This window comes from Acomys russatus, chromosome 2 (genome assembly GCF_903995435.1).
Source record: "Acomys russatus chromosome 2, mAcoRus1.1, whole genome shotgun sequence".
NCBI classification, from domain to species: domain Eukaryota; kingdom Metazoa; phylum Chordata; class Mammalia; order Rodentia; family Muridae; genus Acomys; species Acomys russatus.
The window spans coordinates 14,271,741-14,343,829 of record NC_067138.1 but is presented as its reverse complement, the minus strand read 5'-3'; the positions used below and the strand labels follow the sequence as shown (position 1 = coordinate 14,343,829).

The following is a 72,089-nucleotide window of genomic DNA, read 5'->3' as shown; positions in this document are numbered from 1 at the left end:
CAGACAAAGTTGATATTAAAAGTAAAATCATACTATTTGAAAAAATTAGAGCCCAACCTTATGAGGTTTTCTCAATATTGGGTAAACATTCTGGTTATATTTTATTGTAGCATTATATAACTCTATTATAGAATGTTCCAGGTATGAAAAATGAAACAATAAGATTAAATTATGTTTGGGTATTGAGGGGGAAGCACTCTTTGATTAATTTATAATTTCAGAGACAGTTTATGTTAAGATAAAAACTTTAAATGTTTATGTATTAATTTAATGAAACACCAAATGAAGTATAAAAGTATAGTAATTATGCAAATGGACTAAATTGTCATAGAATTTCCACTCATCTAAATTATCAGGCAAATTTATTTGTACTAGGGTCACCTCATAATTTCTTCAGGTCTTCATTTTGCACAGTTATATCTACATACTAATGTGCAATGGGTGTTAGAGATTTACATAAGAACACCAAGAAATCTTATGCAATCATACAAGAATTATATATAAAGCAGAGTGAAGTATGAAACTCAAATATGTGCAACTGAAACACAGAGAGAGAGAGAGAGAGAGAGAGAGAGAGAGAGAGAGAGAGAGAGACAGAGGCAGAGACACAGAGACAGAAACAGAGACAGAGACAGAGACACAGAGACAGAGACACAGAGATAGAGACAGAGACACAGAGACAGAGACAGAGACACAGAGATAGAGACAGAGACAGAGACAAAGAGACAGAGGCAGAGACATAGAGATAGAGACAGAGAGACAGAGACAGAGAGACAGAGACAGAGGCAGAGACACAGAGATAGAGACAGAGACACAGAGACAGAGGCAGAGACACAGAGATAGAGACAGAGACACAGAGACAGAGGCAGAGACACAGAGATAGAGACAGAGACACAGAGATAGAGACAGAGGCAAAGACACAGAGATAGAGGCAGAGACAGAGACAGACAGACAGACAGAAACGTCAAGTGCATTATTTCCATATACTAAAAGATTGAAAACATCTCTAATTTACAATCCTAGTTTAGGAAAGATCATAATAGAAGAATCCCATTTAAAAAAAGACTAAAAATATGCCATGAAATAATTAGAATTTTTTATTGTTTTCTCAAACAAAAGTTTCACATGAAAGTGATGCATTAAAATCAAAATTTTAAATTGGTACAAATACTCAGCATGTGAATAATTTGACCAGTTTTTCATTTTTGAACATAGGTATTTGTTGCATATATAATATGTAACTGAAAAATTGTATTGATCAAAGTTTTATTACATATAATTTGTCATCCTTAAACTATGTAGTGTGTTGTCACAAACACAAAACAAATAAACAAAAGCCCATTAGTAACTATGGAAGCAAGTAACTATGGTTACAAAAAGGCAAATTAGGAGCTAGAAAGCCTCAGTTCACAGGGAACATGATTTTTCCAAGCTCGATGATTTCTGAGAATTATCTGGAATCCTCTAAAATCTCTATGCCCAAACTTTAGTATTTAGTCAAAATCTCCAGAAGAAGGCACATGGACTACAAGTTTCCCAGGTGATTTCACAATGAAAACCAATAAAAAATCAAGTACCCAAAGATTACCCAAGCTTTCCCAATTTAGCAGAGGGCATTAATGCAAGTGGAAGAAGGTGTTCAAGGCTGCCTCCTTCCTCACACTAACGCTCCTTAGGCATTTTCTAAAGCAGGCCGGTCAGGTCTCGACATGACCCTAAGCAGGTCGCTGCCCCTCACACTTCATTCAAATTCCTCAACTGGGATATGGGGAGTATAACAGGAAAAGGAAGAAAGTTACTATATTCAAAGCTCTTAGACATGGGACTGAGACAATATGCTACAAGTGCCATATAAGTGTTTATGAACGAAAGAAAACTTAATTTCTAAGGTTGCTGTCTGACTATGTTTGGTTACTGAGGTATTTTTGATTTTTCGCTTACTTACTTGCTTGTTTGCTCCATTGCCCACCTGCCCAATGAAAAAAGACAGGTTTTTACTCTTTGCCGTATACCACTTTAATTTTGATAATATTAATTATGGTTTTTACATGAGCAATATGCTTATTATGAAGAAGAAATGGAAAATAAAAATATCAATAAGGAAATACATGATTCTATCATCAGAAGGATGTTATATTTATGCATATAATTGAGGTTGGTACTTACCTATGTGCTCATTTTGAAATTGTGATAAAAGTCAGAAAAATTGAATTGGAAATCTTAGTGCCTTCTCTCTTTAGTTTTGTGATATTTTGATGATTTTTGGTGGTGTGTTTATTCTATTTTTATTATTAAATTATTTATGTATTAATTGTTTATATGTGTTAGCACATGTATGGTACAGAGCAGTGCAGAAGTCAGAAGACAATCCGTGGGAACTGGAGCTTTAGTTATACCACATGGGTCCCAGGAAAGGAACTCAGGTTGTCAGGCTTAGTGGCAAACATCTTTATTTACCTCTCCTGTGTTTCTATGACATCATCTTTTTGAATGCTACTTAGCTTCTTCAGGCACAATGTTTATTGTTGATTCCTCTCTATAGAGTTCTAGTAAGTTCTGTTACGGCAAAAGGGACATTGCTTTGTTCACTGTGCCCCATGTGCAGGGGTTAGAAGGGCTATTAAAGTGTACCTGGGCCCATGGGAGGTGCTTAACTACATTTATTGCCTACATGAACGAATACTTAATTTACATGTAATTTTGCCCTCAAGATTATATAATTTTAATTTAAAACTTTGGTATATAATTTGAGTGTTATCTCTGATATTAAGTCAGCTTCCCCAATGCCATTAATTGCAGCTGTGATAAACCTCTTGAATTAGCATCTTTATGTAAGGTTCTATGCTTTTGGCTCTATTTCTTACGTGTTCTCATTGCGGGAAGGGCACCTCAACATTCCGCACAGCTGTTTTTCAGAACTTTTCAACCAACGCTTGGCTAGATGGTGTTCAAAGGAATTTAATTGAGTATTAGGAAAATGATTTCTAAGACGTACACAATTATGAGCAATCAGTAAAGAATGTACACAGAAAGCCAGTCAACATATAAAAAAGATGCTCCACAATTTTACCTTGCTGAAACAAAACTTCAATGTAAAATGGAATAATGCAAAGTGTCTACAAGAGAGGTCATGAAAGCCTGTTGGGACAGAAAGTGTCTCACTACGTAGTCAGACCAACCTTGAACTAAGGATCCTTCTGCCTAGCTGTGATCAGAGGTGTGCCCTACCACACTTGGTTCATATGAGATTTTAGAAAGTTCCTGATGATAGCAAAAGAAAGCTTCTGTGGAGTTTGGACAGAGATTGAATGAGTGGAGGTGGGTGGGTGCGAAGAGTCTTTTGAAACATGTGGAATTGTTCCAAAATTTAATTATGGGGATGACAGCGTAATTCTGTGTGTTTTACAAAAGTCAAAATAATGACAGAAACTGTAATTTTGTATTAAGTATGCAAATTATGTCTTAGTTATAGCTCAATAGCCCGTAAAAGATTTATGGTATTTTGCTACAAATTGATACGTTAAAGTCTAGGTTTACATTAGGTGGAAGACATGGCACATTTGTGAACTCCACATAAAATGACAAACGAATAGGGAGATGGATGATAGAACATTTTATTCTTATTCCATAGAGAGAAATGTCTTCCTAGATATGTTGTGTTTGTTTATTATTTGGCATGCATTTTCCCTTGCGTTGTAGCTACACTGGCTAGCAATTGAAGTACAGCAGAGAACAAGGTGTCTTTCTTCTTCTCAAAGAATGGAGAAAATCTATTAGTGTTTATTCTATAAGAAACCTACTGTGCTCATCAGCATGAACAAATATCTTATTACAAGAGCTTTACAGCAGCCTTCCCAGGTGATTTTCTTGTTGTTTTTTAAATTTAAATAAATCATATTATTTGAAGATTATTAAACATTAGTCTTGTCTCGAAATAAGAATGTATTTGAGGAGCTGGAGATATGGTTCAGTTGATTAAAGCACATAAGGCTTTTGCAGAGCATCCAAGCTTGATTCTCAGAGCCCATATTTGAGAGTTAACAATAGCCTGTAGCTTTAGCTCTTGGGAGATCTGACATTTTTGTTCCCCACAGGCATTGGTACTCATGTGCAAATACCCACACATATAACATAAATAAAATAGTAAACACAAACACAAAGAATACACTTCATTTTACTTGAATTACATTGTTTAGCTCCCCAAAATAAGTTAAATGGGTAACAATGAGTTTCATCCTTGTATTATTTATAAATCTAAAATGAACTTTATTGCAGTCTTACACTAAATATGATGACAGCTATTCAAATGGAATATTTATACTAAAAACCTATTCATCTTTGTTCGAATTTTACTTCTCATATGAATGGATATTAATGTTACCAATTACCTTTCAATTGTGTAGCAAAATTGGCCATGATTTTATTCCTTTGGCCTCCAAGGAGAACTAATTCATCTCTCACACTATCATATTTAAGTCCTCCTTTTCAGAGAATGCTCAGATTGATTGCTATTACTTTGTTTGGGCATTTGCATCTATCTTCTGAAGATCATTGCTTATTCTTTTTGTCATTATGATTCTGGTCCGGTCTATTTAGTAAAATAATTTTAATGTTTTATTATTATTTTTATTAACTGGAAATTACACTTTTCCCTTTGTATGGGATAATTTTTAAAGAATGAAATTCATGTTTTCTTGAGTGTCAATTAATTTAACTGTGAGCAGTGGATCATGTGCCTTTGGAGAAGAAAAATCATTCATGGGATTTTAAACTTAATGTTTATTGATTGATTGAAAATTTTCCTGCTCTTTTAAAAATTTCAGTTTTTTAAATTGCTCATGAAACCTATTTTTCTAAATTACAGTTATATAATTTTATGTGTTGCATTCTCCTATAGTTAAAAAGCTCTAATAATAGTTTATCACTGTTCTTTCTCCCACGAGTGTGTGCATGAGAATGTTACATACAGTGTGTACATGCATGTATACACATCTGTGTGCATGGGTTTGCATGATGTGTATGTATGTATATGTGCATGCACATTCCTGTAAATGTGTGTGTGTGTCTTTAACTAAGAACCCTGTAAGATGGTTTGTAGTTTCGCTCTAAAAAGGTGTCTTCTTGTATTCATTTGTTAACTGTGCTCTATACAGTTTCATTTCTTGATTATACACTTTTAGTCTACTTCACTTCTTGTATTTGTACAACAGTGTTCCCTACACACATGCTTCTTTGTAGACCAATGCGTTCAGCAAGGGCTGATGTCTTCTTACCTGATACTTAGGCTCAGTGTCCCATCTATAATAGATCCTGATATTAACTTGGGCTGCAGTATACTGCGTTTAGACACTGCCTTTCTCTGCAGTCTTTACAACTGCCATGGTCATGTAAATGGCATGTTTGAATAGGATTCATGTGCATCTGCTTCTCAAGTTTCTTCTGCTGGAATATTGATATGATGGCCAAAAATCTAGTAGCCACCTGACAACTTTGAAAATGGAGTTGATGTTAAAAGAATTGTGTATGTAGCACAAGGAACTAGGCCTTCTAATGTCTTATGAGACCTGCACCATAGCCCTGAGATGCTTACCTTTAGGCTTCATTTCATACAAGAGAAACAAAACAAAATAAAAACCTTGCCACCATCACCCTGCTTTCATCCATTCTATTACAGGATATTTTAATATATACAACTACTCTTTCTAAAGGAAAATTAGACTATGAGCCTGCTTTGTCTCAGTAATTATTTCTCTTGAATAAATATTATGATCATTGATAATGACTTTGCCTGTTTGATGCCTTCTAACAATTATCTCAGTGTTGGCTCACTTAGTGTTAGCTTAGTGTTAGTCCTTTTCGTCATTTGGTTTTAGGTATAGATAATGTATAAACTCCTTATATGAAAGATAGCTTTCAACAGACTGTCTAATAATGATCACTTTTATTTTGGACTTATGTTGTACATTGTGCCAATTATTGGCTTAGATTAAGTAGCCACAGCTTTGGTGAGCTGCCATATGTAGTCTAATTCTCATTTTACACATAGCAGATGAGGCCAAAAGAGGCAAAGGGGCTTGACCAATATGGAACTTGTGGTACACAGAAGAGAAAGATCAGATTATAACTGTCTTTAAGCTCCACAATTTGCCCTGTCATCCGAGAGCCACTGGAATAGAAATGGCCATGTTGTAGAGGTGCAGCTCCACTAGCATTTGGGGTTCTCTTGTAAGAGATGATAGTGGTGTTTAATCATTATTTGTGTCTATATGTTCCTTGATTTCTGTAAATTATCCTCTGGATAATAAAGATTTTTTTTAAATTCTAGAACAGAGAGCCTAGAATAGTCATATAATTGCTAAAATGTTCCCAAGTTCTTTCAGACAAAGCAAGTCTTGACCAAAATATGAGTAGCATTTTAACTATCATCTCATTTGTTATCTAGTAAATTAAAGTCAGTATTCATCAGCCATTTTGTCAAAGTCTCTCTCTTTTCAGTCCACATGCCATAGATAATAACCCTAACAAACCTGCTTTAATTTAGAATGTCTGGACATGAAGTAGCCCCATACGGACTATGAATCCTTAACTCAAAAACTAAAATGTATGTTCCAGACTCTACTCACTACCACGTAACATCATGAAACCGTGAAAGGACACATGCAGGATGAAGAACAGAACAGACTCTTGCGCATCTTTTCAAGTCATAGATTTCACAAATGGCTCATTCACTAGAGAAGGCTGACTATGAATTTCTGCCAGGGATGTTACAACAAAGGCTGGCTACGTCACTTCACTTGTCTGTGATATGCTGTAGAGACATGTTCCCCTGGATAGAAGTAAACATGGTCTATCTCTAAATGAATCTAGTCACCAATTAGGCAAAGGAAGAAAACTTTCAGCACAACTTAAACACAAGTTTGATGCTTCTCAAAATCTTTGATATCAACCATGTAATTTGCAAAGCATCATTCATAATTCTGCTTTAAATATGTCAAACAGGCTTTTCTTCCTGTAATACAAATCTGTTACAGACAAGGAACTCCAGCTACTAAGGCTAAGAAATAGGCAGGAGACCATTTGCCCAGTCTGTATACATAGGTAGATCTTAGCTCCAAGTAATATATAAGCCTAAGGATTTTATTTTTTTCAATACAATACTTTTTATCAATTATTTTGGGATTTCACATCATGCACCCCAATGACACTCACTTCCCAGGCCTCCCATGGTTTCCCCCTGTCTTGTGACCTTCTCTTGAGCCAGCAGGACATTTTGAGAAACAGTTACCTATCCTTCAATTCAGCTTAGCACGGATGCAGCATTTCAGAAAAATATGATTCACTTGCAAACATGACTCATTGGTCACTGTACAAGCCAATCAGGCTAAGCTCAAAACCAATTTGCTATGAAAAATGATGGCTTTATCAATGTTTTAAATTCGTTTGGAGTTGAATTGACAAAAACTAAAATTGGTCACTTCTGGAGAAAATCACCTTTCTAGTCTTTTCTTTTATTTTTTTAAGATTTATTTATTTAGTTAGTTATTATATATATAATGCTCTGCCTGCATGTACACCTGCACACTAGAATAAGGCATCAGATCACATTATAGATGGTTGTGAGCCACTATGTGCTTGCTGAGGATGGAAGTCAGGACCTCTGGAAGAGCAGACAGTGCTATTAACCTGTAAGCCATCTCTCCAACCCCTAGATTTTCTTTATGCTTTCAGTTTAAGATAGTTTCAAATTTTAGCAAAAGATACATTAACAAGAAGTGCAAAAAAAAAAAAAAAAAGAGAAGAAGAAGAAGAAGAAGAAGAAGAAGAAGAAGAAGAAGAAGAAGAAGAAGAAGAAAGCCATCTGCACATGGACAATGAGAAAGAGGTATTATGGCCAGACCTAAGTGCATCTTTGTTCTTTTATGAATAGGAAGTAAAACAAACTTTTATTTTAGAAACAATATCTAAAGCCTTACTCTAATAAGTTTTGAATTAAGTTTAATATTAAACAAACACAAAAATTCCACATTTGGCAGATAATTTCTTTTAGATGGGAAGGAAATAATGACCAACATCGAAGTTAAACATCCCTGCAGAAATGCATTATCCTGTCACTTGGAACCTACAAATGTAATAAAACATGTTTTTGGTGACCAAGTATTCAAATATATGGGCCTATAGGGGGCATTCTCATTCAAACCATGACAGTTCATGTTTTTGTCCCCCTTAAGCTTGTTGTTATATCATAATGGAAAATCCATTGAGCCCAGTTTCAGAAGTACCCATAGCCATCCAGTCTCAACACTGTTTAAAAGCCCAAAATCTCTTCTGAAATTTAGAAAATCTCTGAACTATAAGCCCCAATAAGATAAAAATGCAAATTATATAATTCCAACATACAGTGGCACATGATACATAATACTATTTTAGAAGGGAGGAATTGAGCATAGTGAGGAAATTCTGGGGGTGGGGAGGAATTAAAACCCAGCAGGACAAACTCCAAATCTTGTGCCATTGTCTGGTGTCCATGGGCTTGGATAGCTCTTCCCTTTCAGCTTTGCTATCTGCAACACACTTCTCTCTTTTGGGATGGTCACACTTCCTTGTGTGCAGCTCTCATAGCAAGTGTCCCAAAGCTCTGGCACCTTTCATATCTTGAGGTCTTCTACAAAATTCAGGCTTCACTTTCATAGCCTCACTCAATGACTTCTCAGGGCCTTGACCCAAGGCCTGCCCTGGGACACATTGCCTCATCTCAGTGCCTCACCTTAACTGCAGAGCAACATCCCATTACCCATTCATTCTTATATCCTTCAGAACTCTAAAACCAGAGCCACACGGAGAACATTGCCAAGTTTTGCTGCCCAATTGGTGAGAAGATTAGCTCCAAGGAATCATATTTGCAGAAGCTGTTGTGTGTTGTTACCTTTCAGGAAGAGAGAATTCATTAGGCATTTTACTTTCAGAAACTGGAATCTTAGCTGGCTAGGGTCTGTCCCTGAGGGCACCCCTCCCTTTATTACATTGCAGATAAAGCCTCTATTTAATCTCCTTATCTCTTTCAACACAAGCCTTGGTTCCCCCATTACATCTCCTGGTGCCCCTTTTCTCTTCAAAGTGTAAAATTTGTATTTATTTTTTCCCCACATGCTGTTTTCCATCATATAGTTGCATAAGAGTGACGATTAGTAACTATGCTACAGAATCAATATTAGACTATCTTGACATCTCTTCCATCAAAGAAATTAATTCACTGCTTTTCAATTTAACCTCAGGAAATGTTTTAGGATAAGAGCATAAAGCATCTGCATTCTTTCCAAACTATCACAAAAATGGTTGTGATAAAGCAATCCCAGTTGCTAATATGGTTCTACCCCAAAACCTTGTTAATAGCCCATACTGTTCTAAGCACTAATGTCTTCTACACTTTTACTAAAATGGCCCAGAAAGTTTGTGTATAGTGTTCAACTACTTTCCTTGTCCAAAAGCCCCAAATCATCCATATTCCTCTAAAGTACAACATGGTCAGGCCTGCCACAGCAATAGCCCACTGCCAGTACCAATTTCTGTCTTAGTTAATTTACAAGGCAACTTATAAAAGAAAGCATTTAATTGGGTTCACAGTTTCAGAGGGTTTGAGACCATGATGAAGATCAAGAATATGATGGTTGGAATAGTTGAGAGCTCATAGCATAATCCACTATCAGGAAGAAGAACACACTAGGAATAGCATAAATCTTTTGAAACATCAAGCCTGTCTTTTGTGACACCTCCTCCAGCAAGGCCACACTTACTGATCCTTCCCAAACAGTTCCAAGTATCCAAATATATCAGCCTATGGGGTCCATTGTCATTCAGATCACCACAGCAATTAAAGGAAGAAAGATTATTTAGACCATGATTTCAGAAATTTCAGTCTATGGTAAACTAGCTCTATTACTGTGACCTGAGGTAAAGCTCAGCATTGCAGACGTGAAGTTAAGTCATAGAGGCTTTCCTTGACAAAGTTCCAGAGAACTGTCACTACACAGCATGATTACTAGACATCCAGAGCAGCTGTTGAGGCTTTGCTTGGCAAAGTTCCAAAAATTTCCAGCTTATCATCACTGCCCTGCCCCCAAATATTATGTATGGTCCAGGTGTAATGTTTAGAAATCTGCTATTTCTCTTTAAACTGTTTTTTCTCTTTATTTCTCAGCCCTTAAGAAAATCATGCAGGGAAAACTTTTTCCCACAGAGAAAGTTGAAAAAGGGCAGCTGACCAAAAGGCTTGAGACAATGATAGAGTTTTTTGTTCTGACTGTGAGCACCCATGAAGAAACTGCATGAAAGAAAGTTTAGACCTAGACATAACAGTGCCTGACTAGATACTGTTACCTCTAGAAATATTTCCTTAGAATCTGCTTTTAGAGAAATAGAAGGTAGGCTGGAAAATCATGCTTTACAGATATTTTATAATAGAGGCCCTTTGGCAGTTAGCCTAGGCTTGGATAGCACACCTGTTGGTCTGGGACTGGAAGTGTGTCAAGTTTTTTCTTTAGGGTATGTCTAGCTCAAGCTAAGTTGCTATGACTGTCTTGTAAACACATTGGCTTTAACATGGGGGTAATTTATCATTAAATTTTCCTAACTATTATTTAAGAAGTAATAAGCAGGTTATGCTGACTGTTGTTTGGAAAATAATTGATTGTTTGTATGTTTTGTTGTAGGTTACAGAACATTTTGTATTTCCTTGTTACTCTGTTGATTTTTGATTGCCCTAGTGATAGTAATAATGAAAAAAATCATGATTTAATGTATAAAAATTTAACTTCATTTCAATAAAATACTGTGGTTGGGCCATGGAGATAGTTAGTTGGACAAACAGACAGCAAGCAAGAAGTTAGTTAGTTAGACAGAAGGCAAGGGCAAAGCAAGTAACAAACATGAGAGAGTAAGCTAGAGTAAGGTGAGGAACAGCATGAGAGACAGGTAGATGGGGAATGGCGGAAAAGGCAAGCAAGTAACAGACATGAGAGAGACAGAGACAGAGACAGAGACAGAGAGAGAGAGAGTAATAGGAACAGCCGGAAGAGAAATAGACAGATAACAAGCAAGCAAGGAGATAGAAAAATGAGTAACAATAAGCAAGATAGATAGATAGATAGATAGATAGATAGATAGATAGATAGACAGACAGACAGCAAGCATGTAAGCAAGCAAGGAGCAAGGAGTCAGTCAGACAGGAAGCAAGACAGAGACAGAGACAGAGAGAAAGATAGAAAAGATCTCCTGGGCTTCATGACCTTTAGCTTCTCTCGCCTAGAGTACCCATAGGGTGTCCTCCCCTCTGTCCCACTTTCCTGGTGAGTGAAGACTTTCATGGGACACGCCCCTTGGGCTAGTGTCCAGATATAAGTGAGTATATACCATTTGACTCTTTCTGTTTCTGGGTTAACTCACTCATTATGATCATTTCTTGTTCAATCCATTTGTCCACAAATTTTGGGATTTCCTTGTTTTTAACAGCTGAGAGAAGCATGGGAGAATGGGGAAACAGAAGCATCTAGAGGGTCTTAGAAACCTACAAGAAGAACATTATGACAAGCAGATCTGGGCCCAGGGGTCTTGCTCAAACTATGGCTCCAGCCAAGGACAATACATGCAGTAAACTTCGAACCCCTACCCAGATCTAGCCAATGGACAGGGCATTCATTCTTCACAGTTGTGTGGAGAGTGGGGACTGACTTTCACATGAACTCTGATGCCCCATATTTGACCACATCCCCTGGATGGGGAGACCTGGTGGCACTCAGAGGAAGGATAACAGGCTACCAAGAAGAGACTTGATACCCTATGTGCATATACAGGGGGAGGATGTCCCCCTCAGTCACAGTTATAGGGGAGGAGAGCTAGGAGAAAATAGGAAGGAGGGAGGAATGGGAGAATACAAGGGATGGGATAACAACTGAGATATAATATGAATAAATTAATAAAATATATTTTTAAAAAGACCTTCAGCTTGTACCACATATTCCTGAATCTCCAAGCATTTCTTTTTCCTCCACTCCTCAATTTCTCTTCAACGACTGGTTACTCTAGCTAGTTGCTCAGTCAATGATTGGTTTCCCTTTACCAGCTATTCACCACTTGCTCAATTATCCCTACTGCCAATCCACCCCTCTTCTCTCCTGTTTACCATTCCTGGAGCTGGCCTTGGGGAATGGCAGCTCAGCATCACATCCAGGAGAATATGATGGAGTAAAGCATACCTCTTAATGGCAGACAAGTAGAGAATAGGAGAACTAAAAAAACCACATCCTTTAAAAGTACTGCTTCCCTAACACTGATGAGCCACTTCCTACAACAGGAGACACCAGCTCCACCCCTAAACCAATCCTTCAACGAAGGAGGCTATAAGGAACACAATATATTTAAGCCACATCATCCATCTTCAAGATTATTATAGGGGCATTATTTTCAGAATAGAAACAGTGAGTGTATTTTATTTGAAAGTTTCCTGTCTTCATTTATAGTTTTGAAGTCTTTAGAAAGATAGCCTGCTAACATCTCTGTATACTTGAAATGAAACAAGCTCTGCAAATGCAGAGAGAGGCTTATTTAAAGCTTCTATATTGGGAATCTCAAGAGGGGGCAACCAGAGACATATCCCAGAGAAAGGGTATTTGCCTATCATATGCAAGGCCCTAGGTTCCATTCCCAGGCAAGAGTGGACATGGGACCAAAGAGTCATCAGTGTGGAAGTGATCTGTAGCTGTGGTACCATGACAGTTAATGAGGCTGTCTACTGTGTAAAAAGTCCAGGCCTATAAAATGGATTATACCACAAAGGAGTTAGTATTAGGATTTAAGAATCGAAGAGGAAATAATTCTGAATAATTTAACTGCCAAAGTATTTCTCCGTTAAAGTGAGATGACCATAGGTCTTTGGCTATAGTACAGGAAATGTGATAAGTGAGCATTGGTTGTAGTCTTAGCAATGCTAGATGTAACCTGTTGCATTTTCAACACAGTGATTATGAAGAGAAATTAAAATCACAAGTTAAAGAAAACAAAAATAATAAGTTGAGTAATGCAAGACTAGCAAGCAGTAGTGGCAGTGATACCCTAACTTCCACTATTTCTTCTTCTTCTTCTTCTTCTTCTTCTTCTTCTTCTTCTTCTTCTTCTTCTTCTTCTTCTTCTTCTTCTTCTTCTTCTTCTTCTTCTTCTTCTTGTGCTCAAGATGGGGTCTCTCTGTATAGCCTTGCTGTCTTGGACGCATTTTGGAGACTAGTCTGGCCTCGAACTGCTTCTTTCTCCCTGAGTGCTAGGGTAACAGTCAAACACCACTGTGCTGGGCTTAACTGCTGCTTCTTACACCATATAAATCTGGGATCCTGGCTGAATACTCAGAAGTCTGGGTCCCCTGCAGGCAGGAAGGTTTTTCACTATGGTAAAGGAAGACATGTAGTAAGCAAAATAATGCCATTCCTCCTAACATGCCCATGCTTTAAATCTCATAGCTTGTGAAAATATCATATTACAAGGTAAAAGAGACTTTGTAGATGGTATGAAGTTTAAAGGGCTTAAAAATTTGAAAACATCCCAGATTATCTCTGTAGGCTCAGTCTAATTCCACAAACTCAAACTTTTTTCCAGCTGTGATCAAGAGAGATGACAGTATAAAAAGGAGCTGATATCCTCAAGCTAGGCTTTTAAAATGCAACCATCGGGTGCAAAGATCAAGAAGAAGCTTCTAGAAGTTAAGGGCACCAGCTAACAACCTACAAAGAAACAAAGATGTCAGTTATATTACTGTGTCTCACTGGATCTGGTTAGTGCCAATGATGAGGACACACAGTCACCCCAGAGGTGATAGGTATCCAAGCTGTCTGTACTTGAAAACCTGTACTGAACTTTTGACCAAGAAAACAATGAGAAAGACTTATGTGGTATTAGAACACAGTGTTTACAATGATTTGTTGCAACAGCATGGAAACTCTAATACAGGGGCCTCAGAGAGATAATTTAAGACATTCAGGCAATGTGCTAAAAAGGAATTTTAGGAAAAAATACTATAAATATTTAGGGACCTGGGAATATTGAAAAAAAGGGCTTCTTTTTCTTTCCAAAGATGTATAGTGATCTATTTTTAAGAAAAGAGAATTTTTATAACATTACATGGAGGTGCAAGGTTAATTAAATCACATGTATTAAAATAGCAGCTGGATGGTTTGTGAATGTAAAATATCCACTTGACAATTAGTGCTAACAATGTTTCCATAAGCTAAAAGCCATGCTTATACAGAAAAGTTACCACACAAAACCAACAATTTTAGTAAACAAATAGGTTTAGGCATAGCAAGTGTAGCTGATTTCCATTGCATAGTGATTCAGAACATAAAAATTGATTGCCTTCTCAGATTCCAGTCTTCTACTTAGATTTAGAAATCTTCCCAAAACACAAAGTCTTAGTCTCACGTTAGAGCCTTGAAAATTGTTCAAGAAAATGAGGCTTAAGGCAATTAAAATTTTAAAAAGGAAAAGAAAATCAACTGTCAAACAAAAGAGAAGAAGGTGACACAAGCCATCAGGCACCGTCCCTCTGTGATTATCACAACAAAGATGCATTCAGTCCCATTCTTGTCCTACATGCCCACTGGTCTGGGAAAACTGTTCCTGACAGAGAGATAAAAGCAGAGGGGAACTTGCCTGCACTTGGCTGATGTTAAAGAGAGATCTTTCCCAGAATTTCCTTTTTGGCAAAAGCAAATATTTCAATTTACATAAAAGTGACTGTGCTTTTCCTTTTACATGCACCCTTTTGATTTACATTCTTTCTTGTTGACTCACTTCTTCCTGGTGTATTAAAAAAAATATCACTCTTTGAGTTTGTTTGAGGATAACTGAATTCTTCTTGGCCCTTCTTAAGACTGTCTTCTTCATGACCACCCTCCTTAAGAAGCCTGGCTGAAAGGAAGATGCTAAGGCCAGATGATCTCTGCTTATGAAGGAACTCAAAGTTTGTTTCTGATATGAAGCCTTGCTTGGTATCTTATCACCTAAAATATTTTCAGATAGTATTTTCCTATGGAAATAAAATATGATTAAAATGGTCAATTGTAGATAAAACATGTAAACATTAAGTATAATAAAGCTTTCAAAATTGTGACATGATCTGTAAATATCAGGTTGTCCTCAAATATACAAATCTCAAGCTTTATTCTTCAGACTGATCACTGAAACACATGGTTACAGAACACATTGAGAAAGAGTTAAGTTTAGTAAGTGTTCAGGTAGTTAAGTGACTAGAAAGCACAGAAGAAAATACTATGACTATCGTTTTTAACTAGACAGAACTACATGGAGGGTCTGAAATGAGTCAGCTCTTTAACTTTGGAATTAAAGTCTATAGGCCCTGGGATTATTCTTGTGATTATTCCCATCTATAAAAAGAGAATTGGTGACATTCACATTACATAATAGTTATTATGAGGATTAAAACACGTATATACTATGTGTCATCTCTTGTGTTTATTGATGGTGTGAACGATGTCTTTCATTCTGCTAATTTTATTCCAAACCCAGAAACTATCCAAAAGACATACAACAAATATTTTAAATGCACAGGACTAGCGGTGTGAATAATCTAGGATAGCTGATACTTGGGATGAATGGATTTCCAGGAAGAGGAGAGTTAGCATGGGGCCTTCCATGGAGTGAGCATTACATGATTCATGGCTGCCCAATGTTTGCAGTTAGGTTGCATTCCATGAGAACGCACAGGTTGAGCTGAAAGCTACCGAAGGCCATGTTGAACAATTAAGAGCCAATTGGCTGTGGACTAACAACCCTTGTACAACTTAAATAAAAGTCAAAAATAATGCCAGGACTTTTATATTCGTTTTTAGGAAAAAACCCAAAACCCTAGAATCAGTGAAAAAAGGCTGACATCCCAGTCCCATACGGTACTTTGTGCTTTTTTTCTCCATTCAGAACAGTTCTTTGTAAAGTGAATGTATCTACGAGAGTGGCTTGCCACATTTTAGGATTTTGATTATGTTGTCACCAAATCCCTTATGTCAAATTCTCAGGGGCTGGGGTGGAGGAGGTTACATTGAAGTCAGAATAGAGAAAAGGTTAATTGGGGGCTAATGGCTCCAATTTGTGTTGTCGTGGTCCAATAATTCAACAACAGGGTATTAACTTATCAAAGATTCTATAGTGGGAGTATCTTTTGGCAAATGTTTATATTTTATTAACTAAAAATGGCACATAGAGTGAGAAGCAACATTGCTATTAATTATGAAAAGATGACATGAAACAGGTAGTGGGAGTTATTAGCAATATTATTTTTGGTATCCTTTTAACAACCAGTCTTGCTTTGTAGAATCAGCTAGACTGTATTCAACTAAATATAACTCATAGATATCTTAAAGCCAAATATATCAGCACAGCCAATACATTTAAACGGCGCAGTTCTATTTTAAAGAGAATATACAAACTTTCTGCTACAGGGGTTTCTTTTGCCTTAGCATGCCATCATGCATTAGCAAGTCAGTTGCACTGGAGAATGAATATGGATCATTTTTTACTTTCTTAATCCACTTATACTGCTACGCATTATCTAAGTCATCAAATACGCAGTTTTCAAACAGTCTGCTGTTTTATTGTTCTTTTTGGCAATGGTTTCAGTGTCACTTATGCATGCCTTCTAAGGGTGAGGAAGAAATGTAAAATTATGATGAGGCGCTCCTGACAGTGGGGAGTCAACAGGTTTAAGCACATTAACAAAAGATGCTAAGAAATAGACTTAATATTTTTAAAATAGAAAAAGAATGCTTTAATTAAACTAATTTGGTAGTTGTGTTATAATGAGCAGGTCACTAAAGAGAGTAGATTATGCATACTGGCCCCCAATAATATACATGGCTTTCATCAGAATGAGCCCCAATCCTGCAGATGACAATATGGTGGTAAGGATCTGGGCAAAGGAAACCAAAGGAAGACGGCAATGTGTGGAAGCAGATAGGCCTAACGGAGACTTCATGCTTAAGGTTGTGGTAACCTCAGGTCCACCAACAAACTCCAAAAGCTTGACAAGATAGGCCAAGGAGGGAAAGGAGGTGACAAGAGGTTAGTGATGTAATGTTGACAGAAACTCTGGAGTTCCACATAGAGTGGTTCAAATGTTAGTCCCGCTGCTTCCTTAAGTTATATTATAGGACCTTCTTGAACTTGTTTTCTTATTTGCAAAATGGTGATAATAATGTCTGCCTCTTAGAACTGATGGAACTATTAATTTAGGTAACATTTATAAATTACTTAATAATATAGTTAATAAATTACTATTTCAGCTAGATTGATGTACTATTCCATATTTACTTTGTATGCACATAGGATTAGGCATTTTCTATTTTCTCTAGGCATTTCCATACATAGTATATGGCTTGATATTATTAACATTAACATTAATAACAATTGAGTGTGTGGTATATGCAGGGAAAGTGAGAGATGAAGCCAATTATAAGAAGTAAGAAAAAAACTTCACAGGGAAAAAGATACTTAATAAATATGTCATTATAATATTACATGTAAGGGTTTGTCTTAAGCCAGTCTGAGTGCTATAACAAAACACCTTAGACTGGCCATAAAAAACAATTCTAGTAGTAGCTGAAGTCCAAGAAATACCAGGGCTTTCGCTGGGTTCTAGTAAAGTTTCTTCCTGGCATACGGACAGCCACTTTCTCATGTGTCCTCACATGACTTTTCTTCCACATGTGACTTGCAAAAAGAAAGATCACTTCTTATAAAGCCACCAATGCTGCATAATTAAGATTTCACTCCTGAAAACTCACTTAACATAAGTTATTTTAAAAAATATTCTAAAGATAGCTTTCTCTAAATGAAGTCATTCTAGGGACATGGGCTTTATCTTATGAGGTAGGAAGGATTCAGTTTGGTTCATACAGCAGAATCTAGACCATTGGTTCTCAACCCTCCTAGTGCTTTGACCTTTAGTACAGTCCCTCATGTTGTGGTGACCCCCAACCATAAACTTATTTTGTTGCTACTATATACCTGTAATTTTGCTACTGTTGTGAATTGACAAAGCAGTCACGCCCCACAGGTTGGTAACAATTGATCTAGACACCAGCAGTGCAGGGCTTTGTAAAGGCCCACATATAATAGCTTCCGAAGGCTGTATTGGGTTTTGTTTTTGTTTTTAATCACTAACAAAATACCTCAGGGGGAGATATTAAAAAGTAAAGAAGACGTATGTCTCACTGTTCGGCAAGTTTTGGGTCAAGGGCATAGGGTACCACTGTGCTGGAACTGTTTTGAGGTAGAACATCACAGTATTAGGAGTGTGTAGGCTTTGTTAGTGGGCAAACTGAGTGAGACATTCAGAAAGAGGACACACACACAAGATAAACTTTTCAAAAGTTTGTCCTCAGTGACCTAGTTTCTCGACCTGGCACCTATCTCTTAGTTTCTGTTCCCTCCAAATAATAACATAAAGGTATGTCTGTGTCAGTGGGTTCATCCATGGGGAAGATCAGTGCCCTCATAATCCAATTACCTCTTAATGATTTGATCCATCAGCTGTGTGTTTAACCCATAACTTATTTTCAACATTTTACTGATTCTTTGTGAATTTCACATCATGCACCCAGGTCTACTCATCTCCCTGTCCCCATAACTCACTTTCTTCTCTTGAAACTCCCTCCCAAGAACAAACAAACAAACAAACAAACAAAAATAATCAAACAAAGCAAAGAAAGCATCTTCTCGTGGAGGCTCTAGTGTGTCACAGTGTTTCTCGCAATATACTCCTCTGTCCACACATCTTTACTTGCAAATGTTTATTGCAATGATTCATTGCTTTGGTTAGAGACCTCTGGCTTTGGTGACATCATCAACATTGGATCCTCACTTGGACTCTTTCCAGTTACCCTGTTGTTGCTCTGTATCATGGAGATCCTTCAGCTCTGGATCAGCAGGACTGGCCCTTTAATATGCTCCAACAGTTTTCAGATGATGTAGATTTTGGGGTGAGCCAGCTCAAAGTCCTGGATCGTGGCCCAGGTGATAGCTGAGTTGCCCAGCCCCTTCCCCGCAAGCCCCCAAAGCCTGCTTCCACACTGCAGGCAGGAGCCAGGGTCAGCTCTCCTACAGCTATGCCCTCGGGCCTGCTCACCCACCACACTACACCATAGTTCCACTGGGCTTCCCAGCAGTAAAGGTGCAGGGCCCCACTTTCCTAAGCTACAGCTGATGAGGGGCTGACCCAGCTTTAGCATTCTCATACCTTTGGGGGCTGGCTTAACGGTGCCTTCACCATCAGGGTCAGCTCCACTGTGATGCCTGGGTAAGTTGTAGGACGCTCTCTCCTGACTGTGTAGCCTGTGAGATGTGGGATCAGTTATGCACAGCCCTTGGACGTCTATGTGGCCCCAGGTGGCTGCCCAGGACAAGGATACCCTATGGCCTCTAATGGTAACATGAACAACAGACATAGACACTGACCCATGCCACTGCATGGCCATGGTCCCAGGCATGGCCTTCAAGGTGGAGGAATGGCCATTCACCACATGCTATTCCTGCCTACCCTCCCATCTCCAGTTCTGTCTCTCTTCATAATGCTCAGGCTGTTCTGTTCGGCTATTCTTTCTCTCCCATCCATCCACGACACATTTACATATTGTGGTGCCTCCCACAGCAAGTGGGCCACTAGGCTGGCAGGCCTCTGGGAGACCTTTGTCTCCACTGGATGGCATTGTGGTGGGCAGGCCGCTGGATGTCTTCCTCCTCAGCAGTGCGTTGCGTGGCAACAGGCAAGCCTCTGTGTGAAAGCAGATTCCTGAATAGCAGTCACAGAGAACATCCACTTAGATATATCCCCCCAACTGGCCCTTGCCAGGCATTGCTGATGCAATGCAAACACCAGCAGGCATTAGGCTTCAGAGGTTTAGTCCATTGTCATCATGGCAGGGGAGTATGGTAGCATGCAGGCAGACAGAGTGATGGAGAAGTTGCTGGCAGTTCCGCATCCAGATTCACACGCAGCAAACACACACGTGTGTGTGTTTGTGTGTGTGTGTGTGTGTGTGTGTGTGTGTGTGTGTGAGAGAGAGAGAGAGAGAGAGAGAGAGAGAGAGAGAGAGAGAGAGAGAGAGAGAGAGAGAGAGAGAGAGAGAGAGATCGCACTACTGGCCCTAGTTTGGGCTTCTTAAAGCACAGAGCCTACCCCCAGGCCATAAATTATTTTTATGGAACACTTAATATTCAATTCCTAGTGGGAACTGAAGAAAACAAAACAGAAGTTCTGACTCATAATCTAGGTCACCAGAAATTATAAACCAGGATTGAAGTTCTTAAAAAAAAAAAAGGCTTTTTTTTTTCCTCCCAGAAGAGAATGATTTCCATATTTCTGGTATTTTCACAGGGGAAAAAAAGCCCACAGTTTTTAACTATGGTCATTGAGGCTTTTGTTAGCATCCACTGGGGATGCATGTCTTGAAAGATGCTGATGAGCTAGAAAGGTATGGAAAAGGAACAGAAAAATGATCATCCCTTGCATGTTTGGTCGTGTACTGTGGCCTTACTTCCTACAAATGTTCAAAACATGTCAACTTAACTGATTTTTAATGAAAATCCAAAGAAATCTGAAATAAAAAGAAACGTGGGTGATTGCATCCATGATAACAGAACATACGTTGTTTTCATAAAAGTAAAATAGTTCCACTTAATATTAACACGAAGATGAGGCATTTGTGAGATGGTTACCTATCCAACGGGATCACATAAACCCTCAATTCAGCTGAAGGTTGAGCTTAAGCATCAGAAACGGTACAAATTGTACTTCCAGTTTCTCTTCTATATGGGCAAGAAGATAGCTTTCCCTACAGTTGGTTGGGTCCATACAGCCACATGCTGATACTAGCAGGTGTGATTCAAACTGCTGCTGGGCCTAGACTTCACCCAGGCCCTGTACCAAACACTTTCATTTTTTTTCTGCTTGGTTGGATCCTGACATGAATACTGCTATTCCAGATGGTAAGTGAGTAAGGGAAAGGCTCCTGTGCCCTACATTGTCCTCAGACTAGTACAAAGGCCACTTTTACTACATTGATACTGTTTAAAGATCAAGTGCATATTTGGTTATCTCCATAACCCATCTTCCTTCATCTTTTGCCTCACTGTATCTTTATTTTATTTTTCAAAACCAGTGGTCTAACCTTCTTAAGTGAATTAATTAACCCTGGAGGACCCTGATTGATAGTTTGAAAAACATTCTTATAGAGAATACCAGAGTTCAGATAAGGTAATGTGAAGCTTGCCCTTAAAACAGATGGATTGAATTAGGTTTGCAAGAATCTTGGCACTATGGTTCAGAGTAACCATAATTTGACTGTTCTATTGTCTTCTTAGGTAGCTAAAATATGACCCATTCTCCTCATTGATTGGCAACAATAACAACAAATGCCAGAGACTTGTATTTTTCAAAGTGGGCAAATACTAATAATTAACTATCTTTCTATACAAAGGATCTAGAAAGGAAACAGCAACTTCATAATGATTGCATTTCTTTTCCTCTTGGTCTGGGATGTCACCAAGTAAATGCTTTTGTCCACCTCATTTTCATGGTGTCCTCTTCAGTCTAGCTCTAACCTTCCCCTTCATATCACAATTTCCTACAGTTTCTAGGTATGGATACTGCCCCATCTACCTGCCCAGCTGTTATTCCACGTTACAGTTTCCCTCCTAAGAACAAGCCAGAAAAACCAACTGGTCAACCATCTTAAATACTTAAGCTCCTGCTAGAAGAAGGCTTTGATTAGTTACTTATTGGTTAGTGATACATTGCTCAAGCAAGAGAGTATTGAGACTTGGCAGAACCACAGATCTCCATCACTTCTGACAAATGTAGGAATCTGGGTACCATGGTGTATCTTCCTTTTAGATCTGTCTCAGCACAGCCTTCAATCTGTGAGTTTCAAATGATTTTAAACCATTAGGAGACTTTTAGTCTCCCCAGTCTCTACTTGAACTGTCAGGAAGGCTTGATGACAAGGAGCCATGCAAGCTTCCTGCTGATAAGGACTTTTATTTAATTTTTTTCATCAAAACATCATGATATTTCAACAAACATATCAGAAGTAAATTTAAAGCAGACTCAGGCCCGGCTTCTTCTCAAGCCTCTGGTGTTACTTATATGGGGAGAAAAGATCAGTAAATGGTTCAGCCACCATAGCTTAAAGCGTGTGATCATATCACAATAGGAGGATTGCATATTGTGTGCACTTATAGAGCAGGAACAGAAGAACTAAGCTGGCAAGAGAGTAAAATGTTTAGAAGGTGATAAGGGAAGGATGCAAAGCATTCCTATGCTATTGCCATTTACTGGGTGGCATCTACCGAGAGAGGAATTGATGTTTGTGTCACACAGATAAGGACAGGAAAGCAAGCAAATACTATCACAAAATTTCAAGTGCAATGCTTGACAGGGTAGAAAATGTCAGAAATCTCAGTACTTGTTGGGCTAGGATAAGAAAATCATGAGTTCAAGGGTTTCCTGGACTAGAAGCAATACCTTGTCTAAAATATACAAAACAATATATCTTATATCCATAATACATACATACATACATACATACATACATACATACAATATTTAGAGGATTGTGTTCATCTGCTCTAAACTAACCAACCTACTAGTTTGTCTAGAGTATTAAGAGTGATTATATACACTGACAATTGAGATGAGCTAAGTACAGACTATTAGTTCCCATAATCATGATCCCTCATACTCAGGAAAAGTATCAGAGTTGTAAAAAAGTGAGAATTGTCTGAGGAATGAAGCCCTGGAAAACTATGGTGTTCCACTATAGAAAGCAAGTAAGGAAAGAATCAAAAGGGCTCCTGAATGCTATGCCAAACTCATTGGCGAATTAAGCTGGAAACTCTCAAACGCACTTCAAAGCATTATAGATACAAGATGAATCTAGAGTAGAACAAGAAGATAGAGTCTCTTATTCCAAACTTAGCCAGGTAAGTAGAAATGGAAAGCATTGGTAGAAATGCTGTGCAAAACAGTGCAAATGGCTGGATCTGGGTAGGAGTTTGAAGTTTACTGCCTGTATTGTCCTTGGCTGGTGCCATAGTTTGAGCGGGACCCCTGGGCCCAAATCTGTCTATCATAATGTTCTTTTTGTAGGTTTCTAGGACCCTCTGGATCCTTCTACTTTGCCATTCTCCCATGCTTCTCTCATCTAGAGTCCCAGTAGGATGGGCATAATCCACAGTTGAGTGGAGAGTGGGGTCTGACTTTCACATGAACTCTGGTGCCCCATATTTGACCACGTCTCCTGGATGGGGAGGCCTGGTGGCACTCAGAGGAAGGATAGCAGGCTACCAAGAAGAGACTTGATACTCTATGAGCATATACAGGGGGAAGAAGTCCCCCTCAGTCACAGTCATAGGGGAGAGGAGTAAGGGGAAAATGAGAGGGAGGGAGGAATGGAGGATACAAGGGATGGGATAACCATTGAGATGTAATATGAATAAATAAATAAAATAAAATAAAAATTTAAAAAAACTTCAAATGGAGAATTAACAGAGATAGCAGGGCAACTGAAATGAATGCAAAAGTAAAAGGGCAAGAGAAAGCAAAAGTAATTACAAATTTATGTCTGTGGAGAAAAATATAATGATACAATTAGAAGACTGTAGCAAAAACATGGATTTGAGGATAGTAAAAATCAGTTATGTTTTAACCTGTTGGGTTACATTTTCAAGTAGGAACTAATCTGTAAGGGTCTGTGAAAAATAAGTTAAGAGTTCATCAGTAAATGCTAAAGTAAATGAGCAAAAAGTTTTGAAGCATAAAATCATAGGATGATAAAAATGGTGATAAAATATAATCTACTGGTTATCAGTATTTCCATTTTATGAACACTAGTTCCAGAGCCATGAGTCTTAATTCACCTACTGAAAGTGACACGGTGATAACAATACAAAATGTTTCAGGTCTCCCAACCTACATGATGGCATAGTCTCCATAAGAAGGAGCCTTTTGGGACAAAGTAAATGTCAAAAGACCTTAATAAAATACATAGCAGGTGGAACTAATGGGGAAAAATATAAAGGACCCAACCTAACGGGGAAGATAGAATCTCATACTGGAGCTCAACATTTAGGACATAGAATTTGTCCATTCAACCTCACAACATAGCTTCCTTTTGCAGCATGAGGCTGTGGGCATTGGTGCCAGGAGGATGGAAGACTAAAAAATCCTTGTATTTAAAGTAGCAGTTTCATAAAGCTGATGCCTTCTCATATTTGTGCACCTGCCTAATATTTGCTAAGTTGGTTATTTTTATCATAGGCAAAAAATAGCTTTAGCTTAAAAAATCTTACTTGAATATTAAAAATCATAGATGAAAACCTGATAGGCCTTTGGCAAGATAATATGCATGCATTTCTCAGATTTTCCAGTGCAGATGACTTCACTGGTAGCATTGTTTTTCTGTTGGCAAATTTAATTACCTTGATTTCACAGCCTTTACATTTATGGCATCATTTTTACTTCAGAACAGAGATCTTGAATATGGTCTTCTAAAGCAAATGTACAAGTATAAAATGTTAAAACTAAAATATAATAAGTATAATTATTATCAAGTTTCCATTTTCATTTACTCCTAAAATGTCAACAAATTCAAGGAAAATAGACTGTTTTGGCAAACAATATAAGTTGACAGACAGAAACTAAATGCTGCCAAGTACGTCATTTATAGTGAATACAAGCAGGAACTGGATAAAGGCAGCAGCCAGGGAAAAGGGAGCTAGGCAGGCAGGTTAACACACTAGTGCTGTCTGCTTTCTCAAGAGGAAGTAAGTGGGAGATAGATGTAGAAATGCCCAACCTGTTTCCTGCTCACGAGGTTGCTTAGCACCCTTTCTGCTTTCCAGCTCACCTCTGATAAGAGGTCCTAAACAGGTTCCAACCTATAAGTGCCAAAAGAATTAATGGTTTTAGTAAAATAGAGCATTGGGTTGATAAAGTATGTCTCAAGACTACCTACTTGATAGCCATTTAACCAATCCTGTGAGAAATAGAAGAAACTCAAAATTGGAAAGATTAACAATGCCAGAAACTCTTGATTACAGTAAAACTAAAGTATTTTAGTATTGGAAAGTGATCTTCCTTTAATGGGGACCCCCAAATTCACAGGTAGAATGTCTAGCATGTGACAGGGACCTTAGACAAAAACAAACACAAACTTCATAAAAACAGAAGAGTGGTAGCAGCAGTAGTAGCGACAGACAGCCATGGCTCTCCCTCCCACTAAGTCATTATTGTTGGCTTCCTCTAACACTTAAGAGTACTGAGACAACATTTCAAGTCAGGTAGCATTTATTGAAGAGTAAAAATAACTGTGTTCATGGCATACTAAGTTCACTGGATTTAGGCAACTTTGCTAGTTAATTGAAAGCATTATATCAACATACAGAATATAAAAAAACTAAAGTATCTTCACATATAGGTGCCAATCTTTTATAGTATATTGTCCTCTGACATGAGTGCAGTTAAATAATCAGGAGTAACATTTGAAGGGATTATTGTAGCATTTATCTATTTCTGTGTGCAATAATTTGCCACTTTAGGATGCTTCTTGCTTGTCAGTTTGGGGGGCTATAGATGTTTATTTATCAAGGAGGTACTCAGTGTGTCAGGGTCTTGTTCATCTGCTAAGATGCATTAAAGAAACCCTTTTCTTCCACTGTGGACAGCTTTTGCTCCTTAGGTTACTTCATGTCATCATGGCAGTACCCAGCAGAAGCTTCTCAGAAGTTCTCCATCTGCTGATGTTTGTTCCTCCATCACAAGCTTTCAGGGCAACTTGGCTTGGCTACTAAATGACTACATATTTGGACAAACATTGCTCAAGGTATTTCTGTTTGGGTGTTTTGGGTGAAACTAGAGTTTGAAGGTATGGGCTTTACGTAATTCAGATTGTTATTTGTGCTGCTCAGTTGAAGGCCCAGATAGAACAAGAGTGTTCTTCCCCTCCAGAGAAGAAATGTCCCTTATCTCTGTTTCTGTCTGTGTGTCTGTTTGTCTGCCCCCCTCTCTTTGTCTCTGTCTCTGTCTCTCTGTCTCTGTCTCTGTCTCTGTCTCTCTCTCTCTCTTTATATGTATGGTGCACAAATATGCAAACACATATAGGTCAGCATCTATGAGTTCTTCCAGGCTTTTAATTCAGATTTTCATACAGCTTTTCTCAACTGAATCATTGGATTTCATAAAAAATGAATATTTATACAATATTTATACATTACATTAGTGTCCTAATTCACACTTCTATGATCGCTATCCAAGTGGAACATATTTGTATAGTAAACATATAAGATCCATGTTTATTTTCCCTGCCTAATCACTTTCTCCATTTTTTGTGAACAAAAATAAACAATCATGATGGAGTCCTTTGCTCTCAAGTCTCCAAGTATCTGTAGGACACACTATTCCTTTTCTAATTATCAGTCATAACATAGACATGTAGTACACACACTAGGTATAACATACAACGATCCATTGATTCTTTCTCTGGAGAAGTATATTGATACACGCTAGGCATGGCATTCACTGCCACAGCACTGCGGGTGACTTCCTTTCTGTCATCTTTGTCTCGGTCCCAAAGTGTAAATTCTTTCCCTTCACCTTTGGCCTCAGTCAAAACACCTTGAGAGCACAATATATTCATTCCTTAAGATTTATGACATCAATTACCCTGGCACATACCTATATGAATCCTAGAGTAAACATCCTTACTTTGTATAAATCATTGTCCTCATTTCTGATATGGCACACTTTGAGAAGTGACACCCTGGTCCAAACGCTATGAGCTACTTAAAGCTTCATATTCTGAGTGTCATCTGATCCAGAGTGTTCTGTTACCCTAAATCACATTTTTTCCATATTTTTCCACATTTTACTTCACGTAGAACACAGTGCATAAGTTTACCACCAGTGTGTATTTCCTTTACTAGCAAGTGCCTTTTCATGTCTTTTTCCTGCTTTCTTGTGGGAAAAGGTTGGAGATTATTATTCCTTTATCTTTTGTGTAATCTGAAACATTTTTCATATAAGTTTTAGAAACATTGATTCATTCATTCATTCATTCATTCACTTGTATCCCAGGATGTCCTCTAATGCACTATGTAGCCAAGAACAGCCTTGCATATCTGATCCTTCTGCCTCCAGTTCTAGAGTGCTGAGATTATAGTTGTGCATGAGCACACTACGTTTTAAGGGTCCCTGATGATGAAACCAATGAATGGCTCTATGCACTCATTTAGAACAGCTCACCAACTGAGCTATATCCATAGGCCTTCATTTCCATTCTTATAGGGTGAATATTTTCTGAGATATATTTATTATGAAAAATTTGGAAACTACAATCAGAGGGAAAATCTCCAAGACAGCTATTGCCAATATTTTAAAATAAATCTATTTTTTGTTACTGATTTACACACACACACACACACACACACACACACACACACACACGTGCATGTGCAGTGTTATTCTTTTGTATCATAATTCTTTCAACATATCTTGTTAGAAATTTTTTATTGTTAGTATTATATATACACATATATAAAACATCTCTTAAATAACTCTATCCATACCATAGCAGTATTAAACTACTGCTATTTTAAAATTTCTAATGCACAAAATCACTGTTTTTTTAAAAATCAATTTATACTCCTGTGGTAGCACAGAAAGGCTCTACCCAATTTCTCTATAAATTAATATTTGATATTATAAGTAAAAACAGGAATGCCAAAATAATCTAAATGGCCAATTTAGATTGGTATTTTATTTTCTTTCCCATTCATTCTCTGTTTAACCATTAAATGATTTTTAAATACTGCTATGGACAAGGTTCCATTCTAAGTTCCAAGAAAAACTGTAATAATTTCCTCTGAAATAAATCATTATCTCCACCCTGCAATCAAAAAGAACTCTTGATAGAACTGCTTCCTCTCAGGTCTCTAGAGTGTTTTGCAATGCTTAGTCATTTCAAGAACACAGCACACCTTTCTTATTTGTCAAGGTGAAGTACACTTGCCCAGGACATCCTAGCCCCTTGCTGTTCTAACATAAAATACACCGAAGGGTAGGTTTTACCTGAAGATGTTTTTCTTTCCTTCCTCCCTTCCTTCCTTCCTTCCTTTTTTCCTTCCTTCCTTCGTTCCTTCCTTCCTCCCTCCCTCTCTCTCTCCCTTCCTCTGTCTCTTCCTCCTCCCTTCCTTCCTTTTGATACATTACTGATTTTTTTTTTTTTATTATTAACATCGGTAAACGCAGAGCAACTCATGGGCAGGCCACTTGAACCTTATAGAATGAAACTGTGGTCTGGAATTATAAAACACCAACAAGAAATCCCTTAGTTCTCACACTTGCTGTGTGTTGTTGGACAAACATTTCATGAAGTACTTAGAGTTACCAAAGACAGAAGCTGAGACCAAGGTACTTTCTATGTATATTCGTGGGGGGCACCAGGATGGCAACTTAGAAGTAATTGGGGAACAGAGATGTTGTAGGTTTTGAATGCTATCTGATGCCATTCTCTGTTTTGTGGTTGGTGAGTAAGTGTCTGTTAGTTATTACATTATAACACCTTTCACCTGATAATCATTGGGATTATTAGATCAGCCATGAGACAAGCAGTTGTTGGTGAGGAGACTAAAGATAGTTTGTGATAACTTTGCATAGGATCTGCAACTGTCCAACTCTCCAAAATAATAAAATACTATTTGTGAAATTTTCAACATTGGTGTGTGTGTCTGTGTGTGTGTGTGTGTGTGTGTGTGTGTGTGTGTGTGTGTGTGTGTGTGTTTCTTCCAGATACCTAAGTTCACTCTGTAGTAATTGGGGAATGAGGAACACTAGCAAGGACAGGTTGTGATTCCCCCCACCTCCACAGTGTTTAAATCCATGTGTGGACTGAACATATGCAAAGAAGGAAAAAATAAGACTGATTTCCTATTTTTCTTTTTTCTTTTTTTCTTTTCTTTTTCTTTTTTGAAACAGCTGATGAGAAAGCAAATGCTACTCAGTCCTATTAAAGCGACTAAGCACAGGCTTTCAGAAAGACTTTACAATCTGCATTGGTGGTGTATGATGTGATTCTACAGCTCAGGGAGTTTGGAAATTACAGGACATCTGCAGTGAAATTGATTTTGTTTTTGTCTTTATTTATTTTTATTTTTTATTTTTTATTTTTGGTGGAAAACTGATGAATCACTTGCTGCCAATGACTAGAAGGAAAGGCACTTGTTTATGCCCTTATGTAATGAATTTTTATGAGGCTAAGTTTGCTGTTTATAAAAAATACACTTTAAGCTGTTGTAGATGTAAAATAATAGAATTCAGAATTTAGAGCAACACATTACTGCAAGACAGTCACCAGCAGAATATTATCTCCTTACCAAACACCAAAGCAGTCCTATTACTTTTATAATGGAATTTAGAAAACAACAAGAAACCCAAATCTCATCTACCCAGTTGTATTCTAGTAGAAAAAGTATTTAAAGAGACATAGCTGAAATTGACAGCTCCAAAATTGCATGTATTTTCAAAGAAAAGTTATTAGTTCTCTTATTTTGCTCCTGTTTTCCAGCTCTATTCATTTCAAAACAAGGATGCTAGAGAACATTGCAAATTAAAGTAGCACTCCTAAGACACAGAGCCGAGATACAGGACCTTTGGGCTTCCTCTGTCTTCATATGCATGCCCATGGAAGTCTTGCACCAAGACCATGATCTGTATCACATTGCCTTAAGGCGCTTGGTGGTCAAATGCCAACTCTCAGCTTCCCCAAACTTCTAGCAAGCATCTATATTGTACCAGTTCTTGGTTGCATTGTTAGAAAAAAAAGGAAGCTTCTGCTCTCCCTAATGCCACAGACTAGCTTGTTGTTTGAATGACACATCCAGTTGCCAGTGAGTAATCTGCCAGATCTGTGAATGGCCGCTAAAGAGAACACCAGCAATGATGGGAAGACGCCTTTGTTCTCAAACAAATTATCTTCCCTTCACATTTGATAGGGAGATAAATATTTTTAATACAACATATCATATTTCTTTCATGGAGTAATATTTTCCATTTCTCCATTTTTATGTGTTCCATTTTATATTATTTTGTTTTGGTGACCAGAAGCGCACTTTGACAAATGGATGCCTGCTGAGTATTGGAGGCTGGGAATAAAAGGTGACATTTATGAGTGCCTTGGGGTCCCAGGAACCATTTTGAATCACTCAAAAGCACAGGGGAGTCTCTAGATCTATTAATTCTGGATTGGGATGATTGACATTAAGACTCAGCTGAACCTCAAGCCTGTATTCTTTCTTGCTTTCAGCCTGACCATCACACTCAGAAATGTCAGTGTCAACAGGCTTGTATCTGGAGAGAGTAGAAAATCCCATGTCATACTATGGATCTTGACCGTTAGTTAAGGAAAAGCAGTCATTTGGTAGGTTTGGACAACTGATAACTTAAAATGGTTTATCTGAAGCATTCTAATCCAGTGTATTCATTCTAGATATGTAAAACAAAAAATGTTCATGTTAAAGTAAAACAAAGCAGTACACACCCTTTACAAATACTTGTATTTATGTGCATACTTCATAAGCACGTTAGGAAAAGGGATTGGGAATTTTTACATTTTGACAATTCATATGCAATTTAAGAGGCATGAAATATTTCAGATGCTTTTAAAGTTGTGGTTACTATAAAGGCAGACCTTATCTTCATGCAGAAAATCAAGATTCTATCAATGTAGAATCTTATATCTCCAAAACTCTTACATATATAAAGTTGTGTTTACTAGCTGTGCAGATGTTTTGCCTTTAGATCAAACTGCAGGAAAGTGGACCATGAAATATTTGCAAGTGTATTTATTCCTTTGCAGTCATACACACACACACACACACACACACACACACACACACACACACACACACACACGAGTAAGAAAGACTGGGGGGGAGGGAAAGAAGGAGGGGTAGAAAGGGAAGGAGGGAGGGGCAGACAGAAGGAGGGTGGGAGTTGATTGTACCTTGCCTTCTATTAGTCTTCTCTTACCCAGGAACAATTCTGAATCCCTCAGAATACAGTAGAATTTCTCTCATCTGCTTTAGCTGAAACCTTTCTTCTTCCCATGAAGTCCTTTCCATTTTCACATCTTTTTAATTTTTGTCAGTTTGACAAGAATATCATGGATAGGGGAGGGATTAATAAGCCTCATCTTTCTCTGAGGAGCTACAGGCAATTACTGTTTATAGTGGGAAGATAGTCCTTTTCCCGTCTTGTGTCCATTAGTAACTTGCCCTTGGCCAAATGAATAATGCCCCCTCCCTCACTCCTCACTATATTAATGAGGGCAGCTCTAATGAAGTGCAATGGGCATTGAGATCTTTTAAAAAATCTTCCTTTGTGATAATTAAAACATATTATTTTTGTAATTTTAGAAAATCTACGAAATAGACAAAATGAAAAAAATCAAAACTGAGTCACACTGTAAGGCATTTACTGTTAATATTTATTCATCTCTAATCGAGATTGTATTACACTTAATTTAGCATCTTACTTCTATCATCTTATTATTATACAGTAAACACTTTAAAATGATTTATACATATTGTTGTAGAACATTCTTCCTAATGGTATTGATGCCACATTATTTTATTTAAACAGCTTTCCTCTTTTATTTAGTTGAAGTTTCACATCTTTGTTATGAACAATGTTGCACTGAACATATTTTCAATAAATCTATACCCACAATTCGTATAATTTTCTTCTGATCAATTTTGAGTTGATGGGTATAAACATGTCCACATCTGCCTGGTTTTGAAAGTCAATGTTACTTAACTCAAAAGATTTCTGATTTTTTTTTTTTTTTTTTTTTTTGGGCTCTGGGGTTTAGAAAAGGCCTGCTAAACATGTTAAGAAGAACATGTTATTCGATGATTAACAAAAAAGGACGTTAACAGTTGGAAGAATAGGGTCCATTTTGAATCTCTTGGCCCAAGGACTAAGTGGCTTTAATCTTGCTTGACTCATTATGGCTGCCAAAATATCTCAACTTGAGAGTCAAGAGGTATGCCATGCAAAACGGTGCTTGAATTTTCATTTGTTTAAAGTTAAAATTGTAAGCTTTTTCTTGAAAGTATAAGAAACAAAAAGTTATCTAGAAAGAGGAAAAAATTATTCCATGTTGATATGAAATGTTCTTTGGAGGGAACACACACACAGATGAAAGACACTTGCTTACTTATTTGTATGCATAAAGGTAAATGTATAGTCCATACTAGTTTATATAAATATATACATTAAATACTAGGCGTAGCTTCAGAGAATCAAAGACCACCAGTCTATAGAGAATTTGGCCAACTTGTTTGGCTCAAAAGAACATTGAGAATGGCTCTGTTGCTGAAAATATCCTTTAAAAACAGCAACAGTTCTCTTATTGAGTACTATTAGTAAAAGCAGCTTTTGTTTAAAAAGAGAATGTTTCAAATAAATCAAGTGTTTGCCTCTCAGTGCCAAGTTTGAAGGCTTTGTCAAATATAGCAATACTAATTTCCCTGTCTTCTTAACCAAATTATATAGAACATAAAGTAGCTGTTATTGATGATCCAAGGCCATTTTTTAAACCACAATTACTATTCACTGTTAGTTCTCGGAGCCTGTCTCTTCCTACGCTGCTGCTAGATTATAGGCTTTTTTCTTTCTTTTTTTTTTTTAAAGAATTTTTTTTCCTTTGATATAAGGCTGCCCATTATTACATGTTTCTGTAAGACCAGTTTTCCTTCCCCGCTTTTCTGTTATTTTTAGCCTGCTGGTGAAAGTTCATTAGAACTCTATTCAAATTCTAGTAGACTTTGAATGGGGTTCTGAGAAAATGTTCCAGGATGAGGCCTCTGGGAAGGGCCTCTGAAAACCTCCTGAGGGTTCCCAAGGCTGGTACACAGCTGATCCTTTTCACAACCTCCTCCAAAACTACACACGTGACTTACAACAACTGCTCTTAGGCGTTTCTTGCTGTGACTCTTACTTCCCCACACTATCCAGAGTAATAATCCCTTTAAAATATCACGTTTTTATTTTGAAGTTTCCTGTGACTTTCTCGGGCTTCGAATACATTGAGACGTTCACCCACGGCTGCTGGACACACCCGTATCACCTCACGACATGCATTTCCTACCTCCTTCTTTCTTCCTTCCTATACTGATCTCTCCTGATCCTGGGACGGGTAAGAGCCTTTCCTGTCAGTTTAAGCATAGGTTACTTCTCCTGGTTGTCCTATACTGGACCGTCTTCCATGCCCTTTCGGTGTTTTTCAAACTCCACCTCTTCAGATAGATCTACAAATACCCAATATAGAGTTCTTGTTGCTTTCTTTAGCAGATTTTGTTTTCTGCAAACTTCTACCACCTGGGCTGTCTTTTACACGTGTTCTCTGCCTGTCATAGCTCCAAGAATATAAACACCATGAGAGCAGAGCATTGTCATATTCACAAATCCATTCTGAGTACTGAGGAAGGTCTGAGGGGGCTCATAAATAGAGTTTGAAAATATGACTTATTTCCCATCATAAATCTAGGAGGTTAGATATCAAATGTCTGTTTTTAAGGGGAACACATGAAATGTTAAAAACGTTAAATAAATTTGTTCAAACATGCCCACTCATCATTTAATTCAGGGGAGTTTGGCAAGGTGTAGGACACATCTGAATGATATGTTAGTGATAAAGGCATAATCATTGAAATTTCACAGGTAATACACAGGTGAGACCTTGACTCAAGAGCAAGTTGTATGGGAGAGAAGAAAAATCTTTGTATTCAATTTCTTTAACAAAAGGAAATCACTCGTTAGTGGTGGCTGTTCTTGAAGCTAAAGTATATATATCACATAACAAAGTACAACACAGTTTTCCGGAATGTTGAGCTCCGGGGCCACTTGGGAGTAAAACCAGTTGCCTCATGTTAAAACAAATCTGGCATTGCCCAGAGAGACAGGGCCTAATAGAAGCCTCTGAGACTGTCATAGAACTTGGCTAGGAGGCCTAGCCATCTACAGCAAGGCAAAGCTCCTGGAGCAAGCACTTGAGTGTGTCAGTCACTGGTAAATCTATTGATTACCTGCCATGCCATTAGCTTGTTGTAGGTCAAGTATCCCGTTAGCAAGGAAAAAAAAAAAATCAAAACAAAACATAAACCCCACTATATTTAAAGTGGAAAGATAGCATTATATGCGACATACATTAAGATGCACCACCCAGCTACTCTATCAAGGGCAGTCCTGACTGGTAGCCAACTGCCTCAAGCATCAGCTGCAGCTAGAGGAAATAGCTGTGTGCACAGGGCCTTCCTCAGAGCAGCCCATAGCTAGGGACTGATGCTGGCACTCCCCTCAGATTTGGTGAATCTAAAAATCTACCATTACTTCTGTCTGTTCCTGTACATTGTCAGTACCTTTCACAAAAGTGGATCACTGATATAGAAATACACCAGCCTGCAGTGTCTGTGAGCTCTGAATCTGTGAATTCAATAAGCCAGACTTCTTAAAAGTCGCATCTTTTTAAGATCAGGTACAGCCTTGTCCCTGTTGCTACTAACAATGCTATATGGTATAGTAATTATTTACACAACACTTTCATTATTCTTGGTATTATGAAGACTCTATGGCAATTTAATGTATATAGCAGGATACACAATGGTTACATGTAAATACTATCGTATCTTCCTATGGGGTATATGTGAACATCAGATTTAGGTATACCCACAGGAAGGCTGGAACTAATCTCTTGAGGATATTGAGATGACTGTGTATATTTCTTACATGTCATCCCCCTTTAACTGCTGCCAAACAATCTAGTTTGTGATTCTGTGTTGATTTAACATTTCTTCAAACATATATAAGAACTAAAAGGCTTTGTTTATCTGGTGAAGAACAAAACTCAGTATTTCAAGGTACTAGGATTGTCATCAAGAAGGGCACAGATGTTGAAACTGTTAAAAACAAACAAACCCTAGAAAACAAACACACATATATATACACACAAACATATACAGACACACAAAAAGACACACACACACACACACACACACACACACACACACACACACACACACACACACAAACCCAAACCAACCAGAGCCCTACTTGATTGGATAAGGCAGGCAGGATTACTTGAGTCTAGGGGTTACAGACCAGCCTTGGCAACAGAGAAAACCTGGTAATTAAAAATATATATGTATTTTATAAAGTGCTATTATGGTCTACAGAATTACCATGTGCACAATACTGGTAGCTGTATTTGTTAGCATATGTATAAATGCTGTTTTCATCATGACAATAGAGTTGTTTCCTAAAAGTTTATACCTCAGTACATCAGAACAACAATATAATAAGATGGTTGGGCACTCATACTGACTCCAATCTTTTCACATTTGTATTCTAAAACGTCCAGTTCCTTTTAATGATATCAAACTTTCAATCTTTTCAAACCTCCATGATAAAATGGTGGTGTTGTTTGTCCCTGCCCAATGTCCATCCTCTTTAATGAGAGGATTTCAATTTCTTGGAGTGGCCAGCCTGCCCACAGCACTTCATTATGTTCCTGTGGTATACACGAGGGAGTACCTCACCCCCATTATAACAGGTTTAGAAATGCGCTATAATCCGAAGCAGAGCAGTAACAGGGAGCTACTGTTTCTGTTGTACTATTTGGCAAGAGGGTGTCAATCCAGTGGGATCAGAAAGCTGGCAGAATACAACCTCAAACTTCTAAAGTGCTCAATATTCTCCTGAAAATGAAGCTGGTTCTGAAGGCTGACGACAGTAGTAACGGAAAGAGTTATTACCACTATAGCTGCTGTGATTTGAACCTGAACTGTCTTCTGTCTTCTGAAAGCTCGTGTGTTACAAGTCTGACTGCTGGCTGATAGGAAGTAGTTGAATTATGAGGGCTCTGACCTCATCAGTGCACTGACAATTTGATGTCATTACTGGGAGGTGGAAGAAGCTAGTTTGGGCTTAGTTAGGGGAAGCTGGTCCTTCCTTGAAAGAGAGCAGTTTACCTTATCTGCCCATCTGACATGAGGTGGACATCTTCGTTCCATCATAACCTTCCACCATGGTGCGCTGCATTCCCACATACCTTAAAGCATTGGATCCAACTGATTATGGGACTGAAAACTCTGAAATCATGCACCCAAACAAGACCTTTCTACTTTGCTTTCTAGAACATTTATTCCCCCACAGTACCAAAAAGCTATTTAGATAGGGTCCTAACCATGTATTTATTATGTACCATATGCAAAGAAGTTTTGTATATATTGTCCTAGATATACACATAAAAATAGCAAAGGCAGGGTTTCAAGCTGAGCTCATGTTCCTTATGCCCGAGGTTAAGAAAAAGGACAACTCATGAAGTAAGCCTGTTAGAAAGCTTTTGTTTGTTTGTTTTCCATTGATATTTCCATGTGTGTGTACCCATGTAGGGTGGCATGAGTGGAGGTCAAAGGACAACTTGAGAGTGAGAGTCAGTTTTCTCCTTCAATCATGTAATCATGTGGGTTTTGAAGATGGAATTCAGATCTTCAGCCTTTGTAGCAACAAAGCAAGCAACTTTACCCTGAGCCCTCTCACCAGCCCTGTTTAAAGGTGAGTGAAACATCTATATCCAGATAGGATCAGTAGTGTTGCAGTGAATTGTATACTTTCATACATCAGTAAACTATTTTCCTTTCATCAAAACTAATCTGAGTTGGACACACACACACACACACAAACACACACACACACACACACACACACACACTCCACAGTGAATATGTGGTGGTCAGGGGACAGGGTTCTTTCCTTCTACCATCTAGATTCTGGGGATCAAATTGAGGCTGTTAGAATTGGTAGCAGATGCTTTTACTAACTGGGTCATCTTAGCTAGCTCTATGGATTTATCTAGTGAGAACTCAAGATCCTAAATATACTCCAGACAATTTGTGTCACTTCTTTACAAGAGAAAGAAGACAGAATCTGACTGCCTTACAATGGTGAAGAATGCAGAAGTAAGAAATGCACATATGACGTAATGAATGAAATATATATGAATCTTTTCATCTATATTTAAAACTGTATTTTCCTGAATTTTCAGTTTTTCACAATTAAGTTCCAAGATGAGAGGACAAAAAAAAAAAAAAAAAAAAAAAAGAACTTTATTGCATAATTCTCAAGTTCCAAAACACCTTGCCTATGTTACTCAATTGAAGCTGTACTGGTCCAACTTTAGTGAATGGCCATCAGATGGTATTACTGCTGCATCCCCAGCTGCAGCAATACCTTACATGATGAGCAAAACATAAACAACAGTCTACCACTCATATATTCATCTTTCTCCATTTGCTACTTAAAAGTCATTCCATAATCTTGAATTAAGACTAGAGGCTGATTAACCTACGTTAATTGCTATATCTCCAGAATATGAAAGAATACAGGTATTACTTAGCCTGTGACCCTATTAGATTTTTAGCATATGGTGAAGGCACAAAACTTGAGACTGTTTAAAAGTGTTACTGGTTTGGTGAAGTGATTAAAAACAGTCCTAATATTTTTTATATTATTATTTAATAAAGGGTTCCTTAGTGAAACCTGGAGAGAAAAGAAGGGACTTGATATGAATTGCTACGTTATTAGTATACTGTAGACCTCTATCATTCCATAAAATTAGCAATACGCGTGGTGAGAACATGAGCTCTGATACCTTACAGACATGTGGAAAGCCACGTTCCTCATCCTAGCTGTGCCTCAGTCCCCAGATCTTACTTCTAAGTTGCCGTAAGCATCCTTTACATTTTGAATGTAAGAATTCAACTCTGAAGGGTCTGACAGCTATGGACTGAACCCTTAGTTGCAAGCAAGACATTAGCCCTTGAGACTGAACACTGCAGGGTCTTATGGTGTTGGCTTATGATGTTCTCTTATCTCTGAAAATGAATGCACACTCATCCCAGAGTCCCAAAAATCTTTTATTTTTAGAGTCTGACCTTTTTCTATGAAGGAAAATTCTTAGTCATTCTTAGTATTCATCTGACAAAAATTTTCCATTATTCTTGACATTAAGACATGTAATAGGTGATCTAAAAAAAAAAAAACCACGAACATTTACAAGATTCTTGAGTATCATTTAGTTTCCAGTGATTAGAATTCAGTTGTGCTTGGAAAGGAAGAAGACAGTGGCTGAGCAGCACATGCCTTTTCAAAGACAGCTACAATCAACACTGAGGATGACTAATGCCAAGGTGGACATAATACATTTTCCTCAGAGGAAACAATTTGGTTTCTAAAGAGCATTCACTTCTGACATTTCAATTCCTGATTTCAGTGGCTGCACACTGTGCACTTCTGTGCCACACTTAGGGCAAGTGAAGTGCATGTCAAAAAGGAAGCTACTTTTAACACAGTAGTAACAGAATACGTGCTCACATCCAATGGTGTGAGGCATTGAGGGCCACTCCCCACACAAAGCACACTCTTTGCCACTGCTGGCTAGTGTACTGTCACTACCCACAGTGCCGGTAAGGGGGATGCACCAGGAAGACAATTTGGCTTTCAATTTCTGGATATTGATGAGAGGTAAGAGAAAAATCAGAAACTCGGCAAAGCCATGCCAGAGAAGTTCCCTATTCATGTACTCAAAGCCAACTTCACGCATGTTCTGGGGCTTGCAAAATACAGAATGAATGCCAAGGAGGCGTTCTGTCAAAGTTGCAAACTTTCCTTTTTGCAGGAAAATCAAGAAGTTCATCAACTCACCCAATTTTAAAAGTCCAACCACAAAATTCATGCACTGTTTGGCTTTCCCGAAAGATGCTAAATGACGGTTTCGGAACAAATCATAGCATCGTTCTTCTAACCACCTCCCCCCAATGGTGCACACGGCATACCACAGTTTCTGGTTTTCACTTGGTGGCTGGTATCTTGGGTTGGAAAGAGAATCATTTTTGTACCGAATATTCAAAACTGACTGGCCCACAGTGGCATTTTTGGAGTAGAGGGTGAACCTCCACAGGAAAAGCCACAGAAGTGCTTTCACTTCTGGTTCAAAGCGAGCTAACAGCCCTGGCTTGAATCCATGAAAGCACTGAGTAAACTGGGACCACACGAGCTGCTCCAGGGCCTTGTTCAGTTCAAGTGCATCCAGTTGACTTATCCTCAGCACTCTGTCGGAGCTCTTCATAGTCTCCTCTCTGCCAGCCATGTCTTCTCTGAAGCTGCCTAGGAAACATACAATTAGGGAACATCAAGCAGTGGCAATCTTCTCTTACTGCCTCAGCTGCATGGAAACACAGAAGATGGCCTATTAGTGGTATAAAAACAGCAACAATTTCTTCCTAATTGGAACCTCTCTTTCTTTTCTTTTTCTTTAGTTTATATCTTGCTCCCTCCTCCCTAACCCCATCCTTTGGAACTCATGGGTTAGGGAGTGGGAGGGTAATAGAGAGAGGGATGGATAGAGAGGAAAGGAGGGAGGAAGAGAAAGAAAGGAGGGACATAGAGAGGGAGAAAGGGTGGGAAGGGAAGGGATAGAGGAAGAGAAGAGGAGGGAGAGAGGAGGGAAAAAGAGAGAGAGAGAGAGAGAGAGAGAGAGAGAGAGAGAGAGAGAGAGAGAGAGAGAGAGAGAGAGAGAGAGAGAGAGAGAGAGAGAGAGAGAGAGAGAGAGAGAGAGAGAGCTCACAGCTGTTTATGGACTCCACAAATATACCTCTACATAAAATTGCTTGGGTTGGAATTCTGGAACACAGGCTAAAATCCTGAAAGTAACAGTGGGACCAAATAACACAACAAATGGAAAAAGATGGACTACATAGAACATGGCAATAGATGGTTAAATCAAGGCTTCATTGTGATTTCCAGCCCTTCTGTGGGATTCAAAGGTGTGTTTTTAAAGTAGTCACTTAATCTTTCCCAAATATACTTTACTTACATTTCATTACTAAGATGCTAATTTATACTTTGGATACACAAACTATAAAGTGTTCAAGAAAAAGCATGGGAAAAGATACATACTATAATAACTTCATAAACACAGGAGGAAAGAAATAGATGCTGAAGGAGAAAAAAAACAGTAAGAAAAATCTAAGACATTAATTAATGTTGCTTCAGAAGTTCTATTACTAACCACAGCAGTGAAAACATCTGGTCCTGTAGCAGTTGATATACACATCAGCTGAAATCCGTTACATCTTTTAAATGAACCAGAAACCTCAAGCTGTGACCCAAATTCTTGTTAGTTTCTAAGTGGGTCTCTCCTTGATATACTTTTATGTATGATCTAAAACATGTGGAACTCAGGGAAGTGGAGGGTAAAGTTGTTATTGCAAGGTGGAGGATGAGTAAACTCTGGAGACTTATTGTACAGTATACTTATTAGTCCGCGTGTCTGTTTGAAGCTGGCTGAGATTGCCTTTAAACACACACATGTGGGCGCACTAATGATGGGCTATGATGGATATGTCTGTTTAATGGCAGTACTTACCTCACAATGCATACATATATGAGGTCATCATGTTGTTTACTTTACATATCTAGCCCTTATCAATTACACACCAATAGGCTAGGAAAAAAATACAGTAAAGGGAGTTTCAGAACACTAACCCTCCCCACCCTGGGTTTCTCACTGACAAAACAAAGGGCTACAGACAAAAATGACATTCCATTCTTTTCAAATGTAATTATTTTATGAAATGTATTTAAAGGCAGATGATAAATGTTATTTATTACATAGTAAAAGAACTGAAAACATCCTATAACATATTTGTAGTTCTTGAAATTAGGACTATCTCTGACAACACCAGACATTTTCAAGAAGTGAATTTTAATGCTGCTCATGTGTCCTAGATTGAATTAGTTGCAGCGACCTTATGCATAACAAGTTCAAACACAGGAAACAAAATGACCCTTGGATAATACAGGTTGCCTGGTGACATCGTCCACTAAACCAGACATGAGGAATGATTCTCCCATAGAAATGCCAGTCCCCTTCTGAGGGAGCACTCACCTCTCCTCCTTCCTGTGACCTGTTCAGCACTCAGCGGCCTACCCACAAGGTGGTGGAGAGATCTGCTACAAGTCTGCTCCAAGAGAGCCTTGCCTCATACTTGCCAGGAGCTGTAGTAAAGGAAAGGGATTCAAAAGAGGAAGAGTCCCCCTTCCTCACTCTTCTAATCTAACCCACTGCCAATGGATGGTCAAATGTTTCTGCACTTTTTCTCATGAATTCATCACCTTGTAACTGCTAAAAAAAACCTTTTTCTGAAAAAAAGCTGGGTGTTCTTCCTCCACCAAGACTCATTCTATTGCACTATCTACCTGTTGGCCCATCAGACGCCTCTGTCCACAGGGGAACATTCCAGAACATGCTCCTCCCATGCCCCACATCCTTCTTAAAGCACCACTACAACCATTTGGTTGTTGTTTTGGTTTTTGCTGCTGTTGTTGTTCTTGTTTGTTTGTTTGTTTTTAATTCTTTTGCATGGAACAGGTGTCCCCTTTCTTCAACTGAGAAACCAGGTACTGGCTCAAGGACCACTTCCTTCTGACTTTACATCATGGCCTGGACATCCTGCTTAGCAGTCTGTCTTCCTGATTTGGCCTTTATACTTTGCACACAATGTACTTTTCAATCGTCTATTTCCTCTACGACATGATAAGCACGGATGCTCTGACTCTGGTTTTATCAGAGTTCAATCAGGGCAGCTATCATAATTCCTGGTACATGGTAGCATTTTATAATTACTTGATAAATGGATAAATGAGCAGGATTAAAGTCTAGGGCAGAAAAAAAGAGAGATGAGTAACCTTTAAAATGTTTTCCAACTGCATAATAATACTGGTTCTTATTTACTTCACCATGTCTGTGGTCCATCTGTTATTCACTGCTGTGTTGGGCACAGTGATATGATAGAATGAAAGGCAGTTGTGAGCATGGTGGAGGGCACAATTTACCTAGGTTAAGTGAGGGGGACTGTTGGGGGGATGCTATATAAAACAAACAGGCAAATGCAGTGAAATAGAGTAAGAGATTTGCAAGGGGGAAATCCAGGACACTGTGTTTCTAAGTGCGTTTCTCGTGCCAGGTTCCTGGAGAGGATCTATCCTAGCAGGATCTCAGAAGGAGCAGCAGGGTCAGGATGGTTCCAAGTAGAGGCAATAAGAAGACGGAGGAGTACAAGGACAAGTAGAAGGCTGTGGAGGCAAGCAAGAGACAGATTCTAAAGGCTCTACATTGGAAGCTCAGATCAGGAGTGCTTGGTCACCAGGAACGTAAAAGGACTCAGTAAGCACCTGTAAGGCAAACGCTAGTGGATCTGCTCAGTGCATGCTTGTTCTGGCCACTCTTGAGAATGGATTTCTGCTGGCTGTAAGAAGGGCTGCGAGCACACTGACCATTTAACAGGGTTCGGTTGATCTAGTGGGAGACTAATGGCGGTGCACATTGTAAACCTGTCAGTGGGAACAGAGAAGAAATGAACGCTGAAATCTAAAATGAGGTGGGAGAGCTAACACCATTTGAAGAAGTAAATACAAATAAGTGAGTGGAGTAAGTAACTGGATGGGGACGCAGTGCTTTAACATGGGGAATAAATGAAGGGAAGGCCACACATACAATTTTGAAGTTAGAGGGTTCTATGGGATACCTTGGCAGCTATCATGTAAATGTGGGACAGTGAGCTTGGGTGCACATTTTTATATGGCCAGGCATTTCTGATAAAATTTACTTTACCTAGTTAAACATTAAATGAGGAAGGCAGTGATTCAAGTTCCTGGTGGGCCACATCTCCTCATAATAGTAATAAAAATTCAGCTTTCCTTATAGCAGCAATCTTTTCTTCCTTTGATAAAGATATAAATATGTATAAGAAAGATACATGTATCTTTACTATTCAACACACTCTATACCTTCATTTCTCCAGTGTAGTGGATGTCAAATTGGGGAGTTTACCAGAGTCATTCACAAGATTTGTTAGATTGCTGGGCTCCAGTCTTAAGACTTGGTTTATTAGATATGTAACGGGACCTTAAGATTTTGCCTTTCTCATAATTGCTCTAGTGATCTTGAGATCTTCTGTCTCAAATTCTTAAAAAAACAAAAAACAAAAAACTGAGAATTTTGTCATTTTCAAAGCAAATTCATCTTTCCCCCATCACCTGATGCGTCAGTACTGCACATTCTTCTGTCATTCATTTCTAGCTGGTTTTAATCATTGCAATTACAAAAGCTGGTATAAAACTTTCACTTATCCAAGGCCATTGTTGATGCCACAAAAATCCAGGTCATAACTGGATCTTGGAATACAGAGAAAAAGATCTGTCCTGGCTCTCAAGTAAGGAAGGCAAGCAAGTAAATAGAACTGAGGTGATATTTTTCCTAATGCAATCACATTATACATATAGCAGAAAGAAAAAAAAGAAAACACTATTTGATTAGCTAACAAAAACCTGCATGATTACTTGTCCAATTCAAGTCATCAATGTGCACCCCACATATCTGGTCCCCAGCACTGAGTTTGACAGATGACTTTCCTGCCAAGGAGCAGATGAGCTATTAGGCTTGCTTTAATAGGGCCAGTGGCTCTTATTTAAGTATTTCTAAGTTCTAGAATTGTGAAAGGTCCATATTGGAGTACATAAATATCTTAATCTTCCAGCTCTAGAATTCAGCACAAGGTTTACAGGAGCAGCTCAGGAGTGAGCAACTGTGAGGTTATATGAGGTAGTGGGGTTGGCAGCCAGTCAATGCACTAAGTGAACAGCATATGAACACAGCTAGCTAACGTGATAATTAGGCAGGAGAGCTCAGCCTCAAGCTCCTAACTGATGTTTAGTGAGCAGTCAGTGAAGACTTTCTCAGACACAAATCCTTTTCACAATCTTTCTTTCTAGAGAAATCATACTTGAGATCATGTAGCAAAGAGGAATTTTTAATGACTACCAGGAAAGGAGATTTAAGACTTAACACAGTCTAGCAGATCCAATATTTAACAATACTATACAAAATTCTTTCTTATTCCTTCTGTTATAGTTTAACATTTTTTTCTTTGCTTTTTTCTTCCCTAAGCCTGGCCCCAGTGTAGATTAGGAACAGCTGGGCTCACTTTCCTCCCTCAGTAAGGTCCTTTAGTAGACCAAAAGACTTATTATTAAACTACTCTTCAGCCTTTGCTTCCCAGATGAATAATTTGTTTCTCTGGGTTTTGTTTTAGGGTTTATTTCCAACATTTTAATAGTTTTTGTGACTTACTTTAGTCGTAAACATAGAACAAACACTGTCCATTACATCCCACAGTTTGTCAGGATGGAATGCCTCACCTATATTCTACATCCAGTTTTAGACAACTGTGACAGACTAAGAAAAGTTAAAATCAAACTTTCCTAGGGTCAAGTTCTAGCTGTCTCCTATTTGCTTTGTGATCAAAAAAATTCATTAGCCTCAGGTTCTTCTTCTAAAAGCTGGAAATAACAGCTACTTCAATGGGTTGTTGAGATTAAACTAGATAATTCTACAAAAGTGCCTTGGAAGCTATAAAGAAGTCTTATTACCACATCGTTATTACCTTGGCTAAGGATGGGCATAAAAGAAAAAGAGTAAAAGTTGATTTTGGCAAATCTCTTTCGAAAAGACTGCAATCTTCATTATTACTCACAACAATGCCTAAACCTGTGTCCAAAGAAGTTGTTTCCAGGAAATATTGACTATATCATTAAAATGTAATTGTGGCAGATAAAGTGTAAACATGATATCACTTTATATGTGCTTATGTGAGCCAAGCAGGAAGGCCTGACATGAAGCTTATCCCACATGTAGTTTGTATCTTGTCTGAACAATATCATAAAATGGAATTCCCAGAGAACGGGGTTAGGTTCCACCACTATCAATGCAGTTGGCAACTTAACCCCATCAACACGATTTAGGCTGACTAGAAAACAAAGAAACTTCAGGAGCACACAGACACTATCTCTCTCTGGGGTACTTGGTCACACAGGGCAGGGCACAGGCAGTCTAAGCACTCAACCCTGGTTTATCAACATACTATATTCTGTTCTTCTCTCCCAATCCACTACACCCAGCCCCCTTTTTGGCAGGCACATATCTTTAGAATACTAGCTTTAGAGAAGGGCAGTGCCCAGGAGAGGAAACTGATGAAATAAATATAATTGGAAGTTCAATTAATCTGATTATGGATAGCATCCTCTTCCTTCCACTGCAGCATAATAAGATTTGTCCCCTAATAGGCGTGAAGTGCAGGGAAAAAATGCCATAAATGCCTTTAAATCACATAAAATCATTTTCAACATAATGGAAGTAGTCTGTGTTTTAGTGACTTCTAATTCTCTGACAAATACTTATTCAATTTAACTAATACTCATTGGGCATATAAATGCCAGGCAATCTCCTAGGTAGCAGATTTGATGTAAATATTTATTATCAATGAACTTCCTTTTTTCATGTACTTTAACACAACAGAGCTTTAGTAAAATCAGAACTGGTCATAGTGCTCAGAATCAAAAGATATATTTCAAAATATGAAAATACTAAAACAGGGCCACAAAATTGCTGAGGGAAGACGATAAGTATCTTTCTTATTTAGGACAAAGAAACAGGCTGTGCTAAAGTCCTGAGATGTGCACTCCTGGTTAAGAGCTTGCTGAGGCTCTTGGAGATTTCAGCAGAAGCTGCTGTGACGTACCCTTGGTTGGCTAATCAGTGTGTTTTCACGTCACCTGCCTGCAAAGAAGGGCGTCATCTGATGAAACCAGAGAGATGGGCTGCTGCGCTATGGCACAGTGGGCAAAGCACTTAGGCTGGTAGGGGTGCTACAGGTATGCCCATCATTGAGAAGAGATATAGCATCATAGAAGGTTAGCCTGACATCACAGTTCACTGAGAGGTCAACTGTTGTTCAAGAGACCAGTTACAAGACTTCTATAATCCAAAGATTGTCCAAGATGGCAGCAAATTTTTGGAGAAGATGAATCATTTTCAATAAGAACTAGGTGAATAAAAAGATTATACTTTTGGATAAAAAAAAATGTCTATTACTTTTAGTAACCCAGTACTTTCTTGGCTCCTGCTACTGTCACTGCCTAAAGCAATGCTCAACCATTGGCCAGTTCACAGGTGCTTTACCTTCAAAGCTTTTTATTTTTTATTTTTTTGAAATTTTTGCAAAAATATTTTTTTAATTTATTTTTTATTTAATCAATTTATTTAGATTACAACTCAATTGTTATCCCATCACTTGTATCCCCCTATATCTCCCTCCCTCTCGCTTTTACCCTATCCCCCTCCCCTAGGCCTATGACCAAAGGGGACCTCCTCCCCCACTATATGGTCAGAGGCTATCAAGTCTCATCTTAGTAGCCTGCTTATTCTTTCTTTGAGAGCCACCAGGCCTCCTCACCAAGGGGAGGTGGTTCAAAGCTTTAACTAAGTTTTAGCAATTCCCATATCTTTGGATCTTTTAGAGTGCTACTTAGCTTCAAATATGTTGGCCAAAAGTTGAAGAGTTAAAAAAAATACAAATCAATTTGTCAATCTTTTTGCTTTTGTTAGCTGAAATTATTCTGAATTAAAACAATAACAGATTGATATTTTTTTCAAAATGCTCAGACAAGTTTCACCCTATTGCACCCTTTAATACTCTACTCTAGCGCGCTTTCTCTCATTCTCTAAACCACACTAATATTAAGAAATATTTATTATTCAGGCAAAGAGTGAATACTTTAAATTACTTAATCACATAATAGTGATTAAAATTATAATTTGTGATATATATTAGCATTAGAGACAATTCTAGTACTTTAAGGATACATGGAAGAGCTGCTGAAGGCAAAGTGAAAAACAGATAAAAAGTATAATACCTCCTAGGGCTAAGGTAATTAAACTAACTTGTCACATAAATATGTTTAAGACCAAATGACCCAGCACTAAGAACTGTTAAAAAGGTCCCCTGCTGACATTTTATCAGGGGACATGCCACACTGCTTTTCTTTCAGATAAAAAAAAAAAAGTCCTGAAAAACAGGTTTTTGAAGAGCAGCAACACAGAATCTTATGCTTTAAATAACTCCTGTTTTCTTTTTGATTTTCATTTTAAAAATACAAACTTTATCATCTACATACATTGAAAAAACATAGCAGAAGATTTTAATCTCATTGAGGAAGAAGGAAGTTTTCAGTATGTACTTTAGAGATTTTATTGAGTGTGGTGCAAATTATAAATGAATATATTTTATTTAAAAACACATTATTGACAGAAATCTATCAATAATAATGTGGGTATTGTCAAGGGCCTGTCAATATTAATGTAATTATGATTAAGAGGATAACATGGATTTTTAGCTATAATACCAAGTAACATCTCCTACATTACTGCTATCAATATACACATTATTATTGACCTGTTCTGGGACTCTCAGTACTAGATGTATTACCATTAAACATACTTGTCAATGCACACTGCCTACAGAAATTCTACATTTAAATTTACAGTCCTGTAAGTGTTGTCAGCAGAATCTTCCGAATTCTGATTAATCTCTAAGTTATCAAATGTGCCTCTCCGCGGCCAGGTCCTTCTGCCACTTCACCATAGGGAACTCATTCTTAGTAGGACAAAATCACTGCAGTACTGTCTTAGTGACTCTTCTAAGCAAAGCGGATGGAATTATAACGTCATTGTATTTTTCTCTGGGTTTTTGTAAGTTTTAAGCTAAAACGTCATACTTGGAGGTTATGTGAATAATCTCTACGTGCAGATCTTAAGTTTTGAATTTATGTTCTACTATTTTATCTTCTTTGTGTAGTCAGATAGATTTACTGTCCATTGTACTGAAATCAATACTAGCAAACGGGACTTACATCAAAAAAGGTCTGAACTGGATTCCCAGAGCACATTTCTAACACAGGTAAAGGGTAAAGCCACAGAAGAGATCCATTAGAATGCCAGCACCTCCGGCACTCTGAACAGGGCTAACAACCAACAATCTGTAAGTTCAAATCCCAGTCTGCCAGACTTGCTCAATGAATTGCCACTATACTGTTGTTCCTCCCTCCATGACAAATGAATTCGGTTTCAATACTTTGTAGAGCCCGTGTGATAAATCACAGTAATGCTCATTTGGGTATATCTAACACACATAAAGTTTTCAAACTCTGGCCATTAAGTCTCAACATTCCTGTGACTTGAGCACAGTTCTTAATCAAAATTCTAGTATTTTCTTAACTTTTCTAAAATATGTATGCAAGACAAAAGAAATGCAAAGTTCTCACAAAGGAGAGCAGTGATAAGCTACTTACCAACAAGAAGCTGTACTTTCCCCATTTGTAAAGACAGAAGAAACCAAAAGTAAATAGTAATTTCCAAGACTACAATTCATCTTACACACACACACACAGACACACACACACACACGCACACGCACATACACACACTGGCCTTGCTTATTTTAGCTAGTATGTACTTGTTTCAGTACCTAAAGTTAACCAAAACACTATTTTAAAGCCTTAAAACAAAATGTTCAACACCTTGACCTATCATCACCCATTAAAAAAATAAATAAAATAAATAAATAAATAAAGCAAGCTACAAGGTTTGACTATTCCATTCTTTCAGAAAGCTGCTATTTCTCCATCATTCAGAGGGCATGCTGCGATACTAAAGAGATGTTTGGGTGCACACAGGAAAAGGCAAGTCAAAGAGACTCTAGACAAGTCATTTTACTGCAACTCGTTCTTTATCACCTGTAAACAAAAATGGTAATTTACCAGGAGTGTTTTAGCAAAGCTTGGAAGAAGGAAGAAATTAGAAAACAAACCAAAACAACCCTTTGCAACTGGAGACATCGTAATAGTGAAAACTGGCTTTGAAAAACATAAATATAGCAGGATACATGATGATAATCATAGAAAAAATGAAACAAAAAGTAGGGTATACAAAGACTAGTAACTGCTATAAAGTCACAGGGCTAGAAGTAGCAGAGCCAGGCTCTGTACCTGTGCCCTAAACCAACAAGGTGATGATGGCCCAGGTGTGTAACTACTTTAAGGTGGCAGCAGAGGACATACTGAAGGAGTTATTTTCATTAAGTGAACCGATACCAACTGCAGTGAACTTGTAATCCAAGCAGGCACAGCCAAACAGATGAAATACCGGAAGAAAGTACATCTTCACATCATTCCATTAATTCAGGGATTTGAAAGATCAAATTGCTTAGAATTCCAAATAACTTGAAAATTATTAGAACATAAATTTAACTGCAATTTTATGGCAAAAGAGAAGGGAAAAATATCTCCAAACAAAGAGGTATCATTCATGGAACAGGACAAATTACCATGTGACATATAATTGTATCAGATACTACATATTTCCTTTATATTGTGTCCTGAAATTCTTCTAAAATAGTAGCTGTTATTATCTTTACTTTAAGACAATAATAATTTATGGTCAAGTAACAATTAGTAAACTTCTGGTAATCATTACAAAAATGTAGAACAGAAACTTAGAATGGATGAGCAGTTGGTGAGCTCGGATGAAATGTAATTCCGCACCATGAAAAGCAATGTTTTTGCTCCTCACGATCATCCAGAAGACCAAATTCATACCCAAACTTTCTAAATTACAGATGAAGAAAGAAATTAAAGGAATGTGGTAAATCATCCATGCTCTCAGCCACATGCCCTCCCCCTGTACATGCGGTCAGAGAATCAGTCAAAAAGATTGAATGTCAAACCTAAACAAAGAGACTTATATGGGTGAAAAATGTGGCAAGATCATTAATTCTGAATACAGATTTATATTTAAGGTAGATGTTATGCCAACTCATCCACTGAACACAGGGGTTAGACAGGATCGAGACAGAATTACTTTCGAGCTCATGGCTTATGTGTCTTAATAAGAAAGGAAAGACAACTTACTTTACTTACTCAGGAAAGAAAACTGAGCTCTGAGAAAAAGGAATACATATTAAATAGAGCAAAAAAAAAAAAAAAAAAAAATATATATATATATATATATATATATATATATATATATATATATATATAGAAAGAGACTTTTGACTGTTGTACTGAAGGAAATAGGCTGTAAAGACACATAGCTCACAGTGGGGGAGGTGGAGGGGGGGCGCTGGGGAGCGAGCACACATGGGCCTCTTCCTGCCCTTCCCCTTCCCTATCTCCAGTACCTCGTGTATAAACCATAGTACTGGGCTGAAAGCAACAGCCCCAGACTCACAGTCATGCAAAATCAGTGCAGCCTGGTTTCTCTCCCATTCTGAAGGAAAGAAGAGGGACACGGAACACTCACAGGCTACTTTTACTTCACAGGAAAAAGACAGGGAATATGTAGCCTATCTGGCTGTCCAACTCAGAGACCAAGAAAGGGGGTAGGGGGTTGCAATCTCACGTGAACATTGCTTTAGGCATGAAACCTGACATGGCTCATACTTTATGTTGCTTTGTAGTGTAGGAACCTGAAAATCACTTAATGCAAGATCCTCAATTTTACTAGAGAAGCAACAGCTAACGAGTCAGCTCCTATCTTCAAGGCACAGAAACTGAGTCGTCAGACAGAAAAAACACTGCACACACAGACTTGAATGATCATCAGCTTAAGCAAATCTTAATTACAGTGAAAAGAGATTTTTGGGGAAGAAGGTAAATTAGGAATTATGTCCCATCAAAGGCAAAACTAAATGTCAAGCATTATTTCATAAAATGAAACAGCATTATCGTATTTGTAGCTTTTACAAATTATGAATACATAATTTTGGGAAGCCCGAATAACCAAATGAGTGCATGCTGAGAACAAATGAACAATTGTACTAAGAGAGAGAATTTTCCTGCTAAAAGGAACAGACTGATCATCTGGTCCAAGATATGAATGAAATCTTAACAGGAACACTGTTATAAAAGAACACATAAATAGCTGTGCTTGTTAAACTACAGCTGACGGTCGGCTTGCTTTGTCTCTCCTCTGCATGGCTCCAGGAAATTTCTACAAAAGTTCTTTTATGGAACAATTTTAAAACCACAGATTGAGTGCTACCTCAAATTACTAAAGAAGAGAATTAGACCAAAAGGTAAAGTTGGGCAGAAGCAAACTATAATCAAGACTAGAACCTAATTCTTTTCATTTTAGTGGCCTATTATGTTCTGTTACTTTACTTTAAAAAAAAAAAAAAAAGTTCTTTTTTCTAACTAATTCTACTGACTCCTCTTTCAAATCTCCTGGCTCATGGTCTTTCAACTGTAATCGTTCTGGATACAAGTAATTGGAAATACAAAGGAGATCAAGTCAATAAAAAGAAAGAAAAGTCAGCCACTCCAAACGCATTCTGTTCAGGTTTAACTAAAGGCCACACATTCCTGGAAGGTGTTTTGACTACAAACTGGTAAGGGGGTGGGGGATGGAACTCTTAGTCAGCCAGGAACTATCCAAAATTGTCAACATGACAATCTGGCAAAGGGTGACATAGAAAATTTAAAGCTGATGATTGAAAGACCTTCAATCCGTGAAAAGCCCTTTTACTAAGTATCTGGTGTGTGAAAAATGGTACATAAATTAGCGAACCAATGACTTTTAAGGACCCTAAAAGAAAAACAAATTATCATATTCCTTACAACAAACTCATGAATTTCACTGCACTTCACAAGCTATTTCATTTAAAAAAAAAAAAAAAAACCTTCAATGGCTCTGCCCACAGACACCAAAACTGAGTTTAAGTGAATGGGCTCTCAAAAAGGCTGAAACTTCAGTATACTGAAAAGCAAAATCTTTTTCATAAGCCCCTGATTATGGACCCCGAGAGATTCTTAAATTAGAGTTTAAGAAGTCACTCTAGTACTGTTAATGGCGACGAGATTCCGGGACCTTCTGAAAAGTCTCATCTGGCAATGCAGTAGCTCCTTCCTAGCCGTGTCGCTCAGTTTGTGTGACAACGTTATACTAGGGGGAAACTAGGAGTTTGGATTTGTTTTGTTGCCTTTCCGGAAACCCAGACACAGACTGGCTCCTTCCATTAAGACAGGAAGCCACCGCGGCCTGCAGCCAGGGCGAGCATCGCAAGGCCGTGCTCCGGGACCGCGGAAGCTTCGCTCCGAGCCGACACTGACCTGCGGGGTCCGCGAAACGCTCGGGCGCCGCGGAACCTTTCCTCAAACATTCTCTGGAAAGCTGGGCTTTTCCTAGCCGAAAGTGCGCTACCCACGCTTCCGCAATTCGCGGGCTTCCGGAAGGGCACAAGACCCGGAAGTAGCTGCAGAGAAACTCGGGAAATTACCGCCAGTGTTTGTACCTAAGCTGAGGAAAGCCGACGGCCCAGCCACGGAAAATGCCGAGGAGCCGAGAAGCCGAAGGGCCGAAGGGCCGAGTTGCCGAAGAGGACACTCCTAGCCCTGGGATTGGTCCGCAAAGCTGCCTCTGATTGGCAGAAGAGTCATGAACCGTTCAGCGCGGGGTCGGGGTCTGGCGTGAAGAGGCTTCCGTGTCAAAGTCCCGCGGGATAGTCGGGCTCAGCGGTCGGGCTCCGGGCCCAAGGCCAGCACCTCAGGCCGCTAGACAAGCGACTCCGAGTGGTGGCAGGGCGCCTGCGCACCCTGGAGATGTCCTTGTAAGGAGGGCGCCCTCTGGCCTTAGTGGGTGTGGTCAGACCTTGTCCCCAAATGTGTGGCACTGGGTCCCCATCAGTCAGCTCCTCGGAACAGAGGATGCAAGACACCGCCGGGTAAAGGCAACCCAGGGGACATGACCTTGCTTGTGGGTTGGTCCTAAGGTTCTTAGGAAACCAGGTAGAGTGCTACACAGAAGTTTTAAGATCCCTTAATGCTAGCAACCTCATCCCTTCACCAGCTGAACTCTAATTTGTGATTCTTATCCCCGCCCCAAACCATCTCCTTGTATTTCGTTTCAAGAATTACCCAGTGCACTAGCGAGCACTTATTCAAAGCACGACGCGTGGACAAAGTAAAGGAGAATGGAATAAGGAACCCCAGAACAGGAGTAGCTTCTGTGCGTTACAGGGGATCTTGGGAGCAAAGTAGGCTGGAGGAGGAGGAAGACAAACTTGAAACAAATGCTTCTCTACCAAGAGACCCTAACAGTATAGAAGACACAGTAGGAGGAGCTACAGGTTGATAGGGTATAGAGTCAGGTAAGGACAAGAGGGAGGCATCTGCAGACACATCCCGTGTACCCGCCCCATGGTGGCCACTATCTTCTTGTGACTGGTTTGAAATTAGTCTACTCGGACTGTAAGGTACGGGCATGATTCTAAGGCAGCATGACAGGATAAAAAAATGCTCATCATTTTTACGTGTTAGTATATTGAAAGTGTCCCCAAAATTTTAAAGCAATGTGGTTGGACGCTGTTCAAGAGAGTAAATTCTATGAAGATGAGCAAGCCTTGGACTCATGTAGGAAAGTGTCCACGTTGCCCTTCTTAGAAATGCCCAAGGCTACACTGTGATTCACTTAATTTTTGTTTGCTTTTAGCTTTTGCTGTGTAGCCATGGCTGGCCTCAACAGCATTTTTATTTCAGCTGTTAAGTGCTAGGAAAACAGCTGTATATTATCTTTTCTTGTTTCACTTGATTTTTATGAGAAGGACAAAGGTGACACCAAGGAGAGTGCTCAGCAATTAAAGTTGCTTTCTGCCAAGCAGGAGGACAAAACTGGATCCCAGATACTCACATGATGGAAAGAACACCTCCTCTTGAATCCTTCACTATGATTGCCCCATATACATACATGCACACACGCAGTAAAGTACATGTAAACACATGCACACATGTGCTCACTCGGTAATGGATAGAGAAGACATTTTCAGAAAATATTTCCAATTCAAGGAGCTTTTAATAGGTCTCATGAACATCACAGTATCTTGATAATGAACATCCCAACTTCATAGGAAATTTGAATTATGTTAGGTGACTTAAGAATCCCAGGAAGCATAACATGTAAAATTTCAGCTGAGAATATATTCTGGATTTAGTCTTTGTTATTTTTCACGACAGGGTTTTTCTGTATAGCCCTGGTTGTCCTGGACTCATTTTGTAGACCCGGCTGGCCTTGAACTCACTGAGATTAGACTGCCTCTGCCTCCTGGGAGCTAGAATTAAAGGCATGCACCACATTGCCTAGTTTGGATTTAGTCTTAACATCATGTACTTCTGTCTTTATTTTTGTAGTGAGCTAGTAGTTTCAAAAACTTTATTTTAATAATTGTAAAGGTTGCCTTAAAAATGCAACCTTCATTTATTGAACAAAAGCTTGGGCCAGGTTTTCCTCCTGGGCCAGGAATATTGCTAGACAGTGTTAATGAGCATAAAAGCCAAAGAGAAGACAGACATGGCCTTTATTTCCAGGAGCTAATAAGGATCAAGTCGTGACTATGTAGATAATAAGCAAGGCATAGTTGATTCTGCTTTTGTAAATTCAACACATTAATATTTTAAGCCTAGAATTATTCATACAGATGTGCTAAGAAAGAGCCTTGTGAAGACTTGACAGTGGTCTTTTAAAAAGTACTGAAAATATACTTCATTTACCATGAGAGTTTAAAGAAGAAAAATTGATTGTTCTTTTACCTTTAAGGGCAAAGAACACATTAAATTATAACAGCATCTTATATCCTCCTTTTGCCTTTTAGTGACTTTTAGAATCTAAAGAATTGAACAATAAAAATGTTAAGAACACATTGATTTATGCCTCTAACATATTTTAAAATTGCTGACTTTAAGATGTTACATTTATATTAGCAAATTACATTATTCTTAAATCAATATAAAATTGGGCCTTTTAAGAAATAGTTGATCATACAATCATGTTTACTGTTGCTGCTATTAAGAATTACTACACACTTAGCACCTCAAAACAACTTAATTCTTATTTTATATCTCAGGATGGGCCTTAGTGCAGCAAAATCAAGGTATCAATATGCCCTGTCTTTTCTTCTAGGGGCTCAGTGGAGGAACGTGGTGCTCACTGGTTGCTGCTCTCAGAGTGAGGCCTTCCTTCCTTCCTTCCTTCCTTCCTGCCTTCCTTCCTTCCTGCCTTCCTTCCTTCCTTCCTTCCTTCCTTCCTTCCTGCCTTCCTTCCTTCCTTCCTTCCTGCCTTCCTTCCTTCCTTTTCTGATTGTTGTTAGCAGAGGAGTATATTCATTGCCTGGACACAGTCTCTATTTTTGTTGTGCCTGTCTTCCTCCATCTTCTGATTAGTAATGGGGATGAGACCCTCAGCTCTTCGTTTCTTTCCATTTACTGTCCTTACGTATCTCTAATGACATGTCTTTAGCAATATCCATTTGATTATATTGATTCTCCTCATGTCAACACATTTTAAATGTTAATCACATTTTCAAAGTCCTTGTTACCACCTTAAGGTAACCTAAGGTTGTAGGGATTAAGACACACTTTTCAGACTCTAGTTGCCTCTCAGTTAATGCCTCAGCTGCTTAGAACACCAGATGCTGTTGTGACAGTCCTCGCCTGGTATTTAAAGCAATATCCAGTTTAACTTCTCTCATTTCTGACTAGCTGTCAACAAGCCTTGAGGGAGGCCTATTTCTCAAGGGGTGGCGAAGGGGTAATGGCACCTTGGGTTCCTGTCTGTGATTCTTTCCAATACCACTTCTAAAAACTTACTTTCTCCTTGACTATTTACTACCATTGCCTTAATTTCTGTTCATGTATTTACAGATGTGCACTAAGGAGTTGATGGCCTCTAGCTTTGCTACCCTTCAGGTATGTCCTCCCTTGTTTGCTAGAATGGTTTTCTTAATATTAAACTCCACAAATCCTTCATTTTTCAAACCCTGTAAGGACTTGTGAAAATAACTTCTATTCGCCTGCTAAAGTTTTTGTCTGGGTGGCTTACTGCCTCCTTCTGCTAACCTAGGCCTAGTCCTGGAAGCTTCTAGCCTCTGTACAATCGAACCTAGGCCTAGAATGTTTTCAGCCTTTGAGACTTCTGCTTAATAAACTCAATCCTTTCCTGTTCTTATTGTGTCTGGGCTGGCTGGTTCAACTCAGCTGTCATGTTCTGAATTAAAATTCCTCTACGATTTCCCTCTTTCTGTTTATGCTAAAAAGTGTTCACAGTTTAACTTTTACTATAGAAACAATTATCAGTCCCACAAACTTAACAGTCCACATGTCCATCCTCCATGATTGCAGTCCTGCTCATCTGTCCTTCAGCAACAGTCCATCTCAGTATCAAGGCTTTCCAGTCTGCTAGTCTGATAAAGCATCTGTCATTCTTCAGCTATTTTGTTGAGCCATCTCCATGCAGGGGGGTCTGCTTTCTATGTCATCTGCATTGCTATCTTTTGTGTCTCTGCCTCTCTTCCTGAATCCTGCCTTTTATTTAGAAGCTGCTGCTTTTTTGGGGCGGTTGCTTACATCTAAAAGGTTTATGAAGTGATTTTTAGAGAATATATATGTATGCATATATAATTACTTTCTTATCATAATTTGCTTAGATTGTTGGAAAAATATAACTGGTGGTTTAAAGTATGAGACATGGAACTAGAGTACTTGAATTCTTCCTTTTTCCCTTACAAAGCTGTGTGATCTCAGGCAAGTTCCTTGACCCTGGCACCTTAAAACAAAACAACAGTAACAGATTTTTATGGTTAATTAAGTAAGTTAATGATTTAATAAAATGTTTGTAACTGTTTTCCACATAGTGAATATTCTATAAGTATTTGTTAAATAAAAATGATATTTTCTATTCTATTTCTATTCTGACTGCTTTTGATATGTTATGATTTTGTTGCAACCTATGTTTTAAATAGCTCCATGATTTACAATTGGATTGTTTAATCTCTATTACTTTATACATCTTATAATGATCACCTATACTCTTTAAGAGCTTGGGTATAGTCTTTTATCATTAGGAGTTTACAGCCTTTTCTATTTTACTGTTTTTATATTGCTATTATAATAAATTGACATAAACCTAGTGGCTTAAAACAACATCAGTTTAATAGCATATTCTGCATGTCAGGAGTCCAACACTGATCGCAGTAGCATAACACAAATCTCAGCAAGCTGTCAGCAACCTGTATTAGGTTTGGAGCCTCCAGGCTAGAATCTGGTTTCTTGGCTTTCTACCTTCTAGAAGCTCTTTAGCATTTATTGACTCATGGCCCCTTTCTTCCTTCTTCAAAGATTGAAATGTTGAGTCTCTTTAATAACTCTTCTGTTTTTACATTTCCTTCTCTGACTACTGGTAGGAAATATTTTCTGCTTTTAAGAATTCTTGTGATAATGGATTGAACTAGAAATTATGATAATGAGTGAGTTCACCCAGAAGCAAGAAGAGACAAATTGTATATACTCATTTATATCGAGACACTAGCCCAAGGGGCATGTCCCATTAAAGACTTTACTTACCAAAAAAGTGAGTCAGAGGGGAGGACATCCTATTGGGACTTTAGGTGAGAGAAACATGGGAGAATGGGGAAATAGAAGGATCCAGAGGGTCCTGGAAACCTAAAAGAAGAACATTATGACTGGTGGATCTGGGTCCTGGGGTCCTGCTCAAACTATGGCACCAGCCAAGGAAAATATAGTCAGTAAACTTCGAACCCCTCCCCAGACCTAGCTGATGGACAGGACATTCTCCACCATTGAGTGGAGAGTGAAGTCTGACTTTCATACAAACTCTAGTGCTCCATTTTTGACCACATCCCCTGGATGGGGAAGCCTGGTAGCACTCAGAGGAAGGATAACAGGTCACCAGGAAGAGACTTGATTCTCTATTAGCATATACAGGGGGAAGAGGTCCTCCTTAGTCACAGACATAGAGGAGGGGAGTAGGGGGGAAGCAGGAGGGAGGGAGGAATGGGAGGATACAAGGGATGGGCTTACAATTGGGATATAATATGAATAAATTAATAAAATATTTAAAAAATAATAATTCCTGTGATGACATTGGAACCTCCTCGATGTTCTACTCCAGGTCTTTCTATCTCATGATCCTTATTTTCATCTTCTGTGCCTCTTAAACTATGCACTATTTTTGTTGTTGTTGTTGTTGAGAAAATCTTTTCAAGTTCTAAGGACAGCTTTGGGGGGCATTATTTTCCTCACCACATTTACACTGATGAGAGGTATATAATTTGAACCTTTGGAAAATAAGTAGGATAGATAAATTGTCAGCAAGTAGGGTCAGTGTCCTTTGAACCTCCAGTGTTTTGTGAGAACCAAATCTGTTTATTAGAGGACCAACTTTCTTAAAGGACCAGTTGTTAGTGTGTTTATCTTATAGAACTTTTTTTTTTTTTGTAAAATGGAATATGAAATTGTTGTTGATGATGATCTGCTAGGCAAGATACTTTTTGCAGGTGGGAGGAATTCAAGACAAGGTTTATCTGTAGCTTGGGCTGTCCTGGAACTCAGAAAGCTACTCTTAAATAAACTTTTGATGCATTAATCCCATTCAATTTTGAAGTAAGCTTTGAGGGTTTGTAGGCATTCAAAGATGACTGTTGATGACTCACTCCACACAACAGCCACACTCTTGTCCAATCTTTTTCCTTTGAATTTGAATTTGACTCTGACTTTTCCAGTGAATGGAAGAAAAATGATAGATCATCCCTGATTAGGTACCAAACAGCTGTGACTTCTATTTTTCTTTGACAAAGGAAGCTGAAATGTGATAAATTGTCCTATAGAGAGATCAGCACATCAAGAAATGGAAGAGAACCCATGGCAAACAGCCAGGAAGGAACGAAAGCCCCCAGATGAACAGGGTGTAAGAAATAGAAGCCAGCAAAATGTGAGTTTGGAAGCAGATCCTTCCCTATTTGAGCCTTGTATGGCCCTTAGCCATGGCACATTAAATGCAGCCTCCCAAGTGATGGGGTGCTTATGTGCTGTGCCTATATTGATGACCTATAGGAGTTATGAAATAAAAAGTTTTTCAAAGACACTAAGTTTGGAGTTTATATTCTGTACAACAGTAAATAATATTAAGGAAAATACTATTTACTTCTGAGAAGACAGTAACTTGAAAGATAAATCAACTTCCTGCATCAATTGCTGAGCAGAAGCATATTTTACTACAGATAATAATGATAAGTAAGATAAGATATCACATTAACTTGCATTATTTGATGATTTTCTAGGCATCTTAGGATTTCTATTGCTGTGATGAAATATCATGACCAAAAACCAAGTTGGGGAGGAAAGGATTTGTCTTCAACTTCCGTATTGTACTCCACCATTGGAGTCAGTCAGAACAGGGGCACAAACAGGGCAGAATCCTGGAGGCAGGAGCTAATACGGGGGCCAAGAGGGATGTTACTTTCTGGTTGGCTTTAAAGAGCTTGCCTAGTCAGCTTTCCTATAGAACCCAGGATACCAGCTGGAGATGGCAACATCCACCATGGGCTGGGTCCTTCCCCAGTGTCTACTAATTGAGAAAATATCTTACAGCTGTATCTCACAGAGACATTTTTCTCAACTGAGTCTCCTTCCTCTCTGATGACTTTAGTTTGTGTCAAGGTGACACACAAAACAAGGTTTTCAAAGAAATATATAAACACACACATAAATAATGCACACATTATATAATATATATTTTCTGGTGAATTTTGAATAACTTAATATAAGCGAGGTTCACCTGGGAAGAGGAAACTTCAATTGAGAAAATGATTGTTTAAGATTGGCCTGTATTCAAGTCTCTGCCCCTGTAGGGTTGTATAAAAAAGCAGGTTCAGCAATCCATGGAGAACTATCCAGTAATCAGCATTTCTCTATAGTCTCAGCTTCAGTTCCTGCCTCTAGATTCCTCCTTTGAGTTCTTAGCCTGATACTCCTTCATTGTAGGCTGTAAATTGTTGTTTGGTTTTTTTTTTTTTTTGGTTTTTCGAGACAGGGTCTCTCTGTGTAGCCTTGGCCATCCTGGACTCACTTTGTAGACCAGGCTGGCCTCGAACTCACAGTGATCCGCCTGCCTCTGCCTCCCGAGTGCTGGGATTAAAGGTGTATGCCACCACGTAGGCTGTAAACTGTAAAGTGAAATGAACCCACTCCTCTCCCAGGTTGCCTTTGGTCATATTGTTTCTATCATAGCAAGAGAAAGCAAACTAGGATAATAACTTTAGGCTGTTACAAAATTCCATTTGGTATTAAGAACAAAGAACTTGGAGCCAAGAAAGGTTAAAGAACAGTCTGATTTGTAGTCAATAGATGGCAGATTTTGAACGCAGATCGTCTGACTTGAACCCTTAAGATCATTGTTCTACTTTGCTCCTCAAGTTCATGTAGTATAAAGCAAAATGTGGTGGGTATGGTAGAAAGCAGCATTGGGCTCTTGGAAGGCATCTGGCCTAGCTCTGGAATGTGGTAGAAATTGATATACTTACTAGAAAAACAGAGGGGCTGGAGATGCAGTTTTGTAGTATTGCACTCACCTAGCATATGTGTTGTGAAATAAGTGTGTGGGTCTTTGATCCTAGCACTCAGGAGGGAGTGCAAATGGATATCTCCCTTTGAGAGTTCGAGGTCAGCCTGATCTATAAAGTGAGTCTAGCATAGCCAAGGCAACACTGAGAAACTTGTCCCAAAAAACAAAAACAAAAATAAAAACAAAAAACAAAAACCCCAAAACCCAACAAAACAAAACAAAGCAGCAAAGTGCACGTGTGTGTATATGTGTGTGTGTGTGTGTGTGTGTGTGTGTGTGTGTGTGTGTGTGTGTGTATAAAATAGAAGAACCTAGGTGGGGATTGGGAGCCTAAGACATGGTACAACAGTGTACAGAGAGACAGGATGAAGAAAAATAGAAGACAGAAGACAGAAGAGAGTGTGGGCCTACTTACACTTTTGTGAAAAAAATGTATTTTCAATTATAAATATGTTTTATTTAAACAATTTGAGCTCAAATTCTTGAGATTTTAGACTGCTATTTGAATCATTTGCATCTTAGTTTAAATGGTACAGTTGAAACCTTAAAGATTCAGACAAATCTGAAACAGTCAGAGAGTGCATTCATATGAATTGTTTGAAAATAGAAAATTTAGTTTTTTAGGGTACAAAGGGAAAATAGAAATGCACACAAGATATTTTGCATGTTTAAACTTGTTAAAGATATGATCACTGTGCTGGCTAGTTTTATGTCAACTTGATTGAAGTTACAGTCATATAAGGAGGGAACCTCATTTAAGAAAAGGCCTTTGTGATTGGGATATAATCTGAATATTCAAATTATAATAAATTAAAACTAAAAAGAAAAAAGAAAATGCCTTTGTAAGATGGGGCTGTAGGCAAGCCTGTAGAGCATTTTCTTAATTGGTGATTGATAGGGGATGGCTAGCTCGCTGTGAGTGGGCCACCTCTGAGCTGGTGGTACTGGTTTTATAAAGTAGGCGGAGTAAGCCAGGAAGCAGCACTTCTCCACATCTTCTGCCTCAGCTCCTGCCTACAGATTCCTACCCTTTGAATTCTTGTCCTGATGCCCTTTCATGATAAACTATGATGTGGAAACATGAACCAAGTAAGCCCTATCCTCCCCCAGTTGTTTCCACATATAACCAATCACCTATAATAACCCTGACCAAGACAGTGTACAGAAAAGTCTAGATAAAGCAGTAAATCTCAAGCCTGTGGCCACCTCTGTTTTATGAAAGTACCAGTACTTTCACTCAACAGATTATGTACTTCACTATGGTAAAACAATAAAGAAGAAGAAAAAACCATTATGTGTGTGTTTCAGACACCCGGGAGTGAGCCTTAAACACAGAACAATAGATGCAGATTACATGAAGAGAGGCTTACTTTTTTTTTTTTTTCCAATGAATCATTTTAAATCCACTAGATGGAAATTTAATTTTGTAAGATGTCTGTGACTTTCAAATTTGTTTATGTTGTGAACTTTCAATCTAGGCAATTTATTGTTATGTAGAGAAGTTTTTCCATCTAAGGTACATTGAGCTTCCTTCCCAGGGAATAGATGAATTCAGTGAGAAGTTTTCACAGCTTTATGTCTAGCCAAAAGTAGTAGTCACAGCAGAAGGGGAGCTCATTGAACAAGGACAAAAAGAAATGCATTCTTTTTCCCATTGTTTCCAGTCTTTCTGTCTCTTTAACATACCTAGGAATTCTAGTCTGCATAGATTTAAGGGTCTTCTGTAAACTTAAATGTTCCCCTCCTGCTTCACAGCAAACTACGCAGGCAATTGCAGATATGAAATCAGTGAAGAGGCCTGACTGACTGTGATTTGTCTTCCACAGTTCTGTGACCTTTGAAAGGTCTCCTAACTGTCAGGGGCCTTAGTTTCTTAATCTCTCATCAGTTTGACATGCCCTCTAAGATTCCTTTTTGTTTTAATGGATTAGGATTCTAAAGGCCATTTTTTTTTTTTTTTTTTTTTTTTTTTATGGCTACAGTTTCAACCTAAGTCTGTAGTTAACTGTGTGAGTCTCTTGGCTGTCTGTATGTATTATTTGAAGTCATGTTTTCTTTGTCTGCAGGTTTTCTACAGTAACATAATTATAATCATAAGAGAAGCTAATAAGTCCTGGGTCCTAGCACAGCTCAAGTTTGTCTGTTTTGTCAGTTGAGAAGGAGATACTCCCTCTATGTCTCAATCATGTAGATTTTGTTATCAGCTCTAGAGGAGTAAGTGTGAAGTAATTTCATTACAAAACATTTGTCTTTCTGCACATATTTATTTGTGTAGCATATCATATCTCCTGTAGCAAAAAGTCAGTGAAGTAGAGAGAGTGAGTATATGTATGTGTGTATATCTCTCTATATATATCTGTATCTATATCTATATATAAACATACATATGGCAATAGTTTAACCTGATACCATTAATATTACCTCGTCAACATCCCATGCTCACTTTTGTCCCCACCCCTCAAGCCTCTAACACTGGAAGACAGGAGGGTCTCTTAATGGTAGGGAATGTTTTAAAAAAAGAAGCCTCTGGATGAGATATTGTTATGTGAGAAAGGCCTTTTCAGTCATTATTTCAGAGCTGGTGTTCAGCTCTGGTGTCCAATCACTATTGTAATATCCCTCAAAAACTGATCAGGATTATTTGGTTATAAAAGAGAAAAAAGAAAAGCACACAGGGTTGGGTGGGTAGAAAGTTGAATAGGATCTAGGAGTCAGAGGAGGGGAGAAACATGACCAAAATATGTTATCTAAAAAATAAAGAACTGGTGAGAAGAATTAAAAAAACTGCAAATATAGATGAATTTCATATTATTTTTTTAAGCAGTTTGAAGGTATCCAGAAGGACTACCTCCACTTGACTGTCTAATAAATGTATGCTTTTTCTCATTTTGGAAAAATGTAAGGACTAAGAATTTTTTTTCACTATCTCTGGATGTTAGGATTTGTTTGTGAAAGTTCTTGCAGATATGAACAGTTGTTCCCCAGCTGTTTTTGCTGTTTATGGAGGTTGAACGTTTGGATAATAGGACCCTGCTGGCAGAAGTAGGCATTAAGGGTGGCATTGAGGGCTGTATCTATTTGCCTCAAATATAGACCAGCTCCTTCTGTTTCCTGCCTGGGTATCATGTGGTATACCACATGACCCTGCTGATGCAGACTAAGATGCTCACATTGCATGTTTTCTATACCTGTAACGATGGAAACTTCTCTCAAACTTTAAGAAAAAAAGAAAGGAAGGAAGGGATGAAGAAAGGAGGGAAGAAAGAGAAAGAAGGAAAGAAAAAGAAAGAAAGAAAGAAAGCTTCCTCTTAAATTGCTCATGAGGTGTTTTGTTACAGTGAGAAGAGTAATACAGTAGGTAACATATATTACCAGAAAGATGGAAAAAGGTCATGCTGTGTGTTGAATTATGGTAGTTGGAGCCTTTTCTAATACTCGCCCTAACTCCCAAATAATTGACACAGAGACCTATAAGATTTATTCAACAAGCTTTAAGCACTATAACTGGGCAGATATTGATCCATTCTAACCCTTTTATGCTAGTCGGGCTACCTTCGAGCCATGTGCCCTTTGTTACTTGCCATCTCAGTCTCTCCTTGGCTGTTTCTGCTCCAGGTTTGGGTCTTCACAGAAACCTAATACCTCCTCCTCACCTTTTCTCCACTCTTTCTTCTCTCTGGTCCCTATCTAAAATGCCCTGATGGGGAACAGAAGTCCTATCTCCTGTTGTCTCTTGCCTACCTATAGGCTGATCAGCTTCTTTACTAATGAATCAAGGATGAAGGAGAACAATTTTTATACAACATTGAGACAGGAGACTCTTTAATGATCATGTCAGAACTGCAACCAGATCTTGGGGCACAAAAATCACCATATGAATATGCAGTGCACAAAATCATATCTGCTGTAGATTTGCAGGAACTGCTAGTATCGAGTAAGAGATATGACCAATTTTATCCAAGCTATACCCCGAGATGAGTCCCATAACTTCTAAGGTGGGAATAACCCTAAGCATTCAGGTAGAGAGAATATAAAATCTATGGCTTATCTACTTACGAATCTTACCATATTAAAATCTTCATTTTTGAAAAATGTTAACTAACCTACTTTAATTCAATACAGGGGGAGGAGATCCCCCTCAGTTACAGTTATAGGGAAGGGGAGTAGGGGGAAAGCGGGAGGGAGGGAGAGATACAGGGATGGGATAACTATTTAGATGTAATATGAATGAATTAATTAAAAAAAATTAAAAACAAAATAAAATAAATAAAAAATAATTGTTGAACATAAGTATTTCTAAAGTTGTTCTTTATAATTTATAAATATTAACATATACTAGAAGAGTACAAATGACTCAGCTAATTAAAACGATACTATTTCTGTCTCTTGTGAAGTCATAGCATTGCATAATACTTTACAGAACTGAATATATGTCAGGGATTGTTGGTGTTCTATATGTATCATTACATTGAACTTAGGAACACACCTATGAAAAGAATTATTACCAGAATTGTCATTTCCATATGAAGAAATTCAGGCACATATTGAGTAAGTATATTATCCTAGATCATAAAGGTAAAAGCGTCACAATTTATTTCCAGCACCCTGAATCTGATACTTATCTTCTCCATTACTAAGCTATGTGTCCTCTCAGCAAAAAGCTTGGGCCACGTTTTCCCATTTTTAGAGAGGAAGATCCACATTGTAAAACTGTACATCTGCAGCTCATGTCTATTTATCCTTTTTAATTATTCAGCTTTAACAGAATGGTATATGTACGTTTTTTACCCAACTATTCATGATTTTCTTATTTTTTAGTCAGAGAAGCTTCTTCTGGTAGTGGATACTGATTAACTCAGAGATTAGCAACTGGTTTGAGTTGTTAATATTCATGAGTACTCACTTTAATTGACTTATCTATAACAGTTCTCTTCATTTAAAGCTCAGAAGGTCACTGAAGAGGGTAGAAAGGATTAAGTGATGGCAGAAGCTGAGGAGAGCTTCTGGACATGACATCTGCTGTGCTCCTAAAGTTTAAGGAGTACATCTTATGTTCATGAAAGCCACACAGTATCAAGCCACTAAGAATTTCAACACGAATGAGGAAGAAGCTATTGGCAATTAATTGTTTACTGCTCTGGTTGGCATTATGAATCTTGGAAAGCAGGGCCTAAGAAGTCAATCACTGGCCTGAGGAGAATATGGTAAGAGATCCATAGAGGATGTTTGACATACTCCTCCGCTCTCTGCAAATTCATGCTAAAGTACACACACCCACACCACACAGGCCTCTACCCCCCCCCCCACAGTCCAAAAATTGAAAAAAAAATACAATTTAATTATTAAATATTCAAATATTCAACTGTTTAGTTACTTAGCCACATTTTAAATGTTTGATAAAAAAGTACACATACAGGGCATTTCAATCATCGGATTAACTGTCAGTAGGGTAATCCTAAGTTTTCTGATCTATAAAATATGATTGTATTTCCTCCTATTTTGGAGTTGTGAGCTCAAATTAACTAAGTGAAATATGACTTGAAAAATGTTGTGTACATTGTGAGGTAAATAGTACAATTATTGCTTAATTTCTGGCCAAATGACTTGCTCAGCTCTTGTTAAACCAGCACCATCAGTCTTCACACCCTACTTTTATCAATCAGAAACAAATAATTCCATAGATGTCTTCAATACTATGGAAGGTATGGATTGTCCATGGCCTTATGGGACAAAATGGTATCTATGAATTCTTAGCAAAGCTTTTGCCTAGAGCTCACATCCAAGATTGTAAAGCTACTTCAAAGTCAGTTGTCATACAATTGACCATGCGGTCCTATGTTCCTGGCCCATCTCTGTGAATAGTTGAGACATCCTGGACACATCTTGATCACCACCAACTAATTCTAAATCCCCATGACTAATCCTTGCTACTTTGGAATAATGTTTGAAGTTGCCCAAAGAGATAGTTTCAGTGTAGCCTACCTTCTGAATCATCTAATGATCTCAAGGAGCATCTTACTCAAAGGCACAGAACATAGGAATTCAATCCTATATTCAAAAATATTGTTACAACCATCCTGAATTATCACTATTTTTTTATTTGGAAAGATTAATGGAATCTAGTTAAAAAAAAAATGGAACATGGACACCAAACAATCAAACTGCATGCCAATCTCTCCTATTTCCTGTGCCACTCAGGGTTCATGATGTTCATGACTGTTGTGTGTGGGAGTTCAGAGACTTAATGTAAGAACTAGGTGAGTGTGTTATGTTTATGCATTAGTAATCAAAAGAACGTGCCACGCCAAACAGGCTATGCTGTGTGTCTCAGAATTGTTCTCAGCATAGAATATAATATGGTATTCTAAGAAACATGAACAAGGATGGAAAGAGTATGCCTTTCCTTGTAGTAATATCAGTAAACTACTTACAATGAAAATGGCTTATTTTTGTCTTTTTTAAAAGATAGCTTTAAGAATATATTTAGTAGGGCTCTTGGATGTTTGTTTTATTCTGAAGTAACTGAGTGATTCAGTAAATGTTCTTTGTGGCAAACAACATGTAAAGTATTATCTTTGACATCTTAGAGTCTCTGTGCTTCCAGGTTCTACCAAAGCCTGCCTTACCAAATATCAGCCCTTCACATTTATGTATGTCTATATGTAAACACACAATACACACACACACACACACACACACACACACACACACACACACACACACACAGTATTTACCAGATGTCTGAAGCAGTAGATAATTTATACAGTAGAGATTTTAAAATGAAAGTTAAAGGTTAAAGTACAGGTCACTTTTCATGCTTTAAAGCTGAGGAAAAGAAGAATCATCGAGGGTTGAAAACTATCGAGCCAAGGGGCCAACATTTTATCCATTGATATGTGAAGAACTACTTGGGGGAACCTTGGACAGTGACTTAATTCCTGAAGTTAAGTACGTTGACTGCAAAATGTAGTTGAGTTCTAAATTTGCCCTTTAGATTGGAGCAAGCATTAACTGTAGCAATCCAAGTCAGGTGTTTTAGCTTTCTTAGCATGTATGAGTATGAATTAAGGTAGTGTTCACTGCTGATAAAAAAAAAAAAAAAAAAACATTTACTTTCCATTCTGTGTTGGAGTTTACCGACTGTTTTTGAAGCATCTATCCATTGCTTGTTTGGTCCCTCAAGCTCTAATTTTGTTTTGGAACTCTAGTGGTCTGTATGATCTGATAAACTGTAACTGTTTTTTAAATGATCAAATTACTAGAGCAGTAGGAGACATTTTATTAGTTTCTATAAATTTCCAATATAAAAACTGACAAAAAGGAAACACAAACATGAAAATGTACATAGGGTAAGCACAGTAAATCACTTCATTTCTTTTCTCTTTCAAAATATATTTTTTAAAGGAACAGACTAAAAAGAAGACTTAGTCTGGTGACCCTAAAACAGCTCCTCTGACTGATTGTACTTTCTCCAAGGAACTGAAGGAAAGGAGAAGAAAACTTGAAATTTGGTTGTATCAAAAATGTTTCAGGATAAAAGAACCAAGAATTCACATATGTCTTTACAAAAGTCAGGTAATGAAAGCATGTCCTTAGCTAAGTCACACGCTTGTTGGAGGTTGGTCTGATGTATTTTGATACTAATTAATAAAAAGCCATCCCACCTGGGCACTGAAGATGAGCTAGGTATGGCTAAGGTTCCTGGGTTTAGAGAGACAGAGGAATCCTGGTAAGAAGAGGGTCCCGAGAAGGAAGAAGAAGAGAGAGGAAGAAGGAGGAAAGAGAGACCCCAGAGAGGAAGGCAGAAGAAGGAAAAGAGATTGGAGAAGGGAAGAGAGGAAGGCCACCATGGGTTAGATGGAAGAGTGGATGGAGATTTGGCCCAGATTAAGAACATTAGCAAGTATTTGGGATTATGGATGGGAGGTATGGGATACTTGCCCCACTATGAGAAATAGCTTAGAGGATTGGTATCTTCCCTGCCCCAGGTTAACTAAGGCCATTTTAAAATATAACAGGTGTCTGTGTCTTGATTGATTGCTAGCTGGACATACTGAAGTAATAATAGTAAGACTGATAATAAACAATTATTAGGCCCTATTGATAAATTATACACAACACGTCCTTACTCAAAAAGCACATGGCCTGATGTCAATAAACTCAAAATTAGCTAACTAGCATACTGCCTGGTTGCTCTGAACTAGTGAGGGATGTAGCAGCACACACTTAAAGGCTGGTAAACATTTTAGTTTATTTTGTGCTCAGATTACTACTGATGAATACACTATAAAACATAAAATCATAAATGAAGAAAGAAGCATGCGGATAGTAGGAAATACTGTTACTTGGGATAGTTTTTTCTATATAAATTTTGGCATTTTTTTATTTTGTTTTTTTATTTTGGCATTTTTTTTTTAATTCCAAATTTAGTCTTTACTTTTAGTGTGGACTTAAATTTATACATCATTTGTAGAAATAAGATTGTGAAATGAATGTTTTATAATAATTTTAATCAAGTCCAAATCAGCTGACATTATTATGTCTTAATCAAGAAAGAATTAAGATAATCACATTTAAAATGTTCTTATACTGATCTGTATACAATGTATAAATAAGTACAATAAAATTGAAGAAACTGGTTCACACAGATATTTTTTAAATGCTAAAATGTCAGTGACTATGTGAAGGTTGTTGTGGGTGGATATAACTTTGTAAGTAATGGAAAACTTGTTACTCTATAATTAATTGGCAGTGTCAGAAAAAAATCTCTTTCAAGGGATCATTATTGTTTCTGCTTTAAAGAATTCTAACAAACTGTGAGTATATTCTAATGTCACTGTTAGTTTCTCAAATCTGAAAACTCAGTTTCCATCTCTCTATGTACTCTGAACCAAAACTGTAACCACTTCTGTTTTCTGGTCACGAACACCAAGTTATACTTGAGCCTCCTATTTCCAGACCTAAAAGCGAAGGACAGGAAAAGATGAGCAAAAAGGGAGCTTTGTTGTGGGAAGATGATGATGGAGATACTTATATTATCCTTCTCTGTCTCTATGTGTGCACAGTGACAGGTTATTCTTTTTATTTATTTATTTATTTTTGTTTTGTTTTGTTTTTCGAGACAGGGTTTCTCAGTGTAGCCTTGGCTGGGCTGGACTCACTTTGTAGACCAGGCTGGCCTCGAACTCACAGTGATCCACCTGCCTCTGCCTCCCAAGTGCTGGGATTAAAGGTGTGTGCCACCACGTCCAGCCTTTTTTTTTTTTTTTTTTATTCTTAATCAAAACCCAAGACCCTCACCTCCACTGACCATCCTTATGAATAAATGGTTTTCCATTCTTTGCCATCCAAGTACAATAAATGATGGTGTTAGTCCAAATTACCTACCATTCTTTTATGTTCAAATATATATGACCTTGGCTATGTATTTTATTAACTTTTTCTCATCTAGTGCTCATGCTTTTGTATTCTCCTTAACTTTTATCCCAGTTTTATTCTGATTTGCATCTAGATTTACCTAATACCAGATTGCAGATGGTTTTGCATCTTTTTTCCCTGTCTGCTTGCTCCTGCAGACTTCTTGTGGCCATTTCTGCTTTCCACTGATAATCACATTCCACCTTCATGAGCACCTGCTCCATACTGGGCTCTTCCTCCCTTGATTGCCTGATTGCTTAAATTTCCCTATTTGCTGTAAGTCTTTAACCTGTCACATGTGCTTTAAGAAACATTCCCTTTGGGATCCTTCCTTGGCACTTCCACTGTTTCGATTCATGGCAGCCCAGTTTTTGTGCGGGATCCTCACTGTGTGCACAGATTCTTTGATTACAAGAGTGAGGGAGAACGATGCAGACAAAGTGACAGCAAACATGGCAGCAACAGGAAGTCTGAACTTCAGTTTTAGCTGCTTGGAGCTGTCATGGATAGATTTTTTCATTTCGTATTCATTCCTAACTGTACAGCAAAGCAGCTTGGAATCCTTGATTAACTTAAAACCACTGTGTATGTCAGCTCCCAGGTAGTTATTTTGGCAGCAATTTTGAATTTATCCACATGTCAGTAGCTGTAATTGCAAGCTTCTTTCCTGGTAATTCCTCCAGTTGTCTCTCTTCCTCCCTGCTGTGAAATTTTGTCCCTCTCCAAAACAGAATACATTTTTTTCTCCTGATACGAAAAGCACACTCATTAATTTCTCACTTAGTGATGATTCATTAATCATGGAAGGGCATGGGAGCTGCAGTAAAAGCAACTCCTTTAATTTAATTTAATTTAACAAACATTTATTGAGTGTTTAATGTGCAGAGCAAAGCGCTAAGCATAAGACCTAAAGAGACCCAGTTTGGGTGATATGTAAATTATTCTTTCATCAGAGTAAGTGTTTAATAAACTTTTCTGAATCAAATCTAATTGGCAAAGAATTTATTATGCTTTCAAGTTCGGATAATAATTCTAACATAAAATATTTAGTAATAGGCATAATGCAATATTGTTGTATTATTTCCGTAGAGAATGGGTAACTTCTTTTGTGCGAGAGAGCAACTTATCTACAGCTCCTAGTCTAAAAATCAGTGACAGGTCAATAATTAAATCCTGCAAAAACTACTACCTGTTCCCCCCCCCCCCCCCCGTTTTGTATTCTTTATTTTCTGTTCATCTACTGCAGAGCTTTGAAGGGTTTTATAGTCAGAGAAATGGTTAGCCAAGTAATGTTGAGCAACATTTACAGTGTGAAACATTCATTTAAATTCAGTAGGTCATCTGTTAGATCATAAATGCTGTAATGTTAGGGAAGACAATGATCTGAGGATCAGTCCCATCGTAGTCACCTTATAGGTTAAGAAGGAGAGGCAGTACTCCCCAGGTAATCCTCCCCAGGTAGTTCTCCCCGAGGAAGAACGCACTGTTTGCTAATCAGTGACAAAAGCTTGTCACTGAAAACACACATAGACGTAACATATGAACTAAGAAAACTGTATTTAGGGATATAAATGTATATATATATAGATACCTGCTATAACATACAGTGAAATAGGCAATGAATTTGAAGGAGAGTGGGGAGGGGTAGGTGTGTTGGGGGGATGGTCCGATGTATTTTGATGCTAATTACTGCTTACTGTCTCTGACCCACCTTTTGCTTAATAAAAAGCCATCCAACCTGGGCAGGACAAAGGAGATAGGTGGGGTTAAGAGAGAGGAATTGGCGGGGTGAGGGTGGAGAAGGACCACCACGAGGAGGAGAGAGGTCTAAAGTGAAGAGAGGAAGGCCGCCATCGGTTAGCTGGAGGAAAAGCACATGGCCGGCGGCATGGATGAAAAATCCAGCCCAGATGAAGAACATTAACAAGTATTTGGATTATGGGTGAGAGGTAGCTTGATAAAAGTTATTAGAAACAGATGGCCTGGGATTGCGACACTGATCTCATGCCTGTCCCACTATGGGAGGTAATTCAGAGGGTTGATATCTGCCCTGCCCCAGGTTAACTAAGGCTATTTTAAAATATAACAAGTGTCTGTGTCTTAATTGATTGCTAGCTGGGCCTACAGGTAATACAGATAATTTTA

The 72,089-nt window shown here is 38.2% G+C and overlaps 1 protein-coding gene across 2 annotated transcripts; it reads right to left on the bottom strand.

Moving 5' to 3' along the window:
- Positions 1–38,069: 38,069 nt before the first annotated feature.
- On the bottom strand, positions 38,070–52,442 carry Pex2 (peroxisomal biogenesis factor 2). 2 transcript variants are annotated; one of them, XM_051158505.1, is made up of 3 exons: positions 52,411–52,442; positions 41,115–41,224; positions 38,070–39,331 (listed from the first exon to the last, which is right to left on the bottom strand). In XM_051158505.1, the coding sequence occupies exon 3, from the start codon at positions 39,312–39,314 to the stop codon at positions 38,397–38,399; it is 918 nt and encodes a 305-aa protein (XP_051014462.1). In that variant the 5' UTR covers positions 39,315–39,331; positions 41,115–41,224; positions 52,411–52,442; the 3' UTR covers positions 38,070–38,396. The 2 variants fall into 2 exon arrangements, with proteins under 2 accessions (XP_051014462.1, XP_051014470.1); XM_051158513.1 differs by having other exon boundaries at positions 38,070–39,327; positions 52,411–52,437.
- Positions 52,443–72,089: the final 19,647 nt, after the last annotated feature.

Coding starts and splice junctions, on each gene's coding strand:
- Pex2 (XM_051158505.1), bottom strand. CDS start 39,314: ATGGCTGGCAGAGAGGAGACTATGAAGAGCTCCGACAGAGTGCTGAGG.